The 72,089-nt window shown below is 37.8% G+C and overlaps 3 protein-coding genes and 1 pseudogene across 7 annotated transcripts; 2 read left to right on the top strand and 2 right to left on the bottom strand.

The window, feature by feature from the left end:
* The first annotated feature begins 6,480 nt into the window (after nt 1–6,480).
* Nucleotides 6,481–22,823, top strand: stip1 (stress-induced phosphoprotein 1). Its single transcript, XM_053485663.1, has 14 exons — nt 6,481–6,562; nt 9,877–10,086; nt 12,190–12,331; nt 13,517–13,658; nt 15,134–15,299; nt 16,392–16,518; nt 18,869–18,971; nt 19,175–19,295; nt 19,427–19,523; nt 19,781–19,905; nt 20,565–20,601; nt 21,151–21,254; nt 21,647–21,819; nt 22,412–22,823. The coding sequence occupies exons 1-14, from the start codon at nt 6,554–6,556 to the stop codon at nt 22,482–22,484; spliced, it is 1,629 nt and encodes a 542-aa protein (XP_053341638.1). The 5' UTR covers nt 6,481–6,553; the 3' UTR covers nt 22,485–22,823.
* Nucleotides 22,824–27,027: 4,204 nt separating this feature from the next.
* Nucleotides 27,028–44,107, top strand: im:7154036 (fermitin family homolog 3). The gene is made up of 15 exons (XM_053485760.1): nt 27,028–27,158; nt 28,855–28,979; nt 30,306–30,539; nt 30,681–30,797; nt 32,608–32,776; nt 33,914–34,016; nt 34,106–34,213; nt 35,962–36,090; nt 36,601–36,647; nt 37,275–37,399; nt 37,677–37,783; nt 40,474–40,689; nt 42,461–42,585; nt 42,684–42,825; nt 42,934–44,107. Exons 2-15 carry the CDS (start codon nt 28,856–28,858, stop codon nt 43,111–43,113), a joined length of 1,926 nt encoding a protein of 641 aa, XP_053341735.1. The 5' UTR covers nt 27,028–27,158; nt 28,855; the 3' UTR covers nt 43,114–44,107.
* A 2,542-nt stretch (nt 44,108–46,649) lies between these two features.
* kat5b (K(lysine) acetyltransferase 5b) lies at nt 46,650–58,136 on the bottom strand. 5 transcript variants are annotated; one of them, XM_053485464.1, is made up of 15 exons: nt 58,113–58,136; nt 57,934–58,000; nt 56,626–56,694; nt 56,070–56,206; nt 55,776–55,844; nt 54,675–54,845; nt 53,757–53,825; nt 52,446–52,508; nt 51,783–52,031; nt 50,815–50,904; nt 49,923–50,063; nt 49,734–49,827; nt 49,298–49,457; nt 49,110–49,191; nt 46,650–47,904 (listed from the first exon to the last, which is right to left on the bottom strand). In XM_053485464.1, the coding sequence occupies exons 1-15, from the start codon at nt 58,134–58,136 to the stop codon at nt 47,770–47,772; spliced, it is 1,620 nt and encodes a 539-aa protein (XP_053341439.1). In that variant the 3' UTR covers nt 46,650–47,769. The 5 variants fall into 5 exon arrangements, with proteins under 5 accessions (XP_053341439.1, XP_053341436.1, XP_053341438.1 ...); XM_053485461.1 differs by having other exon boundaries at nt 54,573–54,845; nt 58,113–58,135; XM_053485463.1 differs by having other exon boundaries at nt 56,058–56,206; nt 58,113–58,135.
* A 5,988-nt stretch (nt 58,137–64,124) lies between these two features.
* On the bottom strand, nt 64,125–65,484 carry LOC128512545 (insulinoma-associated protein 1a-like; annotated as a pseudogene).
* Between the last annotated feature and the right edge of the window lie 6,605 nt (nt 65,485–72,089).

Raw genomic sequence — 72,089 nt, forward strand, 5'->3', positions numbered from 1 at the left:
TCTTTTCATTTATTATTATCACAGGGGATGAGTGATTAGCTCTGTCGCCTTGCATCTCCAGGGTCCTGGGTTCGATTTCTGCCTGAATGCGTTGAGTTTGCATGTTCTCCATGTGCTTGGTCCAAATACATACAGATACATTTATGCTAATTATGCAATTATGCTAATTGCTGTTGCTCGTAGTGTGTGTCTGCCCTGTGGATTGGCACCTCACCCATGCTCCAGTCCTCCTGCAACCCTGTATACAGGATAAAGCAGTATAGACAATAAGTAAGTGTCACTTTTTTATGTGTCTGGGTTGTCATGTCTGTTGTTTATCTTGGTACTGCGGAGTCCAAAAACTCTGAAATCACTAGAGATGCATGCTTTTCCAATTCAATCCAACAATTTTTTATACTGCAAATAATATAACTGACAAACAACAGTTTATACTGAAGTAGATTCTTTTGAATAGTTTTTTAGTATTTAGTCCCCCTCCCTCTTGATTTGTGCTTTAATGACAGTGTGCACTTGAGCTGGCACGGACTCAACAAGTTTGTGCAAAACCTTTTGATGGGTTTTAGATCAAATCCGTTGGTGTGTCCTCGGAACACCTGCTTCATTAGAAGAGATTAGGCATGAGAAAAATCTGACCTTTTGTACAAAGCAATTAACACGGTCAATATCACGAATTTACATTTATATAGGGATGTAGAAATAGTGCAGAATGTTGAATGTTAAATATGAAATATTCAAAATATTGAACATTTACTTACTTGGGTTTTAAATATTTCAAATTCTAATATTTAATATCATTAAAAAAGACTTTTAAACCCTGGTGTACTGTATATGCTACCTACAGTATGGGCAAAAAACAGAACTTCTGTCCATGCCTTCATATACAAGCACTGATCTGGAACAGGTACAAAAAAAAACATACACCTGGACCCTTTCCTATGGGAATGGGACAAAAATGAAAAACGCACAGGTGCTAAAAATTCCAGAATTCATTGGAGCAAGCAGAAATATAATTACAGTAAGGGAGAAAATCACACTTATTCGACTGTCTGTGTCTGTAGAGCTTCCTTCCTTAAAGCGTTCTCATTGGTGCTTAAGGTTTAGTAGCATCGTATGACAAATTGATGGCACCAGTGCACAATCTTCAAAGACCAGGTCCTCACCCAGGTTATGGATAGTTCATGATCTAGATTAATAAATGTTCCATGCCTTACTGCAATGACCTGGAAGTGCTCTCATTATACAGTTTTAACCTTATCCCAAGAATGTAAATTGATAATCAAGCAAATTGCGAATGGTTACTGAAACGGTCGCAATATCTCATTACCAGATTTGATTTTGATTCAGTATGCATTCACTGGGATTTTTTTTCCCCTTCTTTTTTAATTGCACATAAAATGGCTGAAGCATGACAGGCTATGAATATACACAGCTACACATTACACACACTGCAGAGGTATATATCATAATGCAAGATGTCAAGCCGAGTGACTCACGCACACGTACACACACGCACCCACGAGAGAAATGCTCCTTGACATTGATTCTACAAGGCTGTCAAGAACTGTACCGGAGTGATGAGCACTGTTCTTTCAAAAGATATTCCCTCAACTGGTATGTTGTTGATGGTGGTGCAGACTGCTCTCTAGCACACGACCTCCCATAGGTGTTCACCTAAAGGCCGGAGCATATCGTTTTCATTCTCATCAATGCGTCCGATGGGGCTTGTGTCCTGTGGATGGGAGAAGGAAGAGGGTAGAAGTGTTTCATCACAGAATAAAGGTGATCGATCAGAAGGGATATGTATTGATTTGCAGTGGCGCGTCCCTCTGTGGAGACGAATGGACTCAAGACATGATAGCGAAATGTCTCCAGAACTATTGTTTTCTTTATTTATTGGTCACCCGATTTGTGTTAGTGCAGCAATAACCCCAATACACAAAAGGATCTTTTAGGGCTACCATAACCGGATTGGCATCACGGAGCAATTTAGCCATTAAAAACATCCTAAATACGTGAATCAAAAGCACACTCGTATACATAAATACAATCACAGACAAAAGAAATCAATTCTGGAATGGATGTTGGGAATTACTGTAAAGGCGCATAACATTTAGTATGCAGGCAAGCACTGCCCTCTTCTGTATAAGGAAGGAAACTACAATACAATAAATGAATGAATTGCTGAAGGGATCAATGAGATCAAAGGCATGTGAATGAATGAAAGAATGTATAAATGAAAAGTTGCTCATTTTAAATACGTTTACAGAATATGTGGTCATTTATAGACATCAGGGACTAATTTTTAAACAAAACAGACATTATAAACTATTTATTACAATAAGGTCTCCCATAGTGATGTGTCCTAGGCGTGGTCATGATGTTCAATCATATTAATTTGATATATTTGATCCCACCTTTTACATAATGACAATCTCAGACAGAACAAATTAAGAGAGAGAGAGAGAGAGAGAGAGAGAGAGAGAGAGAGAGGGAGATGGCAGAGATTTTAGCAAGTGAGTGTGATATTGATTGCAATAGGCAGTGTTCCGTGAAGTGTGAGAGCTTTTGAGTGAGAGCTGCTTCTCAATCAGAGCGACTTAACAACTACAGCACAGTGCGTGTGTGTGTGTGTGTGTGTGTGTGTGTGTGTGTGTATTTGAAAGAGAGAGAGAGAGAGAGAGAGGCTTAGTAATTGTAATCAGCGAGACCACAGACACAGCAGTATGAAAATGTGAGAAGAATAAAAAACCTGCAATCTGCACTCTTTAGCTGAAGCTATGCGCTCAGACCCACTGCAAAGGTTTAGCAAAAATAAAATGTGTCTTTGAGACAGAATTTAAAGAACATGTGAATTGCATATGAAGTCTGTGACTTATGGATTGATTTGGGATTGCAAATGCCTCAAAGTCTCCTCACTGTCCACTTTAATAGAAACACCTGAACACTTCAGGTGCTTCAGCTTCACTAATGTTTAAATGTTCACATGAAAAATCAGAATGGGGGAAAAAGTGTGATTTTTGTGGCATTGTTTTTGGTGGCAGATAGGCTAGTTGGAATTCCAGGTACTGCTGATCTCTCACACATTACAGTCTCTAGAGTTTACATAGAATGATGCAAAAATCAATCAATACGTAGTAATAGGCGGCATGGTGCCTCATACCTCCAGGGTCTAGTGTTTAATTCCTGACTTGGGTCTATGTGCATGAAGTATGTTCTTCCCATACTTGGTGGATTTCCTCTGGGTACTCCGGTTTCCTCCTACAGAACATACAGACAGGACATGCAGATTAGGTTAATTGGTGTTCCCAAATTGCATGTAGTGTGTGTGGGTGTGTGCCCTGTGATGGATTGGCACCCTGCCTTGGGTGAACCCTGGGATAAACTAAGCCTCCTGGGGTAGGCTCCAGGCCCCCCACGACCATGTATACAGAATAAACTGTATAAAAAATGAATAAATAAATAAAAATAATAATAATAATAATAATAATAATAATAATAAAAATTATTGAGTGAGTGGTATAGTGGCAAAGTGGTTGGTACTGTTTCCTTGCACCTCAGACTCGAAGGTTCGATTAACACTGTGTGCATGGAGTTTGTATGTACTTCCAATGCTTGATGGGTTTCCTCCAAAAGTTCAAAGACATGAAGATTAAGCTAATTGGCATTCCCACATTGCCTGTAGTGGGTAAATTAGTATGTGGGTGTGTATGCCCATGTACACTCTGCCATGGATTGGAACCCCATCCAGGGAGTCCCCTCATGCCCTAAATCTCCTGGGACAGGCTTCAGATATAGGAAATGAATAAATGACTGATTAAGTGAGTGGCTATTATGGAATTGAAGCACCTCACTGATATAAAAGATCAGAGGAAAATAGCTAGATTGGTTCGAGTTGCCAGGAAAGGTATAATAACTTATATAATCAGTCTTATTTTTGTTCATGTTTAACTCAGTTAAGAGACGATTATCTGTCACATAGATCACACTTTCTTCAAATTATGCCGTTTGATGTGAACACCAAAGCTTTTGACCTGTATATCTGCAAAGTTTTTATAGTGACACTTAATACACACAATATAAGATACCTGAACATCACACCCATGTGTATTGTAGTCCTTCTCCGAACTGTTGGCACAAAGCTGGAACCACAGGTAGAAATGTCTTTTTATGCTGTAGCATTGCCATTACCATCACTGGAACCAAGGAACCCAATGCTCCATGAAGACATGTTTCACCAAGGTTGAATTGGAAGAACTGAAGTGTCCTGCACAGATCCCTGAACTCAGTCCCTCTGGACATCTTTGGGATAAATTGGAGTGAAGCTGAGGAACCCTGGACTTTTAGAAATCGTGGTCCTAAACAGTCTGATGTTAACCAGTGTATCTACTCTGTTTATGTATATGGTTACTTTGATGATGATGATAATGATGATGATGATGATGATGGTGGTGATAGTGGTGGTGGTGATGATGATGATGATTATGATGAAAATGATTAATGTTAATTTACCTCCTGAAATTTACAAACAGTAAAAGACACAGTGATCACCTTCATTAATGAGTTTATCCAATTCTTGAAACATGTTAAGCCTTAGAGCATTGTTTCTGAAATTGCAGTGTGTTTTCCTCAAGTTACAAAGGGTGTTTAAGTCAAACCAATACTTTTGATTAAGCAGAATAACAGAACACAACAACCTTTATTTCTTTACAGTACAAAATCCCCTGATACATTAATGCACTTATCCCAGTGTTTCACTAATGCTTGAATTCTATCATGGTAGAAAGTTTTCTCAATGCACCAGAGGCATAATCGGACTCCCAGGAACTCCTTTAATGACACAAACATGTGGAAATTGCTTCAAGCCCATGCGGCAGTAACTCCCAGCATTTGTATACAGTTCCCACAGACAGATGTGTCTCTTACTCCAGTCGGTGACAAGTTATCATTCAGTTTTCAAGGACCAGGCTTCCCACTCTCTGAATGTTCATGAGAGTAACTGCAGTGGGCACCTAGCCATCTTGGCTGGGATTGTCATTCATGGATGTATGGCCTAATTTAAAACGTTTGCACCATTCAAATGTTTTACTGTTACTAAGAGTCTCATCACCGTACCTTTACCGTACAACAGACCTTTATGTGTTTAATTGTAGTAAGTAAGGAATACCTATTGTTGTAAATGTATATGTAAATGTATATAGTTTTATAGTTTTATAATAGGTAAATATATATAATTTTACGCCTCCAGTGCCAAAAAAATAAAATAAAAAATCATTACAATTTCCAGTTTGACTTGAACTTTATATTTGTTACTGATTTTTTCAGTGTCTTGTCAGTGAGTTGATAATGTCAACTTTGATCTAACAATCACTTTAATAACATTGTGCTCTATTAGTGGAAAGATCTGGAGCTAGGATAGCCAGAATATGTGATGTTGTTTCTATGATTTTTCCTGATATTTCTTTATTTCTACATTGTAAAACAATGCTAAAGGCATCCAAAATATGTAATAATCTACTTTAATCAGTTGTTATTGAGATGTGTCTGATACTTATGCTCTGTAACGCCCTCATAATGAAGATTATATCCTCATAATCTGAGGTGCTGTTTGTTAATGGGTGATTTTTAAGGTTGGTAAACTTCTTCTCTGCCACATAGGTAAGGTTTGGTCTTGCTTTCCTGGGATGGTCTTCATTAAAGCCAGTTTCATCATGGTGCTTCATGAGTTTTGCAAATGCATTAGACAATACTGTTCTTGCAAGAAATGTTACAGAACAGCTGACCTTATGTCTTAAAAAAAAAAAAAAAAGTCTGTTATTACTTATTACCGAAAGTCTTATATTTTATTTCAAAATATTAAATAATAAATCCACTATATTTAGAAAATAACTTGTAAACTTGTTCCCAAACTTTTGACTGGTATTATACATTTAAATAATTATAGACAAACATTATATTTATTAAATTGTCTTCATTAAAAAAATTGTGCCTTTGTAATTATTATTATTATTATTATTATTATTGTTGTTGTTGTAATTTAATGAAGGCGACCTCTTCCTAAGAGAACTCGCAATGTTTCTGGAGCTTTCTTTCACGTTTCTCTGCTCACCGTCAGCGTACTGACTTGTGATTCGTCAAAACGTCACCACGTGACGAGAAATACCCAATCACAGAAAAGTGCGCGTCATGAACGATGAGAAATGTGACCACGCTCCGGCGAGGCAGTTGACGTTTCCTGTATAAGGTGAGTGGGTTGCCGTGATGTTGCAGAATAAAATCAGAACATTGATTTTACGTTGATAACCCCGATTTTAGACTGCGGTATTACTATATTATACCTGCAGTACGTATTATTTCTCTAAAAACATTTAAACAATGGACTATATGTTTTTTTCTTTAAATAAGTTGACGGACATTGAGTGACAGATGTCAAGATGAAGAGGAGGGTTTTGAGATGACGTGGCAACCCGAATTTTCAGCCAGGCTGAATATTATAAGAGGGCGGGACTTCAGCACTGTCGTCTCACAGTAGTTTCTGGAACCTCATGGTTGCAGTATGGAGAAAGTAAGTATCCGGAATTAGCCTTGGATTTTTTTTTTCCTTAAATAAAACACGCATTATTAATATCCAGCTGCACAGCTTATATCCATATGCTTAATTTTTTCCATACTTTCTTTCATATTTGCGCATTGTGTTAACCCATTAGCTCGTAATAACACCGGGTACTGCAGTAATGCTTATTGTTAGCAACGAAGCTAGGTTGCCAGTTAGCTAAAAGTCAAGCTTAAAACAGAAAGAAAAATGGTTTAATTTGCTTACTAGTTTTTGTAATTTTGCATAGTCACCGTAAATTATAATGCGTAACTGACCTGGTGTGCAACATTACTTGGTATCACTTACTTACTACAGTTAAACACGTTAAAGGTCTTGGTTAGCTAACAAGCTAGCGAGCTAGTGAGACCACTCAGTGTCACTGCATGCTTAGCTGTGACAGTTTGTATATTTCTACAGCATAAAGACGAGCGTATAAATCAACGCAAGCATTCACTGACATGACAGGCTAGCTAATAGCTCCTCGAGTCACCTGGAACTTTCTAGAAGGTTCCGTTAACACAAGCAGGTTCTGAACTTGGTCTCGAGCTTCAACGTCATGTTCGGTCATATTTTCGTAATATTTAAATAGGTGTTTGTGGAACTTTTGTTAATTAGTTAGATATTTTGCCAAAGTAAAAAAATATGTGGTAGTTTATAAATGAATTAATGATCATCATTTAAATCTGAACATTGCCGTTTTAAGGGAAGAAAAATCTATGATTATATCAGGGTTAAAGTGGGATTAATTTAAACATTAAACATTCTTTTGGTAGCACTGTTTTATCCGATCATGTAACCCCAAATAAACAGCATTTTAGCCAATTTTTTTTGTATTACTATGTGTATAAATACACTAATCCGCTATAACATTATGACTACCACCTGATATTGAGTACCCCAACTTCCCATTTGCCTTCAAAACTGTAATGACCTGTGTGTTCTGGCAGGGGGGTCATAATGTTATGGCAAACAACAGAACTTGACACCGGTTTTGCACCGGCTGCCATTCCTGATGCAACCCTCACTGGCTGAGAATTAAACCACACGGCAGGCGAGAAACCTACTGTACCACTGAGCCACCAATGGCCTTAAATATATATACAAGGGTGTGGAAAAAAAAAAACTGCTCTCCAGTTATATTTAAACTTTTCAGAACAGTGCGAAAACAACAAATAATTTGAAATAAACCCAGTGGTGGGAAAAAGATGCTTTCACCCCTTTGAATCCAAACGCGACAAAGTCGTGCGTATATATTAAAGGGTCAAGAAGCTCCTAAATGTCAGCACTGTAGCACTACTCCAACTTAAAGCATATACCTTTGGCCTGAAGTTTTAATACCATAAGAAAACAATTTCTACCTGAACAAAATGTAAAAAACCTGATCTGCCATGAAATAGCCTGCGAAGCTGATATGGCAACAAATCCTAATACAAACAATCAAACTTCTCAGAGCTTTCCATCCAAGGCTACCTTCTCCCATGGAGACATCAATTCATTTATAACTGCGGTGCGACCAAAAATGGATGCTCCACATGTGGTTTTGCATGAAAGAGAGCAGAGGCATTGATTAGTGTTTTTTTATTGTGTTGTGAGAGTGTGCCGAAACAACTTGTGGGACATCATAAACGGAAGCATTTGAGTATCTGAAAACAAACCTGAAAGTATTATTAGAATTATTACTGGTGATGAAACATAGATTCATCACTACAAGCCTGAGTGTGGAACTCAATCACCAAACAAGGAAAAAGGTCAAAAGTCAACCATTAGCAGCAGTCCACCGATGATGAAGATTGACTTCTAATGAAGTGAAGACAATGGTGCATTCATGGCTTGGAGCTCAGTTGAAAACCTTTTTAAAGAGGGAACATAAAAGCTTGTTGACAAGGTGGATTGAAGCAATGAGGATGTAGCAATAATTAAAAGATTTTCTACAGCCAGAGTGCAGATAATTTTTGATTGAAATTTTTGCACTACTTCCAGCACAGTGCTTGTATTAGATCTAGCTTGCTTTGCTAGAATGTGTATGCTTGCTTTTAGTGATCAGCTGTCCATGGCATTTTTGAAGACAAACATGGAAGAACAGGTGTAGTCCCGCATCTAACGCACAGTATAGAGAGAGCACTTATTGTAGCTATGTTTTGTTTTAGTATACACATTATCAAATGCTATGGAATAATATATTAATCATCTTTTTCCTGCAAAAACATCTCTTTCGCATACTCCTGACTTGACAGGTTGTAAAGAATTGACCTAAATTAAATTTGTAAAAAAGAATTGTCCCGGTTTCTTGACTCTGTGACATGTACAGGTACAATTTCTTTTAATCTGTGTACAGCGCAAGTCTCTGCGATTTTTGGTCATTGATCCTATAAAAGGTGATCGATTTTCATTTATCACGCTTTAACACTGCTATGAATTCCCCTGTTTAAAATCCCTTCTCTTAAACATTTTCCTTATTAACATTTAAACAAATCTAGCTCCCATATTTTCTGTATGGGACTTGAGGTCACACAATTCATCCCCCCCCCCACCCCCCTTTTTATTGCGCTAAAAAAAAACAACAACTTGGAAATCACATTTTTAGATTAGATTTTTGTACATAATACACATAATATTTGGCACTAAAATGTATATACTTACTCGTTTTTGAAATATAAAAACTACTAAAAGATGCAACACTGTGCATGCTGATTTGTTAAACTGTCAAGTTTCATGTTTAAAAACAAAACCTAATCATTGACTACTCCACTCCAGAAGAAGGCTTTATGCTTTTACAAACTAGGAGTGTTTGTGGAAAGTTTTCTAATAAAGCTGTAATGTATTTTTCAAAGAAATTAACATTGTTTATTAACCCGAAATTATTTAAGTGTTTCGATTTTGATTTGAAAAATGATCCATTGATTCAGTTAATTAACAAAAGATTGATTAAAAGTGGTGAAAGAGAATTAATAACACTAAAGGGGACGCTGTCCTAGAGAAACTTATCTCTATGGTGGTAGCAGTAACTCTGCTTCATGCTGGGCTGCATTATTCCACCTCACAACTGATTACCTTCCTATAACAGCACATCTTCACGTGTTTCATTTAGTACTTAATATTAGTTTTATGTACAGATTTATTTCCAGGCTATGACGACCATTTTCCAACTTTTATTTCAGCGCAGTCCAATATTGCCCCCACAGAAGGCATATTTATAAATCACCCACAGAGTGCAGTATGCTTATAGTTAATCTTCACTTGTTTTAGAAATGTGATACCATATTTGTGCTTTTTCTTTTCCCCAGGTATCTCAGCTGAAAGACCAGGGTAATAAGGCGCTGAGCGCAGGGAAGATCGATGAAGCAGTGCGATGCTACACCGAGGCTGTGGCGTTGGACCCAAACAACCATGTCCTCTTCAGCAACCGATCTGCTGCATACGCCAAGAAGGGCGACTATGAGAACGCCCTGCAGGACGCGTGCCAGACCATTAAAATTAAGCCAGACTGGGGCAAGGTAAATGATGTCATTAATGCTTGTGATACTGTTTAACAGCTCTTAGACCCTAGCGATTGGAAAAGCACAGTGGCTTTATCATTGTTTTTGTTTTGTTTTTCCTTGAGTGTTGTCTTCTAACACTTGTTTTCTAAAATGGCTGACCTCCAGTGGTCCATTAGCAAGGAAGCCCATGCGCCCTAATGGTTTATGTCTTAGTCTCTTAAACGAAATGGTGTTTAAAAAAATTTGGATGCCTGCCATGGGGTTTAGAGTTTTTCCATGGGAGTAGAACTTTTGGTACAAGCAATTTGATCTTTGAAATTGGTTGCCACTTCAGTACATTGCAGTACATTTTAACAATGTGCAACACCAAAAAACAAAGTAGTGACAAAAAAAAAAAGACAATGAGCAGCATGGTGGTGTAGAGGGGTTAGCATTGTGGCCTCCCACCTCCAGGGTTCAATTGGGTGTGTGGAGTTTACATGCTTGGTTGGTTTCCTTGGAGTACTCCAGTTTCCTTCCACAGTCCATGGACATGTACATTAGGCTAATTGCCATTTCCAAATTGCTTGTAGTGTGCATGTGCCTTTAGCCACCCTGTAATAGATTGGCACCACTGTCTTTGGTGTACCATGCCAGGCCCATCGCAACCCAGTAAAAGATGAATGCATGGGATAATAAAAAAAAATAATTCCCCCAGTCATTAAATCATTAGTTTCACTTGTTTCTGTTTTGTAAAAAAAAAACAGTCAAAAGTTTTGGATCTCTCTGTATTACCATATTTGGTTAGACTTCATTAATTGGTTAAAATTTTTATAAGAACAAATTGCCTTTGGTAATGCATCTAGAAAAATCTGGTCTGGATAACTTTATAATTAGACACAGCATGTACACCATTAACGAGGAACTAATTAAGCGTCCCATTAAAGTCTGAGATTGAGCAGTAATTTAAAGTAAAGGTTTAGGCATGTGTACTGCAGCAGGGTTTACGCATCCTAGACCAAAGTTAAATTTTTACGGCAGAAGCAAGTGCTCTGCTTATGACTTTGAAATTCATTGAAACACACATTACGAAAGGATTACCTTATAATGGACTCAATCATGTCTCCGGGTAGAACATAAAAAATAGATCATACAACAATAATGGAAATCCTAACCAAGTTATCATTTTTAAAAGCCAATAGTTATAACAATTTTCTATTGAATACCTGGGCACTCAGAAATCCCTTGTAATGAGAAGGCAAATAAAACTGCCAAAGAGAAGCTGCTTTAATCAAATGCTCTGCCCTTCACAGATGTAAAACAAATTTTTAATGCATACTGTAAATCAAAAATAAATATCAATCAGAATGGGACCAATGCTTAAATAATCAACTGTATAAATTAAATCTCAATGTTTGATGAAGACATACATTTTCTTTTAATAATTGTTGGGATCAAGTTACTTATACAAGATGCAGAACAGGAACTCAAAAGCTACACACACATTTTTACTGTCTAAAGAAAATCCACCACAATGTTCATCATGCAGAAGTCTTTTGTCCATTAAACATATTTCTATTTGACAAACTTTTTTTTACTCATTTGAGGAATTTGTTTTATTATGTTAAACTTCTTTTTTTTTTTTTACACAACTTAATCCAAATGTAGTTTAAAGTTCTTAGAAAAAAATAAGTTTAAACATTGTATCTGGTTTTAATATTGAATAATAAAACTGACTCTCTTCATAAATATAGTCATAGAAGCTGGCATGGTATTAAAAATAAAAAAAAAATTTTAACCATGTGATTTTTATTTAAAAAATATTTTTCTAAATCAATCTTCCTTTATTGATTTGCTGGTAGAGAAGAAAGTGTAATTAAATTTTTTCATACATTTAAAAGTCTTTGCCACTTGGTCAAGGAATGCAGCAAGGATATTGATAGTCCTTTTGTGTTTAAAGTGTAGTGTTTTTGTTTTTTAATTCGCTGTCTGAAATTGATTTCCTAAATCTCAAACTTGTCTTGACAGAACACAAAAAACCTTGTGCTTATAATGATAAAATATTAACTTGACATCAATTGCCCTTTTACTCAGACAGAGAACCCGTTATCATGTTTGATTTGTCTGTGTTTATTTCAGGGTTACTCGAGAAAAGCTGCAGCCTTGGAGTTCCTGGAAAAGTTTGAGGATGCCAAATTAACCTATCAGGAGGGTCTCCGGCAAGAGCCGTCCAACCAGCAGCTCAAAGACGGCCTTCAGAACATTGAGGCACGACTAGCAGGTCTGTATGCTAACAGGATTGTAGAAAGAGTGCTTTAATTACAGCCCACTTTACAGTGAATGGCAGATTTAAAATCCAGTAAGTTTTATGGTGTGTTCAAAGTTGTGATTTTGACACAAAGGTTAGCATAGCGCTGTCATGGTTTAAATGAAGAAGGTCAGAAGAATATTGTTGCTAGGCAACTGGGAGGTATGAATGCGCAATAAGGCTAATCGATTTGCTGACAGCTGTTAATTAATTAATTTTTTTTAAATGGACAATGTCAAGGCACAGCCATGTTGGGAATGAGACAAAACTGTGAAGAATGTCATTTCCCCTAGTTAAGTTAAAGTATTAAGAAGAATGAATTCCTGTGCATTGACTAGCTCCACTTTACTCAACCAACAGTATTTAATTATGTAAGTTATACTAGTTAAATATGTAATTTACAGTAGAAATTATTCAGTGTAACAGTCTTAGTGTAACAGAATCAACTACTCATCAGACAGTAGTTAATTTCAGTTTTTAGTGTGAGACATTTACTTTATACTGATAAAAATGATAACTATATACATTGATACATGCGATGATAAACTTTAAAAACAGAAGAAAATTTAATGGTTTGACACATATACATTAAAGGGACACAGTACGTAGAAATAGGTTTTCAGAATATAAATGCTCATACCCCAGCCCCTAATTGGCTGGTATTGTCCCTCCTCTAGCCGCTGCTTGGTTGAAATTAAACGAGCCCAGGAAGGAAAGTAGGAAAGTTTGAGCACGAGTTGAGGGAGTTTGACGGTGCAAGTGAGGGAGTTGGGGTTTGTGTCACAAAAATGTTACGCTGCTTCAACTCCACCAAGTAAACTGACTAGTTTGTTTAGGTTTGCATCCTTGTTATACGTCACATGAGTGATGGTGCAGTGCTGTAAATGAAGAAGAGAGATGAGTTGTCTGACTAATTTGATTAATTAATGAAGTTTTTTGTTACCCTCTGTGAGTGGTTGATGTAGCATGGGATTGATGATGTAGATGGGATTGTTGTCAAGTAAATGAGTAAATATGACTGTAGCATGATCTGAAAGCAGGAAGATGGATTCAAGTGAATAACTGTCATTCAGAAATGAGATCATGTGTATGTATTGACGTCTGATTAATTAAAGAAAGCTATTGTACATTTGTTTTTGGTTTGTCTCTGCGTTACAGAGAAAAAGATGATGAACCCCTTTGCCATCCCTAACTTGTATGAAAAGTTAGAAGCGGACTCCCGAACCCGAGCCCTTCTGTCTGACCCCAGCTACAGAGAGCTGCTCGAACAGCTCCGCCAGAAACCGTCTGAACTCGGCACGTAAGTGTTCAAAAAAGTGTTCAAAGGGAGAAATTAAATATGAAATAAGAGAAAATACTAATATAGAAAAATTTAATATGAAGAATTTACAATATGTACAAGGTTGCTCATAATGACTATTAGGGCTGCAACTAACGATTATTTTGATAATCGATTAGTTGGGCGATTATGTTTTCGATTAATCGGATAAAACCTAACCGCTTCTTAAATTTGATATTTTGCTTATAACTATTTTAAAAAAAAAACATAAATCAGGGTATTATTTATGTATAAAAATAAACTTTTAAAAATCCAAAAGCCACATAGAGTTTAATAATCTTTAATTTTGACATTTTAAACCTTAAATGAAATGTAGTATATAATATATACAGTTTATACAGTGTGTGTGTGTGTGTGTATATATATATATATATATATATATAGTTTAAAAAATACACTGATATATTCAGTTGATAAGATATAAACAGCTAAAATAATGTAATTTTGTATAATAAAACTATGTATGCATAAGTAAAACCACAGTAAATTACAAGTTAACTTTGTAGGATAGGACTTAATAGGACTATAAAAAAAACTGTAGAAATGCAAAAAGCTAATAGTCACAAATTAATTATTTGCATTCGCTGAAAACCACAACAATCACTAAATGTAATATTCTACTGTTATTCGCACCGTGTAATTTAAGCTAATCTAAAATAGCGCCATTTAACTAATCACTATTGCTCATGAGGTGATTGCGCAATGTGATGCTAGCGAGTAGCACGTGAACAGATCTAGCGCGACTGTCCCGAAGTTAGCAAACAGTTTAAACAAAAGCACTTAAACTTTACAACTTTTACACGATAAGAGATACAGTTTTTACCGACCCTGCTGACGTTTCGCCATCCGTAACACCAACATGTTATCTCTTTAAGTGTTCGTGCATGACATGCGGTGAAAGCTCGGTCTTGCATAGCGTGCAGGTTACCGTCTTTTTAGAGGCGTTTAATGTAAATTGCTATCAAACCTTGAAGGACTCGGGGCGCGCGCTTTATCCTGCAGACGCTCCTGTAACCTCCATTGCGCGAGCGGCTGTGTATCTGTGTGTATTTGTGCATCTTGTGGTCGCGCGCCTCAGTGACGTGAGCAGCCCAACTAATCGATAACGGCATTCGTTGACAACGAATTTCATTATCGATAATTATCGATTTTATCGATTAGTTGTTGCAGCCCTAATGACTATATTTTCATGACTATATGATCTGTCTAGCTGTTGATTTTATAAATCTACCCTTAAGGGCCATCAGATGCTGTCCTTAATTTCTCTTTCCTATGTTGCTCCATGTTCAGTTCTCATTGCTTGTCTGCTTGTTCTCTGAATGCTGTCTTTTCCAGTTTCCCTCCGTAATTTTCTCCCTTTTTTTTTTTTTTTTACTTTTTTCTCTGTGTCAGGATCATATTTTGTGTCCTCACTTTATCTGTATTTTTTTCTGTAGAAAGTTGCAGGACCCTCGGGTGATGACCACTCTTTCAGTGCTCCTTGGCTTTGACCTGGCTGGCATGGATGAAGATGAGGAGCCTGCTCCACCCCCTCCACCTAAGCCAAAAGAGACAGCTCCACCCCCTCCCAAAGAAGAAGATCTACCAGAGAATAAGAAATTGGTAAAAAAAAAAAATAAGAATATTTATTTACAGTATAACTTAAGAGTTTGTGCATGCAGTTTTGTCCCAGTTTACATCAATTGACATGGATAGGAGTTTTTACTCACTTATTTCTTTCTATTAAACACACAGGTGACAACATCTAAGGTTTAGCTATAGCATATATTTTTTTTTTTTCTCCCCCAATTTTTGCCCGATTTTCTCCCCTAATTTTGTCGTGTTCAATTCCTTCCAGTCACTTCCAGTGTTTCCTCCGACCCACGTGGCGTCTTAGACCATTTTTTCCGAACTGCCTGCCGTCGGGGGCGGCGTAACACACTCGGAGAAACAGCGCTATCCGCTCCCTTCCGCTTACGCGAGCTCACAGACGCCCTTGATTGGCTTGAAGAGCTGTCTTTAATGTGGGAGCGCAAAGTACCTCTCATCCCTCCCCCCTGAGAGAGCTCGGCCAATTAGCTCTCTCTATGCCTCCGGCTGTGAGAGGCAACAGCATCACCCGGGGTTCGAACCAGCGATCACCGGATGATAGGGCGAGCGCTTTACCTCTGCGCCGCTCTGAGGCAGCTATAGCATTTTAAAAATGCTAATAAATTCGACCCAGTGCTACCCCTAATAAACAGACATTAATTTTTGTTTTAATTTATTATTATTATTATTTATTATATATATATATATTTTTTTTATGTAGCAGTTGCTTCTGCTTTGTGACCATTATCTATGTGATATTTCAACTGTTAAAGCAAGACCTGGTCTGAATAGCCTGTAGAAACTGAACAGATTGGACTATTTTGATGGAAAATGAAGGATCTGGCAAATATTGACCTCATTTCTTATTGTTCCTTGATGCACATCTGATGATCCAAATTAAAATTAGAGATAAATGTTCAGAATAAAAAATTGTTTGACTACTGCAGGCAAACAGGTACAGTGCTTTTCAAGTTTGACAGCTTTTTGGTTGCTATGGAGACGTTTCCTAACTGTTTGATTGTCAGACTGTGGTCAGGCAAAAACGTGCATCGTTTATCTGGAACTTCCCTTTGGGTGTAGCTTTGATAAAGGGAGTATATGACTGAGCCTTGATCTCTCTTACAGGCATTGAAGGAGAAGGAACTCGGCAATGCAGCATACAAAAAGAAGGACTTCGAGACTGCACTCAAGCATTATGAGGAGGCGTGCAAACACGACCCCACCAATATGTCTTATCTATCCAATCAGGCTGGTATGAAAAATTTGCGCACAATTTATTTTTTTTATTATTTTGTCGTTAAAGTTATGCGTTACGAATTATCGTCTTACAACAGAAGCTTACAGTCTTGATATGTTGCATGCTACAGCCTGTCTATTATTTACCTGGTCCAGTCAAGCTGGGGTCCGTTCTTCGTACGTCGCTAACTCAGTTAGCTGGATTTGATTGTTGTGGATTTGTCCTGATCTTGGATTATTTCGTTCTTCGATGCGCTTCTAGCATTTGTTGTCATAGCAACATATCCGTAAGCTTGAACCTGCTCGGGAGCAGGTTTATTTCATGTAAACAGGATTAAGCCTGCGCTCCTGCCAGGTCATGATTGGTTGAAATGGCGAGGTCACATCTGATTGGTTAAAGAGCATGACTGACTCGCGTGGAAAAAGAAAAGTATATGCCCCCTGCCATGGACTCCCCCCACTCACACACACACACACATAATCGCTATCAAATATTATATATGAACATAAATTCATAGGTTTAGTATTATCAAATATGATATTACTTTTATAATAAACCCTAGGATTGAGACAGCCGTCGAGACCATTATTACAAACTCTTGTATAATGTTTATTTTGTAACATTTATTTTTCAGGGGTTTGTCATAAAAATATGCTAATAAATATTTATATATATTAAAAATTAATATTTTATAATGATAAATTGGACGAAACTAATTTTATTATAAAATAAACAATATAAAAGTATACATAATTTCTATTTTTTCATATACAACATATTTATTTTCATATTGCTTATTTTATTTTATTGTCTCATGTAATTTGTAAACCATTAACCTATGAATTTATGTTCTAATATAATATTTGATAGCGATTATGTAGGGGGGGGGGGGATCCATGGCAGGTGGGCATTTCAGCGCATAACACGTGTTACAAAAAAGTTGAGCTGCTCTTTTTCCATTTCGTTAACCAATCGGAGGGCTTGTGATCAGTGTTTCTACTGTCGATGCATATCGCCTTTTAAACCAACGCACGAGCGCGCAATAATCCTAGACAACTCAGTCCAGCTATACTAATCATCAACCACAGGTGTGCTCAAAGAACCAACTTAGCCGGATCGTAATTAGCACGATGATCTCATCTTAGATGTGTCAATTCATCTTGGATGTGTCAAGCGACGTACGAAGAACGGACCTCTGCTTGTTTTTATTTAGTTATTTATGGTTTTGCTCTAATTCTAGATTTAGTAGTTCATGGAATCTTATACATGTAGGCAGTCATGACCCAGTAGTTGAGGTCCTGGAGTTTGCTTAAACCCTTAAGCAAGCTTTTTAATTTTTCATTGTTTAGTGCTATTATTGGATTATTATAACTCAGTCATAAGTCAGTCTATTCAGATTTTTTTTTTTTTTTTTTTTTAATGACTGGATGTAAATTCTATGGTCCGACTAATTTGTTAATTTTTCCTACACAGCAGGAGATGCCTGATTAAATCATTATGTGGGCGTGCTGACAGAGTTGTTTAGCAAATTACATGGGTTAAACAGTTCAACCGTGGCTCTTATTTAACTGTCTTTATATTAAGAGGTCGTACACTATATGGCACGGATTACTGCTCACAAATCAGAATTGAGGAAGAGGTTGTAAGGCACCACTGAGTAATGCCTTAATCATGATTATAATTAAATTCAAATGACTTGGAAGATACATCTAATTTCTCCAAATATTTGATTCCATTAACATGCATGCAAAAGCACAGAATAAAATGAATATATTCACTACGATCGGACACAGCACTAACGCCACTGCCCGGTGAATTAAACGTACACCAGTTGTATGCAAGTAAACTGGTAACAGGATCATGGCCACACAAGGCTCATTAGGGGCTGTATATGAGGCTTAGCAGGCAAAGTATTCAGGGTTCATCCAGCCTGCCACTCTTCAGATCTAAGTCCAATTGAGCATCCATAGAATGCACTGGACAAACAAATCTAAACCATGGGAGGTCCCAACCCACAGCAGCCAAAGGATCTGTGGAACAAATAATTTGGGTTTCTATTATTTCTTATGGGAAAATTTGCTTTGATTTACAAGTGTTTTGAAATACCAGCCCGCTTCTGGAATGATTTGTGCTTGTAATCCAAGATTCCACTGTATTAAAATAAAATCAATAAAGACACTAAAATGGACATTTTTAAACTCTAAAGCTTTATTCTCAATATCTGCTACTCTGGTATTAACCTTATTAATAACAAGCCTATACCCCTTTTTTTCTAAGCAGTTACGATGATTTAATTTCACATTTTCTTGTGCTTACAAACATTAACCCAGAGCTTGTATTCTGTTTGTCTTCTTTTGTGTATTAGCTGTGTTTTTCGAGAAGGGAGAGTTTGACAAGTGTCGTGAGTACTGCGAGAAAGCCATTGAGGTGGGACGAGAAAATCGTGAAGACTACAGGCAAATTGCCAAGTAAATGCATTTATGTTTGTCTTAAGCTGCAAAGCTGAATTAAATTATATAACGCCATTGTTTTTTTTGTTTTTTTTTAATAGGTTCACATTCTACCCACACAAATATGCCTCATTAACAATAGCCTACTTGTTTTTTTTTTTGTATAGATTAACCAGTGGCATGGTTTTCTATTCACTACTATTGTCGTCTCTCTCTCTCAGGGCCTACGCCAGGATTGGGAACTCTTACTTCAAACAAGAGCAGTATAAGGAGTCCATTCAGTTTTTTAACAAAAGTCTGACAGAGCATCGAACCCCTGAGGTGCTGAAGAAGTGCCAGCAGGTAGGTTTGCACTGTGAATACACATCCAGAGATGTGAACCTTTTAATGGAGAGATTTTTTTTAGGTCCATCTGAGAAAGCAATGAACGGAGTCATTAGTTAAATAAATTGATTTGCCTCCTACCTTAACAGGCGGAAAAGATAGTAAAGGAGCAGGAGAAACTGGCATACATCAACCCGGAGCTGGCACTGGAGGAGAAGAACAAGGGAAATGAGGCTTTTCAAAAAGGTGTGGGCATAAAAGATGTTATTATGCCCACATAATAACATGTGGCATAATAACATTATTATGGGGGGGTGTCATTTAAATGTCTCTGTATTTTAATCCAGTGATGAGGCCACCTGACTTTAGGTGACTATATATATTATAATATGATATTTATATTCTTCATTATATTATAAACCATTCTGATATTTTAGGACTTGGGATTATTACAATCAATATTCCTTTGCTGTCTGTATCTTTCATATGTGTCTGTTGTGTAGGTGACTACCCCCTTGCCATGAAGCACTACACTGAGGCCATAAAAAGAAACCCTAATGATGCCAAGCTCTTCAGCAACAGGGCAGCCTGCTACACCAAATTACTGGAGTTTCAGCTGGCCTTAAAGGTACATTACAGGATAATACTCTAACGCTCAGGCTAGTGATGCACCGGATAGTATTGGTCAGTTTTGGCAATTTATTGTGTCGCAGGTCACTGGTATAATGCCTTACTGGTTATTTTTTGCCTGACTCAAACCACAGTACCCTACCCAGCTACAGTATCAGGAACGATCCAATAGGGGGTGCTATAATACCTCCTCTACGTTAATTTTAAGTAAAAGACAATGAGTGTTTTGCTGGCTCAGAAAAAGACCAGCAATATGCAATTTGTGAGACGTGTTTCAATGACGTTTCAGGAGGAAGTACCAAAAGTACTAATTGATTTTCAGTAAATGCATTTAATTTATGGCTTGCAAAAAGATTTTTATTGTGCAGTGTAGTTGGTGAATTAATTTTAAGTGGGTATCTGTATAGAAGGCTAAAAAGGCTTTTAAAGAAGTAATGTTTTCATGAAAAACTCTCATGTGAAAATGTTTTCCAAATGGGAATAAATAGCAACAAAAAAAACCTCAGTTATCGACAAAATGTATTATCTTAAACATAAGTGTTTATCAGTCCAAAATATTATAATCTGTGCATCCCTAGATTCCTATTGCAGATAGTTTTCACTAATTACTGACATGTGGAACTGTAAAGGCATACATTTCTGGTTTGTCTTTTACAGGATTGTGAGGACTGCATCAGACTGGAGCCCACCTTCAGTAAGTCTGCAGCCTCACACATTTTAGTGTTTACAGTGATGAGCGAAATGAAGTTGTTTTACGATGTTGAATGTACAGTATGTCCCCTACATACAAACATTTGAGTTACAGACTTTTAAATGTACAAACATGCGTTTACGTGTTTTCAATCTCGGACGTTAGATCACATGTCCTACGTACATTGTCAAGTGCGTGCAGCGTGCATCCCAGGATGTCTGGAAGCAAGCATAAAAGCAGCAGCGATGAAGATGATTCTAAGCTATAATTGTGGAGGCAAAAGTGGAAATAATTAAGGGAATAAAGCAAGATGGCAGATATTGCTGGTTCTTCTAACATGAATCATTGGCACGATTTTAAAGAACAAGGACAATATGGAATGTTGGTTTTATACTGTGTATTGCCAATTGTGTAAGTCTCCTAGACAATGTTTGTTGAACAAATTGGACTTGCGAACAAGCTGTCAGAATTGAACTATTGTCATATGTAGGAGACTTACTGCAGATGTTGATGGATGTATTTTTTTGATTGTTAATTGCTGCTCTTGTGTAGTTAAAGGATACACACGTAAAGCAGCAGCACTGGAGGCAATGAAGGACTTCTCCAAAGCCATGGATGCCTATCAGAAAGCTTTGGAGCTGGATGCCAACTCTAAGGTAGAACATCAAAAAGTTGTTTATGTAAAAGGGAGTAAGTAACTTCAACTTCTTTAGCTGCTAACAGACTTCTTTGCTTTGATCACTTTCAATATGTAATCCAGGACCAGCAAACACAAGGGTGACCATCTCTCAAACGTACAGCTGACCATCATTGTTGAAAGAGCTGCTAATTAAATGTCTAGCTTTCTGCTTGGATGGTTGTTGTTCTGTGTTCATCTGCAGATTTAAATTATGAGCTGCTTGAATTCTCCTTAAATGAGACTCCATTTATGTTTGGAATTTCACTTTTTATTTAACTTGTTTTCTGGAAAATTTTCATTCCGTCTCTGCTTATTTGGCACAGGCTGCTGTTCTGTGTTTTAATTGGTGATTTGTTTGTGCGTGTGCAGGAAGCCACTGAGGGGATTCAGCGCTGCATGGTAAGTCAGACCATGAGGAACGATAGCCCTGAGGATGTGAAGAGGCGGGCCATGGCTGATCCAGAAGTGCAGCAGATAATGAGTGACCCTGCCATGCGCATGATCCTGGAACAAATGCAGAAAGACCCACAAGCTCTCAGCGAGTAAGATACATGCACATATATAGAACTGAGTGTGTGTGTTTTCTGTTTCACATAGATTTATGATCAAATTATATAAACTTGCTGATCCTGCATAAATAGATGCACTACTTGCACTACTACAACATCCTGATTGTATTAAGCATCTATTTATGTAGGATCAGTCCATTATTGTGATAATGCGTAGCAGATATATATGAAACTTATATATATTTAGATGTTTCTTAAAGTCTATGTAGTGCACTTTCATAGCAGAGTTTATTTTATTTATTTATTTATTACACATTTTTAGAATTAACAACAGAAAAATTTGCGACAAAAAAAGAATGTCTTGTGGTGGGTTTTTATGGAATATGACTACAAAGTACATCACTCCTTCTTAAATTCAGTGTGTTAGACTCATTTCAATAGTTTAATGAATTAAAACTCAAATACAATCTTCCACAATCAGTTTCATAGACCCTAGTCTAGTGTAACTACTTCCTATGTACTATATTAGGCTTGTATTTTGCATCCTAGCTCTGTAGGTTCTTTATTTCATTGAGTAGTCAAACCTTACTTTTCAAACCTTAATCATTTCTCTCCTTTACTTTAGCCACCTGAAGAACCCAGTTATCGCTCAGAAGATTCAGAAACTTATAGATGTCGGACTCATAGCCATCCGGTGATTTTATTGAGAGCAAAGGAGTACCAGGACTACCACCATCCAGATGAACACCACCACAAGACCTCAGAGGAAAGAAGACTCCATTCCAAAAGAAAGAAAGGATTTTTTTTTTGCGCTCACCAAATTGTACAATCACTCTCATTGTCAAACATTTTTAAGAGTAATGCCTTATGTTTTACATTACATTTAATGGAAAACTAACATGCTATGCTGCATTTGCTTCTTAGCACTCCAATACCTGCAATAGCTTTTAATCACCAAGTCTCATTTGTCTCAGAATGGCATATTTTAATAACCTTTATAGATTCAGTATAAAACGGTGCAACCATTCTGAGATTCATATCATCGTAATGTTATGTTTTGATACCTATAGATGCAGACCCCCGCAGGAACGTGACAGCAGTTAGCATTAGCTAGGGTGTAGGCCAATGTATGTAGTATTTCCTGTAAGAAGCTTGCATGAACCCAAATTATACAATATTATTAATTCTGTTTCTGGACATTTTTGACCAAATGAAAGTCTTGTTCTGTTGGCAGATACTTTTCCATCTTAGAAATACATTACTACGCAAAAGTCTTGAGGCAACCCTCTTTTTTTTTTTTTTTTTTGCTTTCAAAGAGACAGACTTTTTGTTTGTTTGTTTTGTTTTGCTCTTGTTTTCCAGTCCATTCCCTGTATCTGACTAGTTTCAGAAGAATGTGTTAAGTTTGTTGAGCCACACCACAGCCACACACAAGTCATTCATGCATAGAACATCATCTAACTTTTGAGGCATTAACTAGTCAGAATAGGATAGGTGGTCAGGCCGGGGATTAGTATACTTGTAGTGCTCAGTGGTTAGAACAGATAAAAAAGGAATTCAGGTTGCTGCTAAGGTTGTTTCATTTAAAAAAAAATCTTTTTCTAAATTGTATCTTAAGGCACTTTGCAGCCTGTTGCAGTAAAACATTTCTTCGTGTTTCTTTAATTTCATTTAAAGTGAAATGATTGTTTGCTCAAGACTTGGCACACTATTGTACATGTTTAAAATTATCTTCCCATAGAATAAGACTTTCTTGCAATTGCTATAGTATGGTTTAATAATCTTTTGTTCGGGAACTTGTAGTATTTAAATTTAAGTGATTTTTGACTTTCTGGAACATCATCTGGTTGCTGAGAGTTGCCAATATTTCTAAAAAGGAAATTGTAGCGGGGGTAAAAAACAAAAAAACAAACAACATGTATCTGTATAAAACGGTTCCATAACAACAGCACACAAATAATAATAAACAAATCAGTTTTGTGAATTGCAATATTTGTAAATCCATAATTAGCTCCTTATACTTACCAGCAAATGACTGCTCAGTTAAAGTTATAGTAAAATCTGTTCTATTTCTTGCTATGGTTATCTGGTTGGATGTGGTTAAACCTTACTTTAAAAAGGCACATGTTCTTTTTCTAATGGAGAACAGTTTGACTCCAAATTCACTTGCAGTATATTTAGTTATTTAAAGAAATAAGCAGGAACGCTGTCCTTTCTTAAACATTTAGCGATAAAGCATGAAGAGATTAACTTGGTTATAAAAGTAAATTCTGATCCTTGATTGGCACTTTGTGTATCTCAGCAGTCCCGAATGTTCATATTTATCCATGAATCAGCTTTGAAAGTATTTGTACTGTATTCAGTACTATGTTTTTGCTCAAGTGTTTAAAGGAATTAAAAAGTTTGGCACCAGTTTACACCATGCCATAGAGTCTGGTCTTGGTACCTGCAAAATCTGCAAACCTCTCGCTGTTAAGTCTCGTCTGCGCTTCAATATAGGGCATAAATCCGACATGTGGATGTCTTTGGCTGCTTTCATCTTTCATTCAGTGTTTTTTCTTTGTCCACTTCAATAAACTCTGATACATGCCACACCATCTTAAGCGCATCCAGTTGAGTTGCTCCTTACATTGTTCAAAGATAAAAATAAGGGCATAAATGGCTGCCGCTCAACCTTTGACCAAGTCCTAGATAATATATATATATATCCTATAATAGTGTTATAATACATATGCATAAGTTAGTTTTAGGATATGTACATAGACAGCACTTAACAAAATGGAATCTTATTTAAATGGTCTCGTAGAACTGTAACTGGAAATGCTTTTGATCATAATGTATTTGTTCTGGAAAAGATATGACAAACTAAAATGCTGATGCGTCATAATTGTTCTGAAAAATATATCTTGATGTGTTTTTAAAACAATGTATGTTTTTTGTCTGATTTAGAAACTTCACTTACGTGATATAAAAACTCATACCAAAAACACTGCTTTAGGAAACATGGCATATGAAAGTCATCATAACTTTGTGCTTACCACAATGAGATCATAGATGAAATCATTTCCCATTAGCTTTAAAAAGACCACATCTGACATTTATTAGAAATCTCCTAGTGCACAAAACAGTTGATGTCATTAATTAGTTCTCATCTATCTGGATGAAGAGTTTTGCTATATAGAATCAGCACTTTTGGTTAATAGATGGATTAAATGTTGCAGGACTTTTACTTTTTCTTAAGTGAACTGCAAACTTCTGTTCATGTTTCTGTACATGAACTTCAGGAAGCCATCAAGCAGGCATGGATTGAGAGAGTGACACCTGAGTAGTGTCATAAACCTTTTAAATGTTCAAATATGGTGGTGTGCTTGGACAGGACATGTGATAGAACTAGCTAATTTTAAAATGCTTGTTTGTTTGTTGTTATTTTTTGGTGAAAATATATTTTATCTTGTTTAACAAATGCTAATTATTTAACAACATCTCATTTTATTTTTAACCTGTTCTGACTAAATTTTTTGAACAAATGGATCTAAAACTAATTAAGAAAATATTACTGTGACAAGTCACATACATAGGACTTTTAACCCAAAAATTGTAAGGAAAACTGACATGTTCGAGCTTTCAAAATGTGTTCCATGTGGTCTGTGTTATATCCTCCATAATGTCTCTTAAAGGAGAAATGCGCTTGGGCTCTTAACGGTTGAAGGATTAAAAGGTCAATGTAAAAGTTAATTCCTTGTCCTGTTTTTCACTGGTGTCGCACAGGCTTGTGTGCTTGAGTCCGCTACTCTACTCCCTGTGTATGCACACTGGATACCCATCTAAATATTTAACAATGATTAAAAAGTGAATTTTGCACAATTTTCCCTTTTTAGTGCAGGGATTTAAAATGTAGACAGCAGAGTACAAAAAGTTTTTGTGACATTACATAAAACAAACTCTTTTAACATATAACTGGCCCATCGGCAATACCGCTAAACCTGATGACAGGCGAAGTGAAAAACTGTAGAAATAATTTTGAATACTTAAAGTTAATAAATTGGATGCAAGATTTAAAAAAAAATGTTTATTACAAATGTTGCAAATGTTTTTTTTTTTTATTTGTTTGCATTTAGATATACTGTAATGCTTTCTCAACTGCTTAAGGATAACTTATCTGACATTTTTCTGAAAAGAGTGTGATCTTTATATCACATGATCAATGCAGAAACATTTTAGCATGATTGGGTGAAGGGCTTATCAAATCATCCAAACTGATTTTCAAAAATTGCATCCTACACTGCTCTTCAATAAAAAAAAGTCGGACAATTTAATATTTCATTAGACCATCTTAAGCTTGGAGATTAATGTGGTGGCCAGATGATGTGGGGAAAAGATTCCTCATGCACCCAGAACCACTCTTTCACAATTTGAGTCCTGGAATATATCTGTGCTATCAGGGAAAGAAAAAACTCCATAGATGTGATACCCTGGACATCCAGGTCGTCAGTTTATTGTCATGGTGGATTGCTGAGCGACCTCAGATCATAACACTGCCTCCATTGGCTTGTACAGTGGGTGCATGATGGGTGCATTCTCATCTTATGCACCAATCTTATTAATTCAACTTCTATACCACTTATCCAGTGTACAGGGTCAAGGCTGCTATCCTAGGAGACTTAGGGTACTACACACACGCACATATGCCAGAGACGGGAATCGAACCCTCGACCCTGTCGGTGCTAAGCCTTAATGCTAACCGGCACACCACCATTAGGTAGTGCATACACAGTGGTACTGTACATGTTGATCAATTCATTTGTATGGTAGTTCAAGGCTTATCCAGTAGAGGGCAGTGCATCGTCGATTACTTTTCTTGCCTCAATTCTGATCTCACACCTTTGATTCACAGATGTTAAACAACTCAAAGTGCATTTGTGTGTAACAGTAAATGAATACCGAGATAAAATCCTGTCGTTGTTTATCCACAGCAATGGCGTTACCATGACTACGCACATGTCTTCTTCTTATTATTATAAATTAAATATAGATTTGCCGACTTAATTAGACGATCTTTTCTCGCAAAGTGTTTCTGTATTGCCTTACGTGTAACTAAGTATTGCTTCTCAAAGCTGTGCACAAAACAGGAAAAGAAACTCTAAAAACTTGAGACATGAACTAAAAGAGGAACAGCCTGCGCTGTGTGAAACCTCAACTGCTGTGCATGTGTGTGTGAGTGTGTGTGCGCGTGCTGTGTGTCAGTCACAGAGTAGGAAAGAGAATGACAACGAGACAGGAGGAAGTGACAGAATAGTCAAACTGTGGAAGAGAGAGTGAGAAAGACCAAGGGCGTAGTCTGTTAACTACAACTGTTGAGTACCACAAACAAGGTAAGAGGAGACAATAGTGTCAAATGGGAGGGAGAGCATTCTGTGTGTGTGTGTGTGTGTGTGTGGAGGGTTGGGGGGGCAGTGGCTGGGGTGTGGATATGGAGGGTGTTGTATATGTGTGTGTTAAATATTGTCAAGAGGACTGGAAAATTAGGCCTCGGCTACCTCATGGCTACGCATGCTGTTTTAGTCTGACGCAAAAATGAGGTTCGATTCAATGAAGTGCGAGAAGCAGGAGCTGCTCATGAAGCAAAATCGGTGTAACTGTGATGATTTTGTGGTCTTGAATTTCATCCGGTAAAAATATGATCAATAAAATGAGGTGTAGGTTCTGGAACAACTTTGCTTCTGGCTTAGCACGAGACTATTAAGGCCATTAAACACTTGATCTTTAGTGTTTCGTAGGTTTAATTAAGCTGGAGGGAGATTGAAGGTGATTACACTTAAGAGAGGATTTAACAAATGGTATCATTTAATCATTACATCTGATCGGATCTGGTGAGAAGGTGTCAGTTAATTTGATGTAATTCAAGCCCCAGCTACGTACGTACGGTGGGGGTCAAAAGTATTGAGACGAAAGTGAAATTCATTGTTTGAATAAAATAATGATTAATAAGATAATTGTGTGTAATGGTTAGCACTGTTGCCTTGCACCTCCATGGTCCAGGTTCGATTCCCGCCTCGGGTCTGTGTGTATGGAGTTTGTATGTTCTCCCCAGTTTTGGTGGGTTTCCTCCCATAGTGCGAAGACATGCATATTAGACTGAATGTGTGTGTGTATATGTGTGTGTGTGCCCTGCGTACCCTGCGATGAATTGGCACCGCGTCCAGGGTGTATCCCACCTCGTATCCTGGGATAGGCTCCAGGCCTCCTGCGACCCTGTGTGCACCATAAAGCGGTATAGACGATGAGTGAGTGAGTGAGGGTATGTAATGAGTGGGACAGTGTCCAGGTTCGATCCCGCGGTCGGGTCAGTGTTTATGTAGTTTGTACGTTCTTCCTGTTGATTGGTGGGGTTTATCCCACAGTCCAAAGATTAGGAAAACTGGCATTTCCAAATTGTCCGTTGTGTGTGTGTGCATATGTGTGTGCGACCAGCGATGGATTGGCACCATGTCCAGGGTGTACCCCTCTTCATACCCGAAGTCTCCTGGTATAGGCCCTGGTGACCCTGTACATCATATAAACGGTATAGAAGATGAATGATAATCAAGATAAAAGTATTTTGTTTATTTTATGATCGCCACAGTGTTTCACATGGTGGTCTTTGACCTCCAGGGTCTAATTGGTGTTCCTGTAGTGTGTGTGTGTGCACTGTGATGGATTATTTCTTCTTTTAAGCCCAAAAGTCTCCTGGAATTGGCTCCAGGCCTCCCACGACCCTGCAGGATAGGCGGTAGAGAAAATTTAATAAATAGATAAATATTATATTATGCAATAATAATCAATATTTATAGATATATATTCTTCAAAACCTGGCTGATTGACTGATTCCTCCATCCAACTGATTCCTCCAAACTCTTCAACCAGACATAAATAAATTAAAATAATTAATACCATCAGCTGGGAGAACTAGAACACATGTTGGTCACCACTGTATTAATGTGCTCACTGTAATACATCATCGTTCTAACACATTTATTCCTCACATGACCCACTTTCTGCCTTTCTTACTCTACCTACTCTTCCTCTCAGCATGGCAGTCTGGGATCTGACCATCACTGTAGAGGAACTGGGAACAGAAGCTCCACCTCTTAAAGTCAGCGTCACCTCGGACCTCCATATTGGAGGCGTCATCCTTAAAGTCGTGGAAAAAACACGTAAGGATTTAAAAAAAAAAAAACACACAAAATACGCATAACAATTTTCTCTGTCATGAGTGTACGATAGGTATGTTCTGCATTAAAAGCCTCATTAGTGTCAAAATTATCCCTTTCGTGTTCTTTCAATCGCTCACCATGATACCGTAGATCTACATTTGGGTGCAGAATTATTAGCACCCCTAACATTAGCACATGTGCACTGAGCGGTTTTGGTCTAAAACTTCTAGCAGTTCGTCATTTATTATAAATATAGAATGAACTGAGCACTGAGCCTCTTAATGAACTGACTAACAAGTCAAAGATAGAAAGTCTTAAGCTACACCTCAATTAGATTCAAATTTAATTAAAGAAACAGGAGCTCATGTTTAACTGTGACAGACCGCAAAGTGCCTAAAGGTACAAAAGCAGCAACCTCATTTCCCCTCTCGTCTGTTCCAACCACTCAGCATCACCAGTGTACTAATCACTGGCCTGATCATCTGTCATCATCTGCTCCTGTTCCTCACTGGATGGATAAAGTGGTATAGATGATGATCGGGCGAGTGATTTATAGGTCACTGTGTTTCTTAACAAACATTCCTCTGAAACTGGTCAGGGACAAGGACTGGACTGAAAATAAGGGACAGAAACGTCCTTCAGGAAGCCGGGAAACAAAATATAAAATGAGAAAACGAGGGGTGTTAAAAGACTTGTGTACAATACTTTATATTTATGCATTTATTTTCAATATTTAGTAAAAAGATTTTAAAAAGAACAGAATCATTAGACAGTTTTAGACAGGTGAGTACAACGTACAGTTTTTCTTATTTTCGTCAAATCATTTTTGCTCATTCTCTTAACAATTACATTTCATTTATTCATGGGATTTGGGAGATGAACTCCAAGTCCAGAGCGACTTATATTTTATTTCATTATACATCGGAGCAGTTGCGGGTTAAGAGCCTTGCTCAAGGGCCCAACAGTGCCAGCTTGGTGGTGCTGGGGTTCGAACCTGGTTCCTATCAGTGGTCTAACCTCTTACCCACTGAGATCCTGCTACTGAAAAGGTGCCAATATTTCTGGTGTTAAAAGTAAATGCTCAAAATACAACTCCACTGCAGAAAAAAGCGATTTTAAAAATTACGATGTTCACCTGCTTAAGTATAATGTAAATACTTCCTTGGATTGCTTGTTGCCGAAAGGTTGTGTGTTCAAATCCTGGAAGCCTTAATCCACTTGTATTATCTTCATACTTACTCTATATCACAGATTACCTGGATGCTTTTAATAATAAACTATGGATCATGTGGTACTCATGTGTAATGTCCTGGTGCTATGCTGCAGAGATTAAGAAGGACTGGTCGGACCATGCGCTTTGGTGGGAGCAGAAGCAGCAGTGGTTGCTGAGACCGGCATGGACCCTGGATAAGTACGGGATACACGCTGATGCTCGTCTCTGCCTCACACCCCAGCACAAACCCCTGAAATTGGTTTTGCCCAATGGACTCACGCTCAGGCTCCTTGCCTGCTTCTCCGGCCCCACGTTCCGCAGCGTCATGGGTATCTGCAAGCTGCTCAGTAAGTGTGTGTGGGTGCGTAACAGTGAAAGTGATAACTGTATACAGAGACTTTTTACAGAGACGTTTTATGCCTGCCATCTCAGCTTCTTCTTCTTCTTCTTCCCCTTTTTTTTCTTTTCCTCTATTTGCTTTTCTGCAGATATTCGTCATCCAGAGGAGCTGTCACTTCTCAGGCCTATAGAAGAAAAGAAGAAAAAGAAGCAGAAAGGTGATGAAGAGAAGGTGTATGACATCACTTCTGCACCATTGCCTGCAGGTATTTATCTGTCCATCTATCTAAAGAGACATCAAATAATTAAATGGTTATTTGTACCTTGTTTATATACAGAATTTTAATTATACATCAGAAACTATTTGACCACAGCTTGATATGATACCTGACATCTGACCATGATTTACAAACTTTTGCACTCAATATGGTGTGAAAAGCATCTCAGAATGCATGATACTGTATGACAAACCTTGCTCCAGATGTGCTGCAACAGTGGCAGACCACATCAGGTTGTGGTTTTGTCAGCCAAGAATAGGACATTAGAACAGGTTCAAAAGGAAAAAGGAAAATTTTTCCAGTCTTCTAATGACGCACTTCTGCTCGGCATGGATGTAAAGAGTGTTCAGCTCAAAACCAGTCTGGACATTCTCCTCGGAACAAGGCGTGTCTGTCCAAAGAGCTGCTGATTATTGGATGGTTTTGGTTATTCACACTATTCTGTGGAACGTCAATACACTGCTGTGTGTGTGAGACAAATCTCAGAAGATCAGCAGTTTCTAAAATCCTCAAACCAGCTCGGGTTGACACCAACAACCAACACCCCACATGGTCAAAATCAGTGGTGGAAGCTTTAACATGAAAGGATGAAATGCATTTCACTGCTGTAACACAAGGACAGATTGAACAAAGTGGTGTGGACGAACTGTACTGTATAAGTTTGCAGAGAATCATTTGCATTTTCATTGTGACTCTTTTGTAAACATTTGGGTAACAGAAAAGACATATTTAAAAAGCATTAGGCTAGGATGTTACTCACTGGGGGGCCTGGATCCTATCCAGCCAGGACAGGATGCCAAGTCATTGCTGGGGGGTTATACACACACGCTCACACACTACAGGCAATTTGGGAACACCAGTTAGCCTAATCAGTATGTTTTTGGACTGTGGGAGGAAACCGGAGTTCCCTGAGGAAACCCAAAAAGCACGGGGAGAACATGCCAACTCCAAGCACATAGAGGTTGGAATCGAACCCTGAAGGTACAAGGTGACAGTGCTAGGCACGAAACCACCTCTGGGATGTTACTACATTTTTTAAATATACTTTCTCTCTATAAGCACCATGCTGCAACAAAACAGAAATAAGAGTGCAATGATATATAATATTAATGTTACTTTTTTTTTCTTGAAAAGACATATGTAAAGCTTGACCCTTATTACTATTATGTACTATTATGTTTAAATACCAATGTACGAGGGATGTCCAAGTCAAACCAAGACATTCCTTGTAAATGAAGGCGTAAAACCGATTGCACAGCACAATGGTGAGACTGTAAAAACTTGGATGGTGCAAACATTTTAAAGAAGGCCATACGTCCATGAATGACGATCCCCAGCTGAGGTGGCTCCCAAAAACATTTATCGAGTGGAACTTAAAAATCTTGACAGATAACTTCTAGTTTGCAGAAGAGAAGCATCTGTCTGTGCGAATTGTACACACAATCATTGACCAACGCCACTCGGGTGGGAGTTACCACCACGTCCCAGTCTCACTTCAAAGCCATTTCCACATGTCTGGGCCATTTAAGGAGTTCCTGGGAGGCCAGCGTTTCATACGTGAAGCAGAAAGTCTGATCATAGCTTCGGAATAATAAAAAAAAATGCTGTACCTTGATGGTATCCAAGCACTAGTGGAAGACTGGGATAAGTGCATTAGTGTAGTAGGGGGTTATATAGAGAAATGAAGCTAGTTTTTACTCTGCACAAAGTAAGCAGTCATACATTTTCCCTTAATAGTGCATGGTAGCTGTTTTGAGCTGTGTAAAATGTTGTTGTACTTCTGCTTGTGATTTTGCAGGTTCTATTTTAAAGCTGGCCAATGGCATGCCTGCATTCTTTGCTGAATCTCCCGAGATAGAAACAGTGTATAAGATGATTTCAGTGAGTCAGCCAGCTCCAGCTCCTGAGACCATCGCCAAAATGTTCAAACCCACCAGCAAGGTGGACAAAGCGCAAGTTAACGGCAGGTTAGCAAAAAAAAAGACTAATTACAAGTGTACATTTAGAGACGAAACGATCACAAGACATTTATTCTTCATGAATGACTGTTATAATGCTGTCTTTGTATAGAATTATTGATAATCCTAATTGGTCTCCAAAATGCTGCATGAAATACTGCATCGATCATGCATGGTGGTTTTAAATGTCTGTCATTTTTACAAATAGCAATCAGTTACTGGTCTCCAAACCCCTTGTGGAAGAAGTGCCTTTTTGCAGCCAATCAGAATGCAGGAAACAAGACCTTTTTTTTTTGCATGGAATGGTGTCATTCCAGGAAGAAAATTCAGCCAGTGTGTTCTTTCTTGCACAAAACATCATTATCATATTTAGTTTTTTATGCACTAGAGACTCACGTGAATGTCCATACATTATCAAAAACTTCATTTTCCTCTGCACACATTCGCCACCAACTGATCAGTTCAACGCTCACAAGATCAGTTTCTATAGCCGTGCACTGTGCATCCATGGAATCGAACTAATCTAGAGCATTCAATATTTTAAAATGGCAGGAATTATTCCGCAAACCTAATTACATTCATCTCAGTTGACTTTATTATCAGGAATTTGCATCATTGTCCAGAAGCACCACTTCTTTAGCGCTTTGTGTAAAATGCTAAATCAAAGAAATGCTTACCTTGCCAAGGTACATGAATGCAATATATATTTTCTGCCTTCTGCTTTTTCGTAAGGGCACCTGTTATGGAAAATTAATTTTTTGATAATGTATAGACATTCACATGAGTCTCTAGAAAACTAAATATGATGGTGATGTTTTTCAGTTTTGTGCATAAATGTGGTTAAACACAGGCTGAATTTCTTGCCTGGAGTGGCACCATTCCATGCAACAACAAAAAGTAAAGTCTTGTTTCCAACGTTCTGATTGGCTACAAAAAGGCACTTCCACAAATGGGTCTGGAGACCAGTGAACTGATTAGTATTTAAAGTCACAGACATATGAAACAGAAGTCAATTTGGAGAACTCTATAATAATTTGTTACAAAGGACTATAACATAAGCACCTTTAAATTTATATTTAATGTATCATTCGTTCATTGTCATAATTCTCAGTATAAATGCCATATTGTTTTTTGTTCTATTCTCAGGTGGCTCGATTCGTCTCGCTCTCTCCTCCAGCAGGGAATCAAGGAAGAGGATAAACTCTTCTTGCGCTTTAAATACTACAGCTTCTACGACCTAGCGCCACAGGTTGGCTTATGAATGAAAACCCGTCACGTTTTAATGAAATATCATGCTTGCTTTTTGACTGCTGACTGTGTGTGTGTGTGTGCATGCAGCACGATGCAGTTCGTTTGACCCAGCTGTACGAACAAGCCAGATGGGCCATTTTGCTGGAGGAGATCGACTGCACAGAGGAGGAGATGATGCTTTTTGCTGGTTTACAGGTAATAAAAAAAATATAAGGACTAAGATTCTTCTCACTTCTTTTAGGAACATTAAAAATAAATTTTTATTTAAATTAGGAAATATATTTAAAATAACCAATAATCAGCATATTAGCAGTTTAAACTAGGTATGGGAATCACCATGGACCACCCGATGCGATATTATCACAATACTTAGGTGCTGATTCAATTTGTATTGCGATTTTGTTAGTATCACGAGAGGATTTTATATGAACAGCTGCATCTTACCTACAGCCAAAACACAGTATTTGTGCTAAAGTTATAATTGTGAGAAGCTACTTCTGAAGTTTATGCAACATGGAAGTCTTGCTTCCCTAAAAACTTTAAGTTGCCAACATAAGTCGTTTTAGAGAGAAAAATATTGATACTAAAATTTGCGTAAGATTCTAGAAGCGTTTGGCCGTATTGTTGCTAAAATGGGTTTTTGGTAAAAGCTTAAAAAGTAAGAAATCTGTAGTGTCTGTAACCACGTCGAATTCATATTAATAACAATTTTGTATTTTAGAATAATACTCTTTTTCAGGTTTACGTCTTTTCATGTGAGTCTAAATTCAAGATAAAAAGAAACGCATTTGGTTATACAATTTCATGCCCTTTTATGTAGTATCTGTAACTATTGTTACATTTAAATCGTTCGATGATCTTGAATTTGGACTCACACGAAAAGACGTAAATAATCTATTCATTCATATAATTAATTGGGGTTTTTAGTCCGAAAAACCTTTGTTGTGTTAACAAGAGAGGTCAGAATAACATGGCAAGAGTGGTTTCTAATACGATATCTTAAGTAAGAACACCTGAACCTTTGGACGTGAAACAAAAACAGCACACTGCACAGTTTTGGTGAGCCTGGGCATGCTATAGCCTCAAATAACTTGTTTGTGTATGCATGAGTGGAACCTGATGTGGACTGCTGCCGTCCATCTTAGATTTTCTTCTCGTGTGTTTTATAAGTGTGCAGATCTTCCTAATAAAGTGTAAATATGAATTGTTAAATGATCTGTCACTTTCCTAAAGAGATCCAGTCAAGAACAATTGTTTGACATGTACCTGTCTATATAAGGCCTCATAAAAGATTATATGTGTCAGAGTGTAAACAAATTCATGAGATAAACATCTGTAGATCTGCAAAACTGTGACAGGACTGTGTCAAGACAAAGATCTGTGGAAGGATACAAGAAACATTCTGGAGCACTGAAGACACCCAAGAGCATGACAGCCTCCATTATTCCCAAAAGAAAGAACAGTCAAACAAAATGCGTATCCATAGGAACCTCCATGTAGTCCTTATGGAGGCCAGTGGTGGCCATTGTATTTATTCCCTTTTTTTTTTTTTTTACAACATGGTAGGACTTCTGGTCATCATCCACACACTACAGGTAATTTGGGAACGCCAATTAGGATAATCTGAATGGCTTTGAACTGTGGGAGAAAACCAGAGTATCAGGAGGAAACTCACCAAGCATGGGGAGAACATGCAAACTTCATGCACACAGACCCCGAGGCAAGAATCGAACCCTCAACCTTAGAGATGCAAGGCCACAGTGCTGACTACAAAGCCACCATGCCACTGACCCGAAGAACGGCAAGTAACCACAGGAGTGGCTTCACAAGCAGACTTGAGACCGTCATTGCTGCCAGATGTGCTTTGACCAAGTACTAAGTGAGGGGTCTGAATACTTGTTCATTTTAATCTAATTATTTTCTGTGTGTGTTTCCCTCTTTAGTACCACATAGGAAAAGCTTCCCTGACCGAGCAGTTGACCGAGTCTTGTCCTGCCATGGATGACCTGGACTCAGCTCTGCAGTGCTTGGAGGTCAAGATGGAGGCCGAGAGCAGTGCGGAAGAGATGCTGGTACTGTACATATAACCTACACCACTGCTGTGGATTTGGATTTATACAACAGTTAGTAATATGATGGGACAAGAGTGCTGATATAGAGTATAACAGCACTGGGACGTTTAATTATATGCTTCACTCCACTTTGTTTTAACCATTAACCCCTGGACAAGGGCACTACTTGGTGTGTGGAACAAGGGAATCGTACACCCTACAAAGCCAAACTTGAAATGTGCAATATTATTCTTTTTAAATGCTGTCACTGTTAAAATAACCGTTATGTAGAAGAATCATCAGTGCTGCAAAATTACAAGTCATTCAGTGTTACATCAACTAAACCCAGCCTTTATGTAGCGTTGCGAACACTGCACTTTCTGAATCCTGCATGTTCACCAATTCCACATTATTTGGAAAACTAAGAGTAACACTTTTTAAGATGAGCATGAAGAATGTAACACTGTAAATGTTAGGTTGTCAAGTGTGTCACCTTGCTTACCACGGCATCACATCTTTGTGTCAATGCAGGATATTATGACAGCGCCGGAACTGCATGACTATTTAAAGATTTTCAGGTGAGATAAAGCCACCACAGACATTTTCTAAATGGAGGAACTTTGTATTAGCTTAAACAAAGAGTGGTAGAGTCATTCTTTTAACAGCTTATTAATTATATATGTAATGATTAATAATTGACGGCGTTATGAGTTAGCGGTTAGCGTTGTCGCCTTGCACCTCCATGTCTATTGGGTCTGTTTGCATGGAGTTTGCATGTTCCAACCACAGTCCAAAAACATTAAGACATTAAGAAGTCTCTAATTGGAGTTCCCGAATTGCCCGTAGTGTGGGAATGTGCGTGTGAATGTTGACTGGAGGTCCTACCACGGTCATACAAATAGGAAAATAGTTGGACTACAGAGATTCCTAGATGGATGGATGGATGGAAAGATTAATAATATTATTAATAATGAAAATCCACACGATTGTATAGTTTGAGTAAATGACTAGTTGTTGCACAGATATTTACCCTAAAGCACATTTTCTGTTATTATCCTCAATTATTCATTCATTCCAGTAAAACAAACAGGAAAGGTGTGTTATTTCAAATGAGACAATGTAAGTCTGGACCAAGTGGCTGAATCTTTCTTTACTCCAATAAAATCAAGCCTTGTCTACGATATCATGTGTTCGTTTCTCTCTAGACCAAAGAAGCAGACGCTAAAGAAGTACAAGCAGTTCTGGTTCACCTTTAAGGACACGTCCATTTTATACTATAAGAGTAAAGAGGAGAGCTGTAAAGAGCCAATACAGCAGATGAACCTTAAAGGTAAGTGTGTTTGTTTCTGCAGACGCACACTAACACACTAACACATGATACATACTGTATAGTCACAGTGCAGCATACATTCATATGTATTAAACACTTAAACAGGATATGAACACATTTAACTGCAGGAACAATGACGGTGGCTTTTGTAGGACTCACACACACACACACACACACACACATGGTTGTCTTGCTATACTGTATTCTATAGGGTGTCAAAATGTTGTAAAAAATGCCTCCTTTGATCACACACACACTAATAAATGCTTTTCCGTAGGTTGCGAGGTTGCTCCAGATGTGAGTGTGGCTGCACAAAAGTTCTGTATTAAACTGCTAATTCCTGAACCCGATGGCATGAATGAGGTTTATCTGCGCTGTGACAATGTGAGTGTAAAATCTATAATAGTGTTCTTTATTGTACAAGGGGCGTTTAAGTCAAACCGGGATATTTGATTGCACAGAATAACAGAACACTGTTATGAAAGTAAAAAACTCCTTTTATTTCTCTATATGCTCCCTTGCTACCCTAATACACCAGCATTACATTAGTGTTCGGATAGCATTATTGTCTGAAAGTTATCTCAGGTTGGCCTCCCGAGAACTTCTTTAATGGCCCAAACATGTAGAAATTGCTTGAAGCGGGGTCGGGACTGTACGGGGAGATGTGGCCATACCTCCCAGCCGAGTTCCTGTAAAGTGCAAGTGGTGTTGGTGAATGATTGTGCGTACAGTTTCCACAGACAGATGTGTCTCTTGTGCAAGTTATGCTGGCAAGAACAACTGCAGCGAGCTCAGAGCCACCTCAGCTGGTATCATCATTCATGTACGTACAGCCATTGCACCATTCGAGAATTTTCCTGCAGGTAGTCATCGCCAAGTTTGACCACTGATTGACCGATCAACTATGCAACTGGATTCTGGACTTTCAGTGGTCACGTCTTCTCTTCACTGACTATAGGGTTGAGGTCAGAGCGGTATCTAAATGACGCAATGACAGCAACCCTTGCCTTATTGATGACAAAACTAAGGAGATTTGTTCCTAGCCAGAACCAACAGGCTGAAAAACAATTTCTACTATCAGAGTCCTGAAAAAACTGTAATCGAGACACTACTCACTTATTCACCCATGCCTCGATTATTTCTCACATTTTGGACATGATAATAACACTCACAGGCTTTTTCCTCACATTCTGCTGTCCACTTTTGATCAGTGAGGCTGCAATATTTTAGTGACCTTATAGACACTCATAGGCAAGTCCACAAGTCCTGTCCCTGTGCTCTAACTCACCTACTTATCGACTACATTGCTTTATCCTGTACATAGGGCGCAGGGGGCCTGGAGCCCACATACTGTATACACACTACGGGCAATTTGGGAACGGCAATTACTCTTAATAATCTGGATGTCTGGGAGTACCCCATGGAATCCCACCAAGCACATAGGGAGCATGCAAACTTCACACACACAGACCTCAGGTGGGAATCGAATCCTCAACCTGGAGGTGCAAGGCGACACATACTACCCCACCGAATATACTGAATGTGTAATTTATTTGTACTTTTAAGTTTAAACACTTCTCGAGACTGCTTCTCACCCCTTACACTTGGACACTACATCTACACTCACTTTGCGCCCTAGTTTATGCCGTATTATTGCACACATTCTCATGTTTAGAACTAGAACCTGCACTTCACTTACTTACCATTGGGCACACATGCAAGACTGTGCAAAAAAAAGTCTCGAGTCACCCCTCAGTTCTTCATATTTTGTTTCCAAAGAGCTAGATCTTCCTCTTACTCTTGAGAAATAGTCTCCAGTCTTCCTGATGGACCTTCATAGGAATGCTTTGGACCTATGAATTATTGGTCTTGCATAAAAGCATAGAAAACATCCAACTTAAGGCATGAACCAGTTAAAAAAACAAACAAGTGCAAATGATGACAGATGATCAGGTCAGTAATAAGTGTTCTGGAGATGCTGAATGCTGAGCGGTTGGAACAGACGGGAGGGGAAATGAGGTTGCTGCTGAGGTTGTTACATAAACAACCGATTTTTACTTTGTATGTTTCTTTAATTTCATCTCTATCCTTTACTCATCACTCCCTTACTTATCGTCTATACCATTTTATCCTGTATACAGTATCACGGCTGTGGTGGCCCATGAGACTTAGGGCATGAGGCAGGGTACATCCTGGACAGGGTGCCAATCCATCGTATGGCACAGACACTCACACAGTCATTCACACACTACGGGCAATTTGGGAACACCAATCAGCCTAATCTGCATGTCTTTGGACTGTGGGAGGAAACCGGAGTACCCGGTGGAATCGAACCCTGACCCTAGAGGTTTCAAATACACTATTTATTAAATTCAAAATGAAGAAATGAGGGGTGGCTCAAGCCGTTACCAAACTACTGTGTTGTCACTTCAATTTTATCTTTTTATTCACTTTTAGTTTTGTTTAATGTTGTGGAAAGCTTACGAGACAGTTCTTCAAATGACTTATAGCTACTGTATGAGCGCTTATTTTTCTCTTGGAAGTTAAAAAGACAAAAATACATAAACATGTAACCATCCAAGGTAGATTAGATTTAATCTACACCATGTAATTTAATTTAATATAAAGAAATGAAAGGTGGCTCAAGACCTTTGGACAGTACTGTACCCCTCAAACTAGTACACACTAACACTATTATATTTAGCTTATTTGGCATATTGCACTATAAATAATCGATTTTTCGAACTCCTCTCTCTTCGCCTTGTCTTTTTTTAATTCTATACTTTAATACAGTACAGTAGCTTCAGCTTCATCACTGCGCTATAAGATGTTCTAACAACTCTTTGCAAATCCATGCTTGTGCATGAACTGTGACATAATAAGATGAAACCAGACTAAAATGTCACTTGGGGTTTGGGGAACAAACCCTGTCAGCAGAAAATGTGCTCATTTTAAATGTCTATGGGGAAACTGAATATGGAAGCAGCCTAGAGCTTACTTCCTCATGCGCATCCTGCTAATTCTAATAACACTTCTTACAAAACCTACATTGGATTATCATTATTTCTGTGCAGGAGCAGCAGTACAGCAAATGGATGGCTGCCTGCCGTCTGGCGTCTAAGGGAAAGACCCTGGCTGACAGCTCTTTCTCTAGTGAGGTCCAAAGTATTCAGTCTTTTCTGGCCATGCAGAGGGCCACGCCAGGAAATAAGACGGCCCAGAGCGACGAGACCATCAACACACACAGCCTCGTCTCTCCGCGCTACCAGAAGAAGTACAAGCCCAAGCAGGTAACGCTACACTATTTCTGTCATCAAACGATAAAACTTTATTATTGATGTGCTCTTTGGTTTTGCCCAGGCTACACCCACGCAAAAGAGTGTTCTTACAGTACATCCTTTACGCAGCACTGCTCTGTAATCCTATCCTTCATTAGCCACAGCATTAAACACCACCACCGGTTGAAATGACTGTAGACTATACTTATGTCTGTAGTCGCTTGATAGTTCAGGACTGAAGTTTCCTACAGTCTGCCTGAGCCTCCAATAACGAACTGGACTCATACATATAACTTAAAGACATCAACTGTTACATTAAACTAACACACAGTACAATGCAGATCAATCCCTGTTATCCGTTATCACCCAAATCAGGATGGGTTCCCTGTTGACTCCGGTTCCTCTCAAGGTATCTTCCCATTACCATCTCAGGGAGTTTTTTTCTTGCCACTGTGGACGTCGTCCTTGGGGACAATCCAATGATTTTGATTCATACGCATTCACATTTCATACAAACTTAAATAATTCTTTATTTCTAAGTGTGTAAAGCTGCTTTGTGACAATGTCAATTGTTCAAAGCGCTGTACAAATAAATAATAATAACATTGCTGATCAACTTTATACCAATAAACTTTTGACAGGTCCTCGTTGGGACAAAAGGCCAGCCCATGTGGTCAGATCCTACAGAAAAGCCAATGTAACCAATATAGCCAATGTTGGCTACGATAAAAAGGTATCAGGACACCCAGTGCATCACAGCCTGCTGCTTATTGGTTGTTAAACCGGCCTTCAAATTCCCCAGATCTCATCCTGATTGAGCATCTATAGAAACAAGCCCCATCCATGGACCCACGTGTACACTTATCGATTTGTTTCAATTTCTGGATGCTTGTCATCTGAGTAGCTTATTTTTGCTTCCTTTTCTCACATCTCAGTCCTTTCTTGTGGCCTAATGACACTTTATTTAGCATTCTTGGAAGGATTCTTCGCTGTCAGCACTTTGCAAGAGAATGAAATAAAGCTGTAACGCGACATCCTCCGCACAGAATCTGAAAAATGAACTTTTTTTTTTTTTGTTAAAATGAACTTTACATGAAATAGAAAGGCAGGCTGGTGATGAAACAAGTATTTTGTGCAGTGATAACAGGAAGTACGTTGGTTTTTGCAGACATTGCATAATATCACGTTTAACTGTTAATATGAGGGGCGTAGCCCAGGACTAGTGATTTGTGGTGAATGAAGGCGTAAAACCAGTACGCTGATGAGACTGAATGATGTAATCATCTCAAAGAAGACTGTACATCTGTGAATGACGATCCCGGCCGAGGTGGCTCGGAGCCCAAACCCCAGATGAATTTGTTGCCATCTTTCAGAAGAGATGCCTGTGGGAACTGTACACACAATCATTCAGGAGCACAACTTGCACATTACATGAACTCAGCTGGGAGTTATTGCTAAATCCCTATACAGTTCTGACCTCACTCCAAGCCATTTCCACATGCCATTAAAGGAGTTCCTGTGAGGCCAGCGTTTCAGACGTGAAGCTGGCAGTCTGATTATGGCTCTGATGAACTGATAGAACTTTCTACCTTGGTGGCATCCAAGCACTGGGATTAGTGTAGCAGTGGAAAATGTGCGTATATACCAAAATAACCAACTCTGCTTCGAGTGCTTGATTAATTTCCAAAACCAGCACATCCTACTGGGTTTTATTTCTTACAGAGTGAATTTCCATAAAGACAAGCAGACTTACTTTGTCCTCAACCATTTTCCTCTCTTGCAGCTGACCCCTCGTATTCTGGAGGCCTATCAGAACGTGGCACAGCTCTCACTAACAGATGCGATCCAAAAGTTCCTGCAGATCTGGCAAGCTTTGCCTGACTTTGGACTTTCTTATTTTGTAGTCAGGTCAGTCATCCTATGAAGCAATGTCTTACTTTATTCACAATCCAAAAAAAGTAAGAGTCAATTTGACTTCAACGTACTGTACCGCCTTTTCTTCTCAGGTTTAAAGGGTGCCGTAAAGATGAGGTGCTGGGTGTCGCTAATAACCGTCTGATCCGCATCGACCTTAACGTAGACGAAGTGGTGAAGACCTGGAGGTACAACACGATGAGACAGTGGAACGTCAACTGGGACATTAAACAGGTGTGCTGCTCTGTCTCTAACATCATTCATTTTTTTTTCGAAAGTATTGACTTTCGCAATTTTCAATGCAATCTGATGTAAACTCTTTATGTAACTCTTCGAATCCAGGTCGCCATCGAGTTCAACGGTAACGTGAACGTGGCCTTCAGCTGTGTCACGGCAGATTGCAAGATCGTGCACGAGTACATCGGCGGCTACATCTTCATGTCCACGAGAAACCGGGAGCAGAACGACACGCTGAACGAGGAGCTCTTCCACAAACTGACAGGAGGCCATGATGCTCTGTGAAAGAAGAGACAGCTTAAAAATACCAGACTGCAGAGAACGTCAGGAAAGCTGTGTTCTCCCCTGTTGTGATGTCATATTGAATTGCTTTAGATTTCGAAGCGAGGAAGTGAAAACTGATCGTAAGAGAAACGATTTCTGCATCCAAAAGCTTTCTTTTTGTGTGTGACCCACTAATCCAGCAACACTATTAATGCTTGGTCGATTGAACAAGTTAGTGTGTGTGCGAAAGGAAAGCTATTCTCTGTCATTTCAGGGTCACTTTTCTGTCCTCCAGAATAGAGCTGTTGACGTCAGTCCTGCTTAAATAAAACCATAAACCACCGAAGTGATGTTTTTATATGTTACTCTTGATCTCAAAGTCTAAAATAAAAGATCAGAAAGAGTAAGCAGGGTTGTTTCAGCTCGGAGCGAACGTGCGAAGAGACATGTTTTGTGGTGGAAATGTTGTTTGCTCAGGAAACCACAAAACTCAGCAGCACAGGCAGGTGCAAAAAAAAAGAAAAAGAACACTGCGCCCCCTTGTGGATAGACAATGTCGATGCTTACTGGGCCTGTTGATTGGAAACACATCCTGTGTACTGTACACCTGCTCAGTCAGCCATCATGTAGCAGCAGCACGTTGAATGAAATCCCGCTCCAAACAATGTACAATGTATTTTTTTTTTAAATAACTAAACCCTGATCGATAACTGATTGCTTGTTGTGACACAACTCCTTTTACAGTTATGCAACTTTTAATAACTGAACAAATGGACGGGTTTCACAGCAATAGGGGGTTAATACTTTTTCAAACAGAACTTCTAGATAAATGTGCATATCATTAAGGGCATTTAAAGTACTGTGCACGAGTCTTGAGTCACCCATGATTTCTTCATATTTTGCTTCCAAAGTAATAGACTTTCTCGTATTGTTTAATCTAGTCTTGTGGAATAGTTGAAATAAAAGCTTCAGGCATGAACCAGTGAGAAACAGGTGCACATGATGACGGACGATCAAGCTGGTTATTAGTATACTGGTGATGCCGAATGGTTGGAACACACAAGAGGGAAAATAAGGTTGCTGCTAGGCTCTTTGCAACCTGTCGCAGTAAAACATTTATTCCCAATCTACATCATGTAATTAAATATAATCTGAAAATTTTAGGGATCGCTCATGACTTTTGTACACTACAGTATGTGTATATGAAACATTATTTCAGTTAGATCCACTTCAGAGCCATGCTGCTATTAGGGATAGGAATCAACAGGCACCAGCCAATATGATGTCACAAAACCTAGGTGCTGATTTGATTTGTATTGCTATTTTGTATCCATCACCACTCTGTAAATATTCCAGATAAGATTTGATTACAAATATGCACTCCTAATACACAAGATGCTGCCAATGTGTGATTAGTTCGGAGCTCACCAGCTGTAGGATTATAGTGGAATGGCAACATATATAAATTTAAAATGCATCTCAATAAATTAGAATATCTTTGAAAAGTTGATTTATTTTAGTAATTTAATTCGAAAAGCAAAACCCATATTATATAGATTCATTACACACAGACTGATAAATTTCAAGTGTTTATTTCTTTTAATGTTGATGATTATGACTTACAGCTAATGAAAACCGAAAATTTAGTATCTCTGAAATATTTTAGGGCGGCACGGTGGTGTAGTGGTTAGCACTGTCGCCTTGCGCCTCCAGGGTCCGGGTTCGATTCCCGGCCAGGCTCGATTCCAGTCTCTGTGTGCATGGAGTTTGCATGTTCTCCCCGTGCTTGGTGGGTTTCCTCCGGGTACCCCGGTTTGCTCCCACAGTCCAAAGACATATAGGTTTAGGTGAATTGATGTTCCCATATTGCCCATAGTGTGTACCCTGCCTCGTGCCCCAAGTCTCCTGGGATAGGTTCCAGGTCCCCGCAACCCTGAATACAGGATAAAGCAGTATAGAAGATGAGTGAGAAATATTTTAATATTGTGAAGAAGTTCACCATTAGAGCATGACACCATGAGTTTCTAATCAGCTAATTAACACAAAACACCTGAAAAGGTTTCTGAGCCTTTAAATGGTCTCTCTGTCTGGTCCAGTTGGCTCAACCATCAGGGGGAAGTGTGCTGGCTTGACAGTAGTTGCTCACTGACACCCTGCACATGGAGAGACACAAAAAGTCATTGCCAAAGAAGAATTGCTTCAATAGAACATTAATAGAAAGTTAAATAGAAGGAAAAATGTGCTAAAAACAGGGATAACCACAGCCATGAGAGGATTGTGAAATGAAGCCCATTTGGGTCAAGAATTTGGAGGAGATTCACAAGGTGTGGACTTCAGCTGGAGTCAGTGCATCAAGAGCCACCACACAGCCGTATCCAGGACATGGGCAACAACTGTCGCATTCCTTGTGTCAAGCCAGTCTTGAACCAGAGACGATGTCAGAGGCATCATTCCCAGGCTAAGGACAAAAAGGACTGGACTGTTGCTCAGTGGGCCAAAGATCAAAGCAAATTTTGCAGTTCAAAAAACAAGTTTCTCATCAGCGTGGCATTACATGAATCAACAAAAAGAATCTCAATATGTAAGAATCAATTTTTTTTTTTTCACCCATCTCTAGGTGCTTCACTAAATAAATGTGGAGAAATTAATATTATCTTATATAACATGCAGTGATGCTACCTGACACAAATCACAGCTACTTAAAGTTGAAAATTTTCCATAACACCAAGTTTATCTCACACCACAGCAATGCTGTTAATATCAACTAAGCTGTAAATGTAACTAATGGCTTAAACCCAACACAGACTTTCTCCATACTGTTAATACACCTATGTAATGTACATCCAGATGGATTATACACAGAGATTCAAAATTAATATAACAACAACAGATTGTTGTACTTGGCATGAGTTATGTTTGTGTGAGAAAGAACCAGCCTGCTTTCTGAAAACGGCAGAAATGTGAGTATACCTAAATATGTTACGTTTGGTATTATGTCTTAAGAGAAAATACGGGATCACTTTCAACACAGAAATATTGCATTGGGTGATCCCTGTTCCTAGTGCTCATATTTATTAAACTGTTGAACATGAAATTTTAATAATTTTAATAAAACTGATGACTGTAAACATTTCATTTAAATGTGCAATATTTTTATTCCTGACTAGTACAAATGACTATGAAAAATATGTTGAACATGAGAAAACAACACGTAAGTTGCTGCCTTAGCAGGTGTATTAAGGAGTTGAGAAAAATGACTTCAAAACCTGACTTCCAGTCCAGAAGGCTTGTTTGTGTTTGAATCCTCACGTCAGTCATTTTACAGACACAGGCTACAGTAGATCCAGGAGGCGATGCTTCATGAAAATTAGTGAATTATTCAAATATCAAACTGCGAGTCTTGAAAAAAAGGTTTGTTCTTACCTAATGCAACTTTAACTGTGAGTCTGTTTGAATACATGACAAAAAAAAAAACTCCTTAAAATCAACAAAGCAAAAAATTAAATTTTTACGTATGTTACTGCGGACATCAAAGACGACTCAGAACTTCTCATATGATCGGCTAAAGATGAAAATATTTATAATGAATTAGTGAGTCAGAGGTATTTCACGTGATAAAATGACAGATATATTCCGTCAATGAAAAGTGGTTCCACCTTGTGGCGTTTAATGATGAGTGTAAAGGGAAATTACATGACACTTAAGTGAACGTGTGAATAGGTGAGAACAGAATATTTCACTGATGCCACTACATAAAAAAACTAACTCCTTGTAATCAATATAGTTCATATTACTGGGGAAGAAACACTAATAGAAATCTTTCATGTTACAGATCTCCAACCATGGACGAGATTTTACAGAAAATAGCCTTTACGTTAAATTAAAATACTATGCCACGAGTGTTTCACGGTTTACATTCAGTTCTTTTTACCATTAAAAAAAAGGAAAAAGAAGAAGAAAAAGAAGAAAGAAAGATCGACAGCTGTACATGGATCCAAATTTACATTCTTGTAACAGTTCGACATGGCTTATTGTTACGGACATCCCCATGCAGATTTGTAATTTCCCCACACAGAGATGCAATACCAAGTTTAAAAACATCCTTTACAAAAAAAAAAGAACGGTGTATATTATGTACAAATCCTAAAAAACGAACATCCTTTTCCTTTAAGTTGTTTGTGCGTAGAATCCACAGGTGGCTGTGCTGGTAGAAAAACAAAAAGTCTGTGATTGAGTCACTGAGTCACTTGATTATTTGACACTCTGGTCGAAGGGTGCGAGAAAAAAAAAGTTTTTGTGGTAAATTAATTAAGACCCAAAACAAGGAAGATGATCAGTAAGCCAAGGGCATCTAAAGAGAAGGTGGATGAATCTGAAGTACTTCAAAAAAGCAAATCCACTTGGCTCTGCTCAAACACCTATTTGAAAAAAAATTTTTAAAGGGCACACAAGGACAAATCTGAAGACTGATGGTCACATTAGCATGATCACTAGAATAACGGACAGTAACTTTTTTAATATATATATTTCTTTTGTCTTTTAAGTCATCTCCGATTAGGACCCAAAAAAAAAAAAAAGTGACCCAGGAAAATTGTAAAATTGACTTCTGCAAATGTAGTCTATTAAACTTTGCAGTTCTCCAAGCTTCAGTCCCAGAGGTTGCAGTGGAGTGCATTTCTACCACTTGCCCCTTTTGCTCCAGTCTTTCGGGGTAAAATGGAGGCATTTAGGGTCGATACGAAGGTGTCGCTTTTGCATGGCACGTTCGTGACCATCTACGATGTCCTCCGAGAGCGTGAGAATGTATTGCCCCTGAAGAACAGTTAAAAGAGTATATTTAAATTTCATTTGCATTTCTTTAAATTTTATTTTAACAAGAGTCTGAATACAAATTTGGATCACTAATGAATGAGCCAGAGGTGCGAGGAGATGCCCTAACACACAAGAAACCTTAGGAGTGACAATGGGACTGTTTCACGACAACAGCTCTTAGATATAATTCTAGAGTTTGCAGATATCACTACTCACTTATGTAATTGTAAATAATTGAGACTTAATTGACAGCTAATTGTGTGCTTTTCTTAAATACTATCTTCTTAAGCTATTTGTATTGCTCTATACCTTAACTAAACTGTGAACGTTTGTACATAATGGTAAAATAAGGACCAAGAAACAACTAAGTGCACTACCAGTCAAAAGGTTGGACACACCTTCTAATTCTATAGTGTTTTCTGATTATTATTTATTTCTACAATGTTAAACAATACTGAAGGAATTCACAATATGTAATAAGCTCCTTTGATCAGTTAATATTGAGATGTGTCTGATGCTGTGTAAAGTCTTCATAACGGCTCTAATCTGAGGTGCTGTTTGTTAATTGGTGATTTTTGGGGCTGGTAACTCCAAATAAACTTCTCCTCTGTTTTGGTCTTGTTTTCCTGGGATGGTCTCCATGCAAGCCCGTTTCATGATTTCAGGTTTTGCAAATCCATGTGACAATACTGTTCTTGCAAAAACTGTTCCAGTTGGCCTTCATGTCTTAAAATAACTGACTGCAGTTGGTACTTAATAACCTAATGCCATGCCAACAATACTGGAGATTACCAAACTATGAAATAACCTAATGTGTTATTTCATAGTTTGGTAATCTCCAGTATTGTTCTAGAAAATAAATCACAAATAAATTATATATATTTATATTTAAGTAAAAAGTGTGTCTGAACTTTTGACTGGTACTTTAGATGTTATATCTATTGTTGCTTACTTCCTGCATGGTCATTCTCTCATCGAGTTCAAGAGCTGGTTTTCCATTTAAACAGCAGGCAATTAATATGTTCTCCGAAAAATTTTATTTCAAATGTATTTGAAATAACATTTCGGTCAACCAGCATGAAACTACAATAATGCAATGTTTATGGCTATAACAACCAGTAAAAGTAAATAAACAAGCAGATTTTTACACCCAGGAATAAAAGTTCTATGATATTATACATTTATAAATAAGCATTAATGGTCACCTTGTAGTAGTTGATGAGATTGAGGTACTGTAGGGTTGAGATTACATCCTCCTTCTTTACACTGGTAATCTCGCTAATTTCACTAAAAAAAAAAAAAAAGTAAATGCAGCAATCATCACATAATCCAATAAACACCTTTAGAATGAGAACAGGATGTATTTAGTGTAACCTGGTTTTCAAGGGCTTACTTGATGGTGATTTGCGGTCGTTCTCCGTTATCTGATTTAAGCTCCATTAGGATCTCGAGAATAGTCTGAGACCAATAGGAACGGTAAGAGAGCAGGCCCAGATCAGATAGGGGCTTCTCTGGGGTTCCTGTCTTACCTTCAACCTTAGAAAGTTCATAGCCTAGGAGAGAGAGAGACAGAGATGACATGTAAGCAATTTCACTTTGGCCATTAACGACTAAATTCTATAGAACGTAAAAAAGGAACTGAAAGCAATAACTATGAATTAGCCTTCAAGCGGCAAATAAATTACTCTGAAACAGTCGCGTGTAAATTTGTACTTTTAGGCACTTGGCTAGGCACTAGGACAATTTAATCACAATAAACAATTTCATTTCGTTTCCATTAAAAGGTCTTTTTTTATTTCTGAGAAAACAGATTGAGTTGTGAAACTTACTAAACTCAATCAGCAGTTTGCCGTAGCCTCTCCTCTGATATGGGGGTAAAGTCAGAATACAGGCCACGTTATAATCCTCAGTCGATTCTTTTTCCTTTAAACATTACAAATGGACAACAACATGATCAAGACTTTCCCATGGCATTGTTAGAAATGTGCAGCAAATATAATCAGCTTTGTTTAACATACCTTAGAAAAGTAGCCAACTATATGGAAGCCCTTGGAGTCATACTCAGTCATTACATAGAACAGGAAGGGGTCTGTGTCGTAGTACAGGGTCTTGTGGTCCAGAAAACATTTTGCCAATAAACACAGGTTCTGTGAATATGTCTATAAAGCAAAACAAAATGAGACACGAAGTTTTATTAAAAAAAAAAAAAAAAAAAGTACATTCCAATGAGTTACATTTGTTAGTTAAGTTGCCTGGTGACCAGCGTTGCCAGATGTATCACAATTATCAAATTTATACTATAATATGTGTCTCTGTACGGTGTTCAAACAATAATTGTAAAAATTCCAATTTTTTGGTGTCATTGTTTATCAGAGTAATTTGAAACCAGTTTGGTTATTTAATTTATATGATCTTATTACAGAAAACAGACCATTAATCAATCCACATCTCTACTGAGATCTCATCAGACAGCCACTGTCGCCTCCTAGCTAGCATTGTACAATGTAGCATATGTAGGTGAAATAATCAATATTCAAAAACATTGAACAGTTAAAGTCCATTGCAGTTTATTTGGTAGATGTAGATGATGCTAAGCTCAATTCTGGGATGCTGCAATACATTTTTTTTGTGTACAATAATTTGCCCCAAAACATGATAATTCTGGGGTCTCTGTATGGTTATTTGGTTTTGACTACCTGGCAACACTGCTGGTGACTAAGGTTTGTGTGACGAGAATGCAGTCATCGTCATTTATTTTGAATATTGTTAGCTGATATGACTGGGTAAATTTCATATTCACAAGTGGCGAGTTCATGCTGAAGTTGAAGGGTTTTTAGTTTGGATGTCAAAATACATCTAGTAGTACATCAGTTAGAGATATATTACAAAGCACTGAAGAAATATAATTACCTTGTTTTTCCTGCCGTCAATTTCAAAGAAGGATATAGTCCCCTTGCGGTAGATTTCATTTCCTGGAGGATGTCGGAGATTGCATTTTGTCTGCTCCGACAAAAAGATAGAAATTACCAATTGACCCTGTATGAAACTAACTGACAAGTTAGTAAATAAAATATTCTAACAAACTCCACAGGTTAAAAATGTTTAACCATAATATACACCATTAAATGCGTTTAAAAATAACACAATATACACCATTAGATATTGTATCCATTAGATATTGACTATGGTACAAGCCTGACTGGTGGTGCAGTTCATGTTGCAAATGCTTTTTTTCTTGCACTTTTAAGTTTTTTTTTATTTTAAATATTATAACAGATTGATGATATTTTGGCTATATTACAGGTAGGGTGGACCACACGAATTACTAGGGATGGGAATCCCCAGTGACCACCCGACACGATATTACAATACCCAGGTGCCGATTCGGTTTGTTTTGCAATTCTGTTAGTATCAAGTATTAAGTTTATACATATTTCACTATTAATGCTTTTTTATATTTTGGTAGAATTCTTTCAAAAACTTAGCAAATAATTTGTTGGAATGCGGTGCTAAATTCAAATATGTAAATAGTTTAGAGCACCACCTGTAGGATTATAGAAGAGCTGCAACATTTAACCACTTTACATGCAACCATAGGAAAATGTTTTAAAAGTTTTTAAAAATAAACTAAAAATCGAATTTGGAGCCAGTGTTGTGATACATAAAATGCCATACAAAAGAACCACGATGTATCACCAAATCCATCCCCTCCCGCATCTTTATTGTTTAATTCTCTAAAAAACCATGTTTCATTGCACAGCAATTGTTTTTATTTATTTTTCAATTATAACAGACATCAAAATGTTCCAGTACTATAAACAATACACAGTAACTTGATATGACAGAGCAGTAGTTGACATTTTAGTGTGAAAACATACCAAATGCCTCTGTAGACACTTTAGGCTTTTGAGGTACTTGAGGCAGAACTCGCAGAGGTAGAGGATGGGCAGTGTGGTCAGCTCCTGCGGGTACGGAGAGAAGTACCAGGGCTTGAGCCGATGACGTCCTAGCTCAATGCAGTCGATGTTCTTCATGCGCGTGATGATGTCATCGTGGCTGCGGTCGGACACCAGACTTCCGGTCATCCGTGGGGCGGAGGGGATACCATCCGAGCTATCCTGTGAGTCCTGACATTGTACAGAGAGAGAACAGAACTCATCACAAAATAGCCACGCCTTAAAAAATGGCTGAGTTAAATCAAACACCTCTGAACTGTAGTCCTAATTCTTTTCCACCTTCTAAACTCAATATACAATTTGAGCTGAATAATTTATCATTCTCTGAAATAAAAACTTATCATGTTCAATGCTTAAATTAATAAACTGTTCATTTACTGCTAATGCCTTATTCCTGTACCCTACCTCTAAGGTCTAACTCCACATGTCATTATGAAAATCACAAGTTTAAGGCTGATCCCACTCAAATAAAACCAGCAACTGTTTTTTGATGTTGGTGGATCCATCATGTTAATACAGAGCCCTGTTCACTACCCTGTGACTGTCACACAGCAAAACAGACAATGATAAATAAATGAGACGGACCTCTCCCGGCGGCAGAAAGCCACTGGCGCTGCGAGGGCTGTTATACTGGAATACCTTTATCATCTATTAGAAAAACACAAGGGGTTGCAAAAGGCTTTGGGGCACTTGCATTTGACACGGGAGGGGGGAAAAAATGTTACAGCATAACAGACTGGAATCTTAGAAGAAATCTCCGGCTTTTTTTGTGTGTGCGTGTGTGTTAGTAATCTCAATCATGCGTGTAGTGTATGCAAAATCACCACACGAAGAATTTTACACATTCCCTATACTGGGAAGAGTAGGCTACTGCTGCCTTACATCTAAATTATAACGTAGTTTTTTGTAAAGAAATACGTGAGTCAATCATTTTTGTATTTAAATCTGTATGAATCGTTGAGGACAAAATTGAAAATTAAACTCAAATTAGAACACTACTTCTTTTAGATGGGACTCTTTTTCCACAAGAAAAAAAGAAAAATAAAAAAAAAAAAACATAAATCCATTCATGTAAACAAAAACTACAGGATTGACATTGTCCTGCAGGGCTTCAGTATTTAAAAAAAAAAATATATATATATATATATATATATATATATATATATATATATATATATATATATATATATATATTATTATTATTATTTTTTTTTAATGGAATAAAATGCCACAGACAGGTTTCACTCTTATACTACCTTCTTTGTAACTTTAAGACAATTGCAGAATTGAATAAGTAATATGGTAGCTACTGCAATTACTCATAGAAGCAAATATGTGAGTTTAAATTTAGAATTTCTTGTCTTGATGGTGCAAAAAAATAAATTTCATAAATTAATCAGATGCGTAATTGGCAGATTTGTCTGGGAAAAACATATTCCTATATATATTGTTATATTTCCATAAAATGACCATCTGCTATGGTCAGAATGGAGTTTGATTTATTAGTGTTATTCTAAATTGATTCCTTAGTGTGTTTACGAAACAGGTTTTATAAACCATGATTATGATTAGCTTCTCCCAGAAGTCCTTAAGTAACTGCAAAACTTTAAAATTTTAATTATAATTGACATTAACAAATTTAAAACCATTACATGTCGTCCGGAATTTAAACTTGATGTCGCCAGATGGTTAAAAGTCTCTAATGACATGACAATAAAATGAAAAAATAAGAATAAGACTACAAATAAAACATAAAATATGTTTATGACAAAATAACCATGACTTGTAGACATATGGTCTTAAACGGAAAATAAGTTATATATTTAACAATGATCTTTGATAAAGAAATAAAAGGAAAAGTATGCTGAGGCTTGGGCTCCAGACTGCCGTGTTTACCTCATCAGTGCCACAGTTTTTCCTCTTCCGGCCAGGCTGAGACGGAATGAGTCGGCGCGCTGTGCCATTCTAATACAAAAGAGAACGCACACACAACACAGGCACATTTTCTTCTTTTTCTGATAAAGTGAACTTCTGTTCAGTTGAATTGAAAAGTTAAAAACATCACATTAAACAGTTCTAGGTAAAGATACTGAACTAGGGGTCCTGTAATAATTTCAATTCAACACCAAAAAAAAAGGGCAATTCCAGCAGTCTCAGAGAACGTACGTTTTTTTTTTTTTTTGTCTTCATCTAAAAATAAACAAATTCTCAAAGTTCATTTACATTCTAAAAATATCTAGTATTTTATAACTGTCATGGATGTCACAATAAACTGACTAACTTTCATGAGAGAGTACAGGTTTTCTACAAACTCTTCATTTTAAAGACACTCTATGAACACAAAAAGATATGAAAATGTGTCATTTAAAAAAATCTATAATTTAGTAGAAACTCATATCTGATTAAGTCCTCTGCAAACTATTTTAAGAACATGCTGGAATTGTAAGTTCTAATAATAATAATTAGAATTAGTAATTATGAAAACAATCAAACTACAATATAATAATAATAATAGAATTATAAAATATTATTATAATTATAATAACTATATATTATATAATTATTAAATCACAAACAAATTTTCTCTCTTTTTCTTTGTGCTTTTTTACACTCAGTGTTTTAATCTTTACCGTTTAATTTGCAAGTAAAAGTTTAGCCAATACAATCAGTGTATCAGTATGGTTTGGTAGGAACCCTATGAATTATGCCTACTTTTGTTTCCCAGGGCATGGCTGATCTTTGCATGGAATTGTCCAATAGGATGTGAGGGGATGCCAGAGTAGAGAGAGACAGAGCACTTGGGCAAGGTGTTACCGTGGTGAGAGAGGTAAGCGGCTCATGCTCTTCTCTGGCTTTGGTACTGAAAGTTTCCCGGACTGTGGGATACACAGACGCCTGCGAGACCTCTGCTGAACTTGGAAGTGAAGGCACTGATGTCGCAGCAGAAACTTGCGATGCTAAGGAGACTGATTCTGCTTTCCTCTTCTGTAAACCAAGCAGAAAAATATCAAAACTACTTTTCTTCCTTACAGAAGAAAAACATTTTCACAAACGTAAAATTAACATTTACGGTTAATAAAAACTGCTAACCTTCAATTAAAAAAAAATAAAAATAATAATAATAATAATGTACACACTGGTTTCTGAACCATGATCACCGTCAAGAAATCTTAATTTTTCTTACCCTTCTTCCATTCCATTGCTTATATCATTGTCATCATAACAAGCATAAAGGTGCTTTCTCCATTTTCTGATTTATCATTATGTCCAATACAAGTCTCAGCACAAAAACAAATAGGAAGGATGTAAGCCTTTGGCTTAATTAAGATACTAGCCTCTTGAATGACCCTGAACATTTCCACATTTTATCAAGCATTTGATTGATATGTCAGGAATCTGCACAAAATGTCTCATAACATTGGTTTGGGACTTATTTACAAAAATGTTATAAAACATGCTCATGGAATAAAATGCTGCAATTGCAAGAACATGTAGTTCTACAGGGTATTTACCCAAATGTGAATACTAATACATAATCTTAATTAACTTTTGTTGTGGCATGTTGTGTTAATCCCAATTAACTTTTACATTTAAGGGGAGAAAACCTTTGCATTATATCTAATATTAGCATGTTAACATTTATGATTAATGATTCTTTCCACAATATGATATTGCACACTATTTTTTTTTCACAATTTAATAATGAACCTGACCAGGATTTAGACTTGAAACTGTAACCAGTTGCACCACGTGTGATCCCCGACTCAGTTGAATTGATGAAACTTTATGCAGCACTTTTACAAACACAAGGAAAAAGTCACCATGTCACTTTAATTACAACCCCCCCAAATTCCTTTTTCTGGCATTAATTGAGTGCGCGTGTTTTAGTAAAGAACGGGCAAGGTTTTGCTGTACCGGTGTGGGAAGGGTTTTGCCTCTGGAAGGTGCTGAAGCAGGTTGAACGTTGAGATCTAGACTTTTCCTCTGAATTTGAACAAAAAGGAAGAGAGCACAGTTAAAGGGAACAAATCATGTTTAGTTTACTTCACATTGTTTTTGCGAATACAATTTTACTATTTTGACCACCTCTTTTAAAGGACAGAATCTGAAATTCAGTCCCAGCGCTCAAGAAGTGGTAAAAATGGGAGGTAAAGGATTTTTTTTATTGTAAGTAGTAAGTTAACGGTGATCCAATACCTCCTCTCTTACCACATCTCGCTCTGGTGAGCTGGGCCGAGAGCCAGGCAGGCCGTTCTTCGTGGGTGTCTTTGCCTCCTTTTTAGGGAACTGGAGCTTTTTCATGTCCAGCCGGTCCGGAGTGACCCACTCATCCAACCTCTTGTTAACTTGAAACAAATTAAGTGCATTAACTAAAATGTCACTGACAGGGAACACAGCTCCATAAATTAGATGGGCTCTGTGATATGACTGTACCTTTTCTTATAATTCAGAAATATCTTCTGTATTAAATATGCAGAATACTTTCTTTCTTAAACAGGTTTTGGACTCTTGGATTAAAGCAAACTCCAAGCCAATTTTTCTTTTCTTTTTTTTTATAAAAGACTATGCAAGAATGTGATCTTCATGTCAGATTCTAAAATAAATAACCTATAATGATAGACCTGCAATTTAGGTGAATCACTACATTTCACATCATTGCACATTTATAGCCCGCCAATCTAAACTCCAATAATTTTACTACAGCGTGTGATTCTTGTCTCTAACAGCAAAACTGGGCTAAAGACCATACAAATAAAGTACTTACAGTCAATGTAGTGAACATAGTAGAGCTTTTTTCCAGGGACCTCTTTGACACTGAGAATTTCAGCTAATGCTAGAAAGGAATAACAAAAAATATTACCAAAAGTGTATTAAAAATAATAAAATAAAAGCTTCCCCATTTCTTCTTGCTTTGTTAGGGGCTTAGAATAATGAAGTAAAAATAGATTAATGACTGTTGTTAGCACATGGTTTACTGCTAATATGGATCAATAGACATGGAGGAAGCTGTGGGGTCAATGCAATTGTGAATAGCGATTCTTCTCAAAACAGCTGGAAAAAAAATCTAAGAACTTCGACAATGCTGCAATTAAATAATATTTAATCCCCTTATCTTATTAATGCATATGCTGGTATCTCATTTTAATCCAATTAAAATTAGAAACCAGCATGAAGGCTTGACAGTGCACTGTTGCCTCGCACATTCAGGGTCTGGGTTTGGTTCCACCTTTGGGACTGCGTACAAGGAGTTTGTTTGTGAGTGTGTGAATGCATGTGTGAATTCCCACGGTCATAAAAAGAGAATAAATGCAATGTCCCTAATTGGACTACAGACGGATTGATGGACACTAGACTATATGTATTCTTTAGATTAATTTTGGCTAAGCTCAAACATGCTGCTTATCTTTTTGCTGCTCATATTGAGGGGTGGCAACACCAAAACGATCCGATCCGCACAACAACTTGCCACAGGTTTTATGCCGGAACCCTTGCATTTTTTCTGAGCTTGGGAACGGCACTGCGTCCAGTGTTTGGGGCATTGGATAGGAATCGAACTTGTGCCTTCCTCATGGTGGGCGAGAAACCTACCACTAAGCCTGAACCGGAGTAGGCTCAAACATACTTCCACTGTTATATATTCAGATTTGGATTCATGATTTCTTTTCATTTTTAGACGTGATGAAACAATTGAAAAATGGATAAACATTTGTTTAACATTATATTTTAAAATACTGCTTCCTGTTTTAAATTTCTAAATTCTAAAATCTAAATTAAAGGATTATTCATTGGTCTAAGATTTAAAGGTAAAGGTAATTAACTGCAACATGAACTTGCCCACTTTATATTTCTAAAAGAAAACTTCGCAGCTTGTTCTTGTTCATGACAGTAGATCTAAAAGTACACTGGCACTTGACCTAGGTTGTATTTTGAGTTAAAATCACCCTCCCGACTGTAACACCAGGCTTTTGTTTACATCCCCAGGCGCCCGTGTCCGCTTCACTGTGCGCCGCCATGACAGCTGCTTTATTATGCAGCTAGCGTGTTAGCATGCAGGCTAGCAGCCAGTACTTACGCCATTCGTCTTCGTTTTCTTGATTTTTTCTCAGCACGGGAAGACGACAGCCCTCGACAAGTTCCGGCTATCAAAAAAGAAAACGTTAAAATGCAAACCAGCCTCGTCACAATTAGGTATTTATCTAATTAAAACCATCAATTCGGCTAAATAAAAACAGGGATTCGTCGAGCACTTACCGTTGAGTCCGCCATTTTGGTCATCGGTGTGAACCTACGCGCGCAAAGAATTGTGGGATGTCGGACTGAAAGCCAAGAAATGGCTAAAGCTGGAGAGCATTTCTGAAGCAGCAGGAATACAGTAGATAAACATACACTGTTTATAAAATATAAAATGCCATAAATAAGCCAAATAAAAGAAATTAATCATTATTTAAACTTGAATATTATTTTTATGAGATACAAAAAAGATGACAAACCCCTACTGTAGATCTTATGTAGATGTTATGACCACCTGCGTAATGTTGAGTAGGTCCCTCTTTTACCACCATAACAGTGAACTGTGTGTTCTGACACCTTCCTAACACAACCAGCATTAATATTTTCATTAATTTGACCTACACTAGCACTTCTATTGGATTGAACTACACAAGGCAGTAGCATGCTTCCTTTCTGTGCACTTTTTCCTGCTGGGCAACATTTTGTCAAGTCTGTCATTAAAATTAAAAGTTGCTCTTGTCTTGAGCAAGGCCCTTAACCCAGATAATAAGAGGTTGTCTGCCAAATGCCATGGATATAAATCTAATACTGGAATTTACAACCGGGAATACCTTATTCCTGAAAAACCTCTCAGTATATGGATCTTAGGCTCATACTAAGTCCATGTCCTCTAACCAAGATGGAATTTCAAACATTTATCAAAAAAAAAAAAAAATTGCAATTTAACACAGAGAATTCGAAAAACCAAAATGCGTAATTGCAAGCATGTAGTGTTCCTTGTTCCCAAGAGCACACTTAGATTCTATACCAATATCCTATTCTTTTCCCTTCTATACCAAGGTCATAAATATATACAAGTCAGTCCTTGTTTCCGAGAACAAGGGTTGGTTAAATGGATCCTTAAATCCATGTATATCTAGATATGTGTTTTACACATGTATCTAATGCGATTACTGTAATTTCAATAGGCTTTTGGACCACAAGCCAAGCACTTTCTTGTTTATGAGAACGATCCCAGGAAAATGGATCTCCTGCATGTTCTTGGACTGTGAGATCATCTTACCTTTAGTTGCCTTTAGTTGGTGATGGCTGATCAGGGTATGCTGAGACTACAAGTTTGCAATGTAATAACTTTAACTGGGAGATGTTAACAGTGTGGGCTTCCTGTAGGTTTTTCAGGTTCACTCTATCTCCCAACAGCATGCCAGGTAAGGTAATGCATGCTAGCCATTATACTTGTTTCCCGAAAAAGAATGGGGATTTAGTGGCAGCACAAAAACACAAATATAAACATTTATCTTAACATTACCTACAGTAGTGGTGTAATTCGTATCTGCACTATGAAATTGTATTTTTAACATTTTTTGTGGGCTAGTTTATATTTTTACACACTATATGTGCATATACTGTATGTGCTATCATAAAGTTTTAGGACTACATTTGTTACATGCTAGCAGATGGCAGCACAAGGCTGCAACTGACCTTCATAAGTCAGTGTGCCAAAAGTCATCACATGTACATCCTGTGTACATCGGCCACTGTGCAACTGGTTGTATTCTGACCATGTGCGTTACCGGATCTGTTATTTTATCATGAACAGCAAGGTAAAACAAAAAGCGAATGTGAAATTCTGTGTGAAACTGAGCCAATCCGCAAAAGAGACGCTTGATATGATTCGGCAAGTTTACAGTGATAATGCAGTGAGTCGTTTGTGGTATTTTGGGTGGCGTGCATGCTTCAAGAGTAGAAGAACACTATTGGAAGATGACAAAAAATCAGAAAGACCTTCAAAAAGCTCAACCCCTAAAAATGTCAAAACCATTTAGCAGCTTGTGCAAGATGATCATCGAAGAACAAGCCACAACATTGCTGCCATTGTTGGTGTGTCATACGAAACATTTCAGGAAATCCTTACGTGTGATTTGAACATGTACAGTGTTGTCGTCCCAAGGCTGCTGACACAGGAGCAGAAGGAACATTGTGTCAATGTCTTCCAAGAACTCCGTCAGTGGGTCGGGCAATGACCCATCCTTTATGTCGAGGATCATTACCGGTGACAAAACTCGGGTGTATAGGTATGACCCTTAGACAAAGCACAGTGGAATTCTCATCATCTCCATGACTAAAAAAGGCGAAGCAAGTCGCCAGCTCAAGCAAATGCCTGCTCATTGTCCTTTTTGACATTTGCATCCGAAAGTGACCAGATGTGTGGCACACAAATCTCAAAACCTTTTGATACTGTTATTTTTTTAACATTAAGAATTGATTATATAATTGGTTAAATATTGGACATTTTTAATATTGGCTTCATTTAAAATGATGGATAATAGTTATATGCTTTAAGTTTTAACAAGTGCTCCATAAATGGAAAGAAAAATTCTATTTGTCTTCCCTTATCTACTGATCCAAGAATCAGATTAGTAACCAATAACTGTGATATGATCCAAACCGTGATTTTTTTTATCCTTTGCATGTCTGACCTATAATATTTACCATTGAAACATACAGTATTTTAAAGGACCCTGTGGACTATCAAAAGAAACACCTATACATATTGACTATTTTAGCCTGTCAAAATCTCTACGTAAAAGAATTGCTTATGGCTAGAATTTCAATTTTATTTATATAGCGCTTTTAACAATGGTCATTGTCTCAAAGCAGCTTCACAAAGATGAAAGAAATTCACAAAATAAATAAATAAATAAATAAATAAAAAATTGTCTGTGTGTCTGAATTTTATCAGACACACATGGTGGCCCAAGTGGTAGTAAGTGGTAGATTGGTATTGCTTAACTAATAAGCATGAATGAGTGTGTGAATGTGTGTGTGCATGGTGCCCTGTAATTCAGGATACATTCCTGTCTCTTCGTCAATGTTTGCAGCATAGACTACAAAACCAATATTGTCCTGAATTAATCCTAAATAAATTAATAAATAAATGAATGAAATTTTTACAGCATATTTACATTTTATATTTACAGACAGTGGGTAAAATTATTTTTTTGCCATAGCTGTGTTTAAAATCCATGGTGTATTCAAATATCTGGAAATTGATTCTCCTCTTCTTTAAACATTATTTATTTATTTATTTATTTTCATCCAGTTTCATCCATTTATCTCATACACTGGGTTTTACTTTGGTGATCATGATAAATTAACCCCAGAATTTATACTCCACATTTATTACATACATAATTATTGTTTTACCTACCTGAACTGTATGAATGAGTGGCTGATGATGATCTATCCACTAATTGTCTCAGAAGGAACAATGCCGGTCCAGCCCTGTCCTGCAGACCGGCTCTTTGGTACTTTATGAGGGGTCATGGGATTATATGCTATATTGGCTAATTTTTGTGGACACTTGAGCTTCACACACATATGTGATTTTTGAAGATCCCTTTACAGATCCTTCTTTTTTGCTATAATAACATCCATCTTTCTGTCTAGGCTGCATCTTGGAGCAAGGCTGTGTGAATTTACCTATTGACCCAAAAGAACATTAATGTGTTTGGAAATTGAGTTTGGTCAAATAGCACTTTGATGCCAGTTGTTTTTTTTATTTTCCTGATGGTATGTCCATCATCCATCAGTACAGTTTCAAAATATTGCAGGGCATGAACATGCCCTGCAATATTTTGAAATTGTACTGATGGATGATGGACATACCATTATTTTGATTTGAAAAGTTTTCTTCAAATAATACATAAACACACAGCATGACGCTGCTAAACTACTGAATAACCTTCTCGGGTTTGTTTCTTTTAAGTTTTATATGTTGTTGCAGTTTTTCTTGTCTACATAAGAGGATGACCATTTACTGAGTACTGTTTCTGTTCATGGAATTTTTTTAACACTTGCATTGGTATTTATTATTTGCATTGATTATCGGTTATAACTTGTCAATTTATATGGTATGTCCAAGCTGCAAATAATTTGTCCTATTATTCTATTTCTCAAAACCATTACAATAATTAGATAACATTATTTATTTGTGTGTTTGTTTTTCAACGGTGAACAATATCACCAGGGACATTAACTAAAATCAGTTTTGCGTTTAGACCAATGTCAAATTGAATCCATAAGTAAACACTGGTGATTGGAAGAAGTACCAATGCTAATTCTATAATTTATTATAATTAATGTATTTCTCATTATAAATACTTTCATTTTAAATGGAATAAAATTTAAATGTTAACAGATCAGGTAAATAGCAATGTAGGAAGAAATGTAGAATGAGTAGGTGTGGTTTATTTGTGCAGTAGGCTCATGGCCTTAGGTGTAATGGGTTGCCAAACGTATATGTGATCATTTACAGTTAGTTTTCCTTTCACTGATAGAACTACTAATATAAACACTCATGAAAGAAACACATTAATCTATAAATAAAATATATTATTATTATTATTATTATTATTATTATTATTATTATTATTATTAGCAGTAGTAATAGTAATCAGAGTAAATAATCATGCTTAGAAACTAAGGATTCCGTTTTGTGATTGTGTTGTGGTCATTTTATAAACCTAGTTTTTTCTTTTGTGCTAATAGACCTATAAATATCCGTCAAAAGAGCACATATACTTCTTTGAATTCAATGTCACATCAAACGCTCTTGTTAGTTAAGACAATTATTATTGTTATTATTATTATTGTTGCTGTTGTTATTGTTGCTGTTTTTGTTGTTGTTCTGACTGATTTGATTCATTTTTGTGTGATTGGTTAACCAAAGTGTGCATGTAACTCTGGGTTTATTATTCACGGCGCCGTGAAACCATTAAACACATCGGCCTACGTCATTCCTATCATAGTTTGCTATAATATTTGTAAAATGATACATCTTGTGGCACTGCTCTATAGACGTCACGTCAGAAGCACACGTGGGCGTTGGTGAGGTCGGGCTAAAGACGCCTTTAGTTTTCGAGCGCGTTGTTGTTTTTCAATAATCACTTTAAGTCTTTGCAGTAATAGAACACGTTTACTCTTTAAGTCGTTGATTTAGTATTTACTTAGTTTCATTTCAATGCTATGTGTGTGTATCTTCAGTGTATTTGTCGTATCAGCATATCAGCATATGGCAAGCAAAGCAGGTAAGAAAACAAAGACATACGCTTGAGGCAAAGCATTCCAACCTTCCCTGTCACACACTGATTTTATGGCTCATTCAATAATAGAGTTATTTCTCCTCCGAAATCCCACACAGGATGTGCAAAGCTTATAATTAAGTTAATCAACTTATAGCCAATAGTCTCAGAAGTTTAAATGTTTCTTTTATTATTGTTTATGTTTTGTGTATAAACTATTTTGTTGTATAATAAATAGGTATAATATATATTATAAGATATAAAAGCTTTATAGTGCACCCAATGTAATTACTTTTTTCCCAAGTTTTTGTTTATTTATTTATTTTACACAAGTAAGAGTGCTGAAAATAATAGTGAAATAGTTGTTCTTTTTCATGATATTAAGTGATGTATAGCGAGTGGGACTTATGGCTAATGCTTGATAATCAGTTTAGGAAACCAGTGCCTTAAATTCTTAACAATCAGACCGTATCATTGCTTTTCTTTTTAAACCCAGAATTTGGTCCAGTTTAACGCTCACGTAAAAATCTAAAGATTAGTAGCTTGCAACTTCCCTTCTAAAACCCATAGATGCTTCATAAAAAAACTCTCTCCATAAGTTTACACTTGCAGTTTGCTTGAATGTATTTACTATTATGTTTACTTTCAATTAAGCGCTTACCACTCAACGACTGGTAAAGTTATTGTTAAATTAATATTTCACCAACAAACCAAACGTATGCTAAGTGAATATAATTTTATTGTTTAGAAAAGTATCATTCATTTAAAAAAATCAACTTCTTAAGTTGAAAATGTAAAAATGTACACCAGAATAAAACATTAAAAAACTGTAACGAATTGTAACATGATATAATTACATTTAATAAATAAAACAATAAATAAATCATATATAAATAAATAAATAATTAAATACAGATTTCTTTAAAGAACAAATGTCCAGCCTATAAACTACATTTTATGCATTGAGGTGCCTCATCCTGTAGTAATGAAATAAAAGAAGTTTTAAGGCACAGTCTGAGATGTGAGATCTTAGAGGTTCTGCGTGAGTAAAATCATTTGTCTGTTTTCTGTTGGATGATTTTTGTTGATGTGCCTGGTCAGCCCTGGAGATGAGAAGAAGTTTTCTCCGCAGAAGCGGCATGGAAACACGTCGGGCGTTTTAAGGAGTTTCCGGGAAACTTCCGAGGGATCTTCCTTTGGCAGGACGATAGCTTCGGGGAGATTTGCGACGTTGAGATCTTGCCGTAAACCTGCAGCTTTCCGCTCGTGAAGAGCGAGGTGCTTCCTCAGGTAAGCCTGTCGCCGGAACTTTTTGGCGCACTGAGTGCAACTGAACATCGCTTCATCCTCAGAGCCCGAGTCGGAGTGCTCGGATTGGGTCGTGCTGCTCACCGCAGTCGGGTGATTTTCTTCTCCTTTGGGTTTATGCCAGCGCCTGTGAGACGCCAGGTTAGCCGGGCAGCTGAAGGTTTTGTCGCAGTCGGTGCAGCGGTACTCGACGCGCACAATGCGCGAACACTTGTGGTGCGCCAGAGTGAGCGGGTCCGAGTATCTTTCCTTACACAGCTGGCAGATGAACTCACCCAAGTGGCTGCTCGCACCTTGCTTCGAAGCTTCCACTAGTTCTTCTTTAATACGGAGACCTAGAACTGGAGATATGGTGACTTCGTCGCGACTGGTCGCTTTTCTCTCTTTGCGCTTTTTGGGTGGCTTGATTTTGGAGTTGCCTGGTGGTGCAGGTCGTTTTGTTGAGCTGGTTACTGAGTCGACTTTCGTGCTCGTTTCAGGGAGAGACGGTGATACCGGAGATCCGTTGACCCCAAAACCGCCGAGGATGGGCTCAAGGAAAAGCTGATCGTTGTGTTGTGTTGATGGATATTGGCTTGTGTAACCCTCTCCGTCCGGGCGAGTCGGGCTGAGAGAAGGAGCGCAGATTCCTTCAGGCAGGCCTCCCATACACACCCGATTCAGTGTCCTTTGAACGAGGAATGAGGGAAGCGTTGTAGCGCAGAAAGAGTGATGCCCTGGACTCGGGAGAACATCCGGACTCGACTCGTCCTCGTCCCGCACCCTGTAGGACACAGCTCCGGCCTTTTTCGAGCGTTTTATCAAGAAACCCTTTGGCATGGTGGCGCTTGGCGTTTGCTCTGTGTTGATTTGCTCGAGTTCCCAGAAGTGTGAACTCCGCGGTACTTTTCTGAATCGATGCTCGCCGCCTCGCCCCTTTTAAAGTCACCGGGTGCGCATTGTGCGTCAGTTAGGACGCAGATGGCTGCAATCCAGACGTCAATAGCAGGACCTGGCAACATGATCCACCCTGGGGTCTCAGAGAAGAGGAGCGGCAGATGTCAGCTTCACCCCCACCTTTTTCTTCTCCTCCTTCTCTGGGCCATACACTCCGTCCCCCCGTCCCCCGTCCCCCCCGCCACACACACACACACACACTCACACGGCCACCACCCTACCCCCGACCACTTGCCCCGTCCTTGACGGTCCCTCACCATTATGTAGATCAGGGACTGCCACACTCCAAGATTATACAACTTTTTTATTCAACGCTCCCCTCTGGGAATCCATTCAACGTACACGTGCCGAGGCCCTGTGTCCATTTATCTTAACACAGGAATGTGTACGTGTGTGCGTGGGTGTGTGAGTGCGTGTCCGCGCGCGTTTAGGAGACAAATAAGCATAAATATTATTTTTTTACATTAAATATTACATTATAATTTATACGCATATTAACTGATGAAGAATGTATAGATATAGATATACATTAATTATATATTGTTTATCATTTAATTATGATCATTAAGCCAAATCTTTTTTTCCCCAATTAAATATTTGCCAAATAATATTTCCCCTCCAAAAATAAATATATAACAATAAAAACAATAATGGAACCATAAGCACATGTTATATTTTAGATAGAAAGATATAAGTTATGTAAAATAACAGTAGGCATACATAAAATTTAAGGTTTTTTTAACATTAGATATTAATTTCCAGTTATAGTTAGACTAGCTAAATAATAGTTTATATACAAAATTATATTAAATAATGATTAAATAATCTGTTTTATAAATAAAAAAGATGCATAATTAAACAAGGTTTACAGTGCCAGGGGTAAAGTGTAGGTTGGACAGAAATATGCTATACTAATAGTTATTGTAGGCTGTCTATTCAGATATTCTTAAAGTGAATGAGAATAAAATCACGCCCGAGGCGCAGAAACGTTAGAGAATTAATTCCTCAGCCAACGAACCCGCACCGCTCCATCTAATCTCACACCCCCAACGACAAACGTCTGACCCGGACAATGGCAAGGGTCTGTCATCTTATTGTCACCGAAATGAACCATTTTCATCACACGTCCGCAATCTGGCGAAAAAGGCGGCCAGCTCGCGCATTGCGACGCTTTTCAAGTGCGCCTACAGAAATAACGGCTGAGGTCGGCGAGCCGGAGAGTTTAGTCTGAAGAACGGCGTTGCTTTTTTGTAGACTCGGATCAATGAGCATAAATCTAAGAAAATGTGCCTCATAAATATTTTTTTTTCAGCCATTCACATGCCTGGTAACATCTCATTATGACCGAACATAATTTAACGTTAAGTAATTACTCTGGTATTCAATTTACAGATTACGTAGTATTTCAAGGTGAAAAAGTTGTGAATAAATGTCATAGAGGGATAAAACTATATATATATATATATATATATATATATATATATATATATATATATATATATATATATATATATATGCAAAATGGTGTGATCCTAGAAACCTGAACCTTTTTTTTTTGTTGATCATGCAAAATATTTTATTGATTGCACGGACCTATCCATAAGTTCACCCAAACATGTCCCTAAACCCCTACAAAACGACGGTTAGCTTTCTATACAGGGTGGTCCAAAAGAAATGTCTGGATCTATATGCAAACAAACAAATGCTTTATACAGCAACAACTTTACGCCGTGAAAAACTGTGCCTTTCCTTGCGTAAAAAAGATCACCTATGGATAGTTAGGATACCGTCTGAGATAAAAATGAGTAAATATGAAATTTTATATAAGAAAAAAATAACATGGATCCACATCTTTATAACACCCAGGTAGCCTAAAAATAATTCTAAATATATTGCAAACAACTTTTGATGCAATATCATTGTCATCTTAAGAATAAATAAAGATAGAATAGAGCTTTTTTGTGCATTTAAAAACCTCACATAAAGTCACTTTAACTGTGTGCTGCACAACACTATTTTAACTTTATTAGTCTTATATCAAGTCATTTGGAATTTATGAATTACTTTTATGTTTGTGCATTTTGTGCACAGTCATGTTTTTTACAGGCTCCTCCAGGATCTCTAATGCCAAAGTTCACAAAATACAAAACAAAAATAAAAATAAAAAAATAAACCACAGGGGGGGAATCTGTTTAAAAGACAGTCGAGATGGCATTTCAGGGATGAGCACGCATATTTTCGTCTATCAGTTGCTGCCCGTTGACCCCGACACCTCCTTCCCGCATGCACCGCGAGCCCGTTCTCCTTCCCGCAGCCGTTATGCGCGGAGTTTCCCCCAAGCAGTCTGTCGTCTCGAGGGAATGTTGATTGTTATTGGATTTTTCCCCCTTCTCTTTTGGCCTCTGGGGGAATCGGGAAACAAAAAAGACGGGTAAGAGAGAGAGAGAGCAAGTGATGTGCGGACTGTGTTTGCGTGTGCGTGCGAGTGTGTGTGCGCGTGTGTCGACTCCCGCTCCCCATTCTTTCACTTTTGCGCCTTTGTTGGAATTGGGGAGGCTGCGCGTGTGCCTTCGAACCCGCACGCCACGCGCGCGCCCTGACCTGCATGACCTCGGATTTGCATAAAGCTGGAAAACTGAATTGGGGGCCGACACACACACACACACACACACACAGTCGCGATAATTCACCCTTTTAGTATAAACCTAACGAGCAGATTTCACTCAGAATTGAATGAAACTGACAAAATGCTCTGATTTTAGGAAAGACAATGCAGCTTTTAGATTACCCAACTGAACAAGTTCCTTATATACACACATATAGCACACAAAGTTATAAACACAATCATATAGGTTGTATAGAATAATGCCTATGCAACTTTGAAACAAGATTTTAATTCTAGGTTTTTCTTCTGTCCTGCTCAGTGGTTTTGGAAGAATGTGTGAATGCCTCAGGGGAAACTAGACTGCAAACAACAGATTGACACCACACACATCCCTGCCGATAAATGCCTAAGCTGGGACTGGTATCTTGCAGATGGCTCAAGACTGTTCACTCCGTTTTTGTTTGTAATTTATTAAAATGTACGTGTGTGTGCGGAATTAAAACACTTTCTAGAAAATACACATCCTTGTCTAATTCTAATGCACATTACATTAGATTACTCAAGACTCAACAGCTGCTATATTTCCTTTCCTTTGTGTTTCACCATTACAACTCATCCATAAAGAAATGCAAGCAAGCAGCTCTATATAAATAGTTAATTTTTTTTAGATCATATTAAATTGTGAAAATGTCCTTTTTTAAAACCTAGTTTAAAAAAGTTGCCAAGCACAATCACATATAGGGGAAACTTATATAGGCTGGAGACGAATTAGTGTGTATGGTATGGAGTAACACACTACAAAAACCTGTAAATGTTGATAATTATCTAAATGTGCTGCAATATTTTCGTCTTGAATTTTTACAAATTATTTTCTATTTCCTCTTTGTACGCAGACGTTTATTTGTACTTCTATAAAATCCATTTTAGCTCCATAACCATTTCGAATATCTCATGTCAAAGAATAATAAAAAAAAAAACAAAGAGAAAATGGGAAAAATTGCAAGAAAAAAACATTCCTTTCGTTTTTGCTCTTGAACTTTTATTCTTTTTTTTATTTCTCTTATTTATGGAGATTTTTAAACACTGTAAATTTCAGCTACATAACCATTTTGAATAACTAATGTTAAAGAAAGAAAAAATAGAGAGAAAAGGGAAACAATTAAAGAAAACATTGATTTTGTTTTTGTTTTAAATAATGCATACTTTGATCATGAAATAAAAACGGCACCAGCTTTAGTTTGTAAAAAAACAAACAAAAACAAAAAAAATATATATATATATATATGTGTGTGTGTGTGTGTGTGTGAGAAGAATATCAGAAAAATTTAAATATAATAGTGCATTCAAGTTTTGATTGTAAACCTGAATAGAGAGAGAGAGAGAGAGAGAGAGATTTACACCTATCCTTTTGCATCTTTTTTTCTTTGATAGTCTTTTTAAACATACATTGATTTGTAAAGTTAAATGATTTAATGACAAAAATCTGAAAATAAAAAGACTACAAAACAGGTTTCTATATACACAACATTCGTACAGCACGACATTCCATTTCCATTCATAGGATGCCGGTGTCTTGTTGCTACGGGCAACGACGCCGTGAAGGGCTCTGATTGGTCAGCAGCGCCTCGCGAGCCATGTGCGCGCCTACATTTGCATACAGCTGTACTGTAGTTACCGCGCGCGTGAATACAGCCTGCAGAGAACAAAAGCAGAAGCAGAAGCACAATGAGCCGCTCCGCAATCCGCTCTGAGCTTTATACAGGAACCTCCTGAAAGGGCTCGAGTAGCTACAGAAGGGCGGTGCGTATTGTAAAGCCGCAAATTGTGATCAATTAGGAGGGGCTGACAGCGATTACGCAAGTTGCCAAGAAGCGTGTTGTGGAATTCTTCTTTGGATTCCGGTGATGAAGGGCAGGGCGGAGGGCTTAGAAACAACCACCACATAAGGTGAGATAGTATAATGTTCGAAGTGGGTGGGGGGTGAGGTAGTTCCTCAGGGGATCTTTGGATAGTCTTTGGTTCATGCAGGGGGGCATGGTGGATCAGTGTTAAAACAGCCATAACATTATAACCACCTGCCTAACATTGACTAGGTCCCCACCTTCGCCACTAAAACAGTAATGACCTGGTTGTTCTGACACCCTTCTATTGAAACCAGCATTAAACTTTTCCTCAATCCGTGCTACAGTATCTCTTATTGTATCGGACTACATGAGTCAGCCAGCATTCCCCATGACCCTGTCGCCAGTTTACCAGTTTTCCTTCCTTGGATCACTTTTGGCATGTCCTGACCACTGCAGCCTGGGAACATCCCACAAGAGCAGCAGCCCCAAATGTCTAGCCATTAAAATCTAGCGCTTCTTAAAGTAATTACATTTTTAACATCTTGTTACAATCACAAATGAAAATGGGTGGGATCAACTGTAATAGGATGCAAGTGAACCTTTTTTCCTGAAGTGTTGATGTGTTGAAAGCAGACAAAAAAAGGGGAAAGCATAAGGATTTAAGTGACTTTGCCAAGTTGTGATGGCAAGGGGACTGGGTCAGAGCAACTCCAAAACTGCAGCTCTTGAAGGATGTTCCTAGCCTGCAGTGGTCAGTACATACCAAAAGTGATCTATGGAGGAAAAACTGGTCATAGGTGGCCAAGGCATATTGATGCACATGGGAAGTGAAAGCTGGCCCGTGTAGTCTAATCCAATAGAAGCCTTAGTAAAGATCAAATTGATGAAAAGGTTAATGCTGGTATTAGAAAGGTGTCAGAATATCACTGTTATGTAAGCGAAAGAGGGACCCTACTTAGGGTCATGACTTGGTGCCCTATTCAAGGTGTACTTCACTTTTACCCTTTTTCCACCAAGACGGTTCTGGAGCTGGTTTGAAGCAGGTGCCCGATTCCGAGCCAGTTGTTTGTTTTCAGACAGCGAAAGCACCAGCCCTCAGACCGATAGACCTGTTCCATTGCATCACCAACACCTTCCTGAAAAGACAAAAGGACCGCTTACATTAGGGGGTGTGGGTGGGATTATCTTGACCAGCTAAAAGTTTGTGATGGTCATCTTTAAAAAAATTAAATTCAATATGCAATGGGCAGCTCAAATGCTTTCTAGTAATAATAAGGCCAGGAGAACTGTTTGCAAAGCCATTTTGAAGTTTGCCATTGTTGTTGTTGTGCTTCCCGCTAGCATTTGTTTTTTGTCATTATCATTACTGCTAGCCTTACTGGGAAGATAGAGACTATCTAGCCTATTGAAAAACAAAGTTAGTTCTTAAGAGGTTCACTACTCACGGTTCATTTTGTCCTTTGAGCTTCCGTGCTTTGAGTTAGTTGTGAGAGGTTTCAGGCCCCATGGTCCAAACAGGATAAGCAGTATGGAATATAAATAAAAACTGTAAGCTGTTTCCTACAGTGGTACATGGAGCACTTTCTAATACGTAAACTTTTTACTTCCATGTACGGTAATGCGTACATGTACATGTATATTTATATTCTTTATTTACACATCTGATTATACTTATATAATTTCTTTATGACCTCATTTGTTGGAACCACAAAGTAATTTATAATTTATCAGAGCAGACTAAATAATAATTAAAGATATTTGCTCAAGGACACAAAATTGGCATGGTGGCCTAGTGGTTAGCACTGGCACCATGCACCTCCAGGGTTTGGGTTTGATTCCCGAACGCTGGGAGTTTCCTCCCACACTCCATAGACATGCAGATTAGGCTAATTGGCATTCACAAATTGCCCATAGTGTGTGAATGACAGTGCGTATGTGTGGGAGCCCTGCAGTGGATTGGCACCCTGCCTAGGTGTACTTCGCATCGTGCCCCAAGTCATCTGGGATAGGCTCCAGGTCTCCCGTGACCCCGTATTCAGGATTAAGCAGTATAGACGATGATTGAGTGAGCAAAATAACAGTTGTAACTTGTTGGTACCTGTGATATGTACTCATAACATTTCAGGCCACATTTACCAAATCAACAAGTACTGTACCTTAAATGAGTGTGTGTACAGTATGTGTGTGTGTCCTGTGATGGATTTGCACCCTATCCAGGGTG

The sequence above is a fragment of the Clarias gariepinus genome, chromosome 24 (genome assembly GCF_024256425.1).
Source record: "Clarias gariepinus isolate MV-2021 ecotype Netherlands chromosome 24, CGAR_prim_01v2, whole genome shotgun sequence".
Classification (NCBI taxonomy): Eukaryota; Metazoa; Chordata; class Actinopteri; order Siluriformes; family Clariidae; genus Clarias; species Clarias gariepinus.

Coding starts and splice junctions, on each gene's coding strand:
- kat5b (XM_053485460.1), bottom strand. Junction 56,207..56,625: donor CTATGTTCACTACATTGACT/GTAAGTACTTTA, acceptor ATTTGTTTCAAG/TTAACAAGAGGTTGGATGAG. Junction 52,032..52,445: donor GCTTTCTGCCGCCGGGAGAG/GTCCGTCTCATT, acceptor GTACAATGTCAG/GACTCACAGGATAGCTCGGA.
- stip1 (XM_053485663.1), top strand. Junction 12,332..13,516: donor CATTGAGGCACGACTAGCAG/GTCTGTATGCTA, acceptor TCTGCGTTACAG/AGAAAAAGATGATGAACCCC. Junction 16,519..18,868: donor TTATCTATCCAATCAGGCTG/GTATGAAAAATT, acceptor TTTGTGTATTAG/CTGTGTTTTTCGAGAAGGGA.
- im:7154036 (XM_053485760.1), top strand. CDS start 28,856: ATGGCAGTCTGGGATCTGACCATCACTGTAGAGGAACTGGGAACAGAA. Junction 28,980..30,305: donor TAAAGTCGTGGAAAAAACAC/GTAAGGATTTAA, acceptor GCTATGCTGCAG/AGATTAAGAAGGACTGGTCG. Junction 30,798..32,607: donor TTCTGCACCATTGCCTGCAG/GTATTTATCTGT, acceptor GTGATTTTGCAG/GTTCTATTTTAAAGCTGGCC.